The sequence below is a fragment of the Mesitornis unicolor genome, unplaced genomic scaffold (assembly GCF_000695765.1).
Source record: "Mesitornis unicolor isolate BGI_N332 unplaced genomic scaffold, ASM69576v1 scaffold36947, whole genome shotgun sequence".
In the NCBI taxonomy this organism is placed as follows: domain Eukaryota; kingdom Metazoa; phylum Chordata; class Aves; order Mesitornithiformes; family Mesitornithidae; genus Mesitornis; species Mesitornis unicolor.
The window spans coordinates 17,569-70,228 of NW_010197723.1; the positions used below are offsets into that span (position 1 = coordinate 17,569).

Consider the following 52,660-nt stretch of genomic DNA (forward strand, 5'->3'; position numbering starts at 1 on the left):
TCCCTCCTCCTTGTTTTGGAACCTGCTTCGGTTTGTTATTTTAGTGTTGCTTTTTTTTGCTTACGAGCGTAAGCCAGATGTGTCCATTCCACAGAGGAAACTCTGGCCTGTGCACGGATGCTGCTGCGCTGTGTTTACCTGCGTTTCCTTTGCCATGTCAGAGATCTTGACGGCGCAGTTTCGGTCTGACTCACGCCTGCTTACTGCTGTGGAAATGCGCTCTCTCCGCAGCACAGCGAGGCAGTTGCATGAATGAATACAGTACCTTTTCCTAAAGAGTGTCCGGGGGATGTGGGTGTATTTCTAAACCTTTAGGAAACAGCTTTCAGATTTGCCAAGAAGATGATTTCAGGAAGGAAAGTGTGTTACTCAAAAGCCATTCATGCACTTTTACCTCACCTCTCACAAACTTCTAAGAGCTGCACATTCACCAGAAATACTCAGCAAGACAGCAGAGTTGCGTTTCTGCAGTAAAACAGAAGCATTTAGGTAAATGCTCTTCCCTCATAGCGTGGCATGTGGAAAAGTCTGTCCTGGACGTGGTCCTGGGTTGACCTGCACTGGTTGACCCTGCATGGGCTTGGGCTCAGTGGCCTCCAGGGGTCCCATCCTACAGAAAAAGGTGGCATCTCACGCTTCTTATTAAAGGGGCTGCCTATTGTGTAGCTTTTCTTATGTTAACAAACTTTTGTGTGGGCAAGTTTTTGGTTTTTGCCTTCTTGGCCTCTCTCATTGCTTTCAGACAAAGGAATGTTGTGTATTTTATGAACGATCTGTTCTCGATATAGCTTGGAGGATCCCCTAGATTTTCAGGCTATCATAATGGTGTGTTTGTTTCTTTCCTTTTCAAAAATTCCCCATTTCTCATCCCTTCAGACTGGGGAGATCTGCTGTCAGTGACGCTCTGGGGAAGCTGAGACTCGGTGGCCTTTCATTCACCTTGCGTGAGGAACAGTTTTGTAGCCATGGCGTTTGCTCTCTCGGCAGCCCCATCACTGATGACTAACAGTTCCTGATGCATGAAGCATTAAGTGGACTGCTTTATTCTTTTTTTTTAAGTTGTTTTTTTGCTTGCAAGGCATGACGTCAGATTTTTCACTTCTGGAAACCTGCTTTCTAAGCACCCTCGTCAGACTTTGCAATGTGACTCACATCGGCCTCAACAGGTAAATCCCAAATTACTCTTTGGAAATTTAACCAATGTCACTGTTTTGTCTTGTAACATCCAAGTGTCCAGATGATCTAATACTAATCATGAGCGGAATATATTATTATTACCTCTAATGTGACTTCTAGTATGACAAAGAGACAGCCTTACATAAGAATTTCTTAACAGGTCCAAAATCACAGAATCATTTGGTTGGAAAAGACCTCTGAGATCATCGAGTCCAACCATAAACTTCCATTTGGTCTAAATCAAGCTGGAATTTTGACTTAAAAGCTTCAAGTGATGGAGACTTCCTCCCATCTGTAGATGTTTCAGTAATTAACTGATAAATAGTTGCACTTTTTAAATTGTATACATAAACCTCCCAATATTTGTAAGCGTAAGGCAGATAGAGAATAATATCTGTATTTAATACTCTGCCCTTGGATTTCAGGGTGGCCTCTCATCACTGGGTCTTCTCACAAGCCCATCGACGTGGCATCAGGCCATCTTCTATGTAAACGGTGCTGCCCTGTCCGTGTGAGGGGGTTTCTCGCTTTGCAGGGCAGCAGTTACAGATGAAGGGGTTGTTTCCTTTTCTCCTAAAATAAAGTTGTTAGTGAGGATTTTCTGATGTTCACAGCCATGTCCTGTTTCTGCCCATACAGAAACCGAAGAGCTTTCAGCACCGGTGTTTCGAGGAGCAGGGAATGTGTGCCCCAAGTGAGCAGGGAGGATGAACAAGGCTTGCTCTGAAGACCACAGTGTGTTTGCAGGAAAGCCAAGAAGGTAAAAGTATGCAGAATTGGTCAAGTATATAGTCCCTCTTGATTTACCCAAACATCTCTTGCCCTGCCTTCCTTTTTGATCATCCTACAGGGGCAATTTTGAGCAACTCCTGCCTTGAACAGGTCATTTCACAAGGGCTGTTCTGATGAGTTTCTTCTTTCTGGTTTTGGTATTAGTGGGGCATGTGGCTCTTCTGCAGAATATTGCTTTTGCCATGATTTAGCATCAACACTCTGTCTAATAACACAAACACAAACTATTTATAGTTATGAATGGTCATAAGACAGAAACTCGGTATCACGTTTTGAGAAATCAGATAAAGCAAACCAGCTGCTTGGCAGCGTAACATTACCATTGTGGTGAATTATGGAGACAAACTCACTCACTTTGCATGGCAGCACCAGGCCCTCGGCCCGAAGCTAGCCTCAGGCTAGCTTGCTAATGTGCAGGAGTTTTGGGGTGGTTTTTTGGCCCGCTGTGGGTTGAGAAATCCCGGACTTTTTAGTCCACCCCTCCAACACATAGAGGAGCGCGTGCCATGGCTGACGATGCCACACGTGATGGTGGGTCCTCCCCGGTGCCCCCGGGGATGCTGCAGCGTCCCTGGGGAATTTCCCACGCATCCCCCCTGCTCTGAAATCATTGGTGTGATAATGCTGTGACCCCGGGACTCCCCTGCCGGCCCCTCTGTATGGGCTGATGCCGGGACATTACTCAACCAGAAAAGCAACGATGATGGCTATGCAGGGCGCTATACAAATCTGACATTTCGGAGGTCCCTCCGAGAGGCGGGGGCAAAGGGTATGAGTTTCGTGATGCTGATTCCCAGAACAATCAGTCCAGAGGCTGCTGCTGACGCTGAAAAGTGCCACAAAATAGAATTGCTACAAAGTTTTCTAATTTTTTGTTGTTGAATTTGTTTATTTTAAGGTGAGGATTTTCTAATTAACAGCCTCAGCACAGGGTGCACATCCTGCTGTGCCATGGGTAGGGGGAGAAAGAACAACCTGGAATAACCTGAGCTTGGTCTCACCTACATAAGCAGAGGTGTTTTGGTTAAAAAATGGTCCATCAGATCTGCTTTTCAGAGGGTTTTAAATATTTTGTTCATAACTTTCTATCTCTATGTAATCAGATCCCCCTTCTTTTATTTTCTTGGAGTGTTTTTTGGCTTTGTTTGTTTTGTTGCTTTTTTACAGAGAGATCAGGTGATCCAAACTGGCTGTTTCTCCTGCGAGGTATCTTAATTACAGAGACCCACCAAAAAAAATATATGAACTTGTTATGAAAACCATAGAGCAGTTGCACAGCTATTACTGCACTCTCATTGCTCCCAGGGGTACTGCCTGCTTCCCTCCACAGGAGCTGGGTGTCTGCTGCACTTCTGCTTGACATTCGTTGTGTTTCTCCAGCAATTTTCCCAGGATTTATTTTTTTCATGGAAGTCTGAGGAAGCTTTACTTCAGCAATGGGATCAGGCATTTATGGGTTTTTTTAGTTCTTGATTTCCATGTAGCTTTTGAGGGCTGTAATTAGGAAGTGGAAGATGAATCTGAATGGTGGAAAACCCCTCTCACTGAAAATAGTGTTTTAAAAAAAAGGAACACAGAAAAAAAAAAAAAGATGAAAAAAGATCTGGGGCAAACTTCCTCTGCTGGCTGTGTCCTGCCTGTCGGGAGAGAAGAGATGGGCAGTTCATCGTCTGCTCCACAGGAGACACGGGCAGTGGTTTTGCTGAAAATATAAAGCAAAATATAAGAGCCACGATCCTTGTAGCATGATTTTCCAAGAACTTATACCCCGAAGCAAAGGGGGGTGGTGAACCCCTTCTCTGGGCTCCCAATGGTTTTGCTCCCGAGGATGTTTTCTGGGGCACTGCTTGTCGTGCCCTGTGTTGCTCCTTGTTAGCTGAGCCGTAGCTTTGTTTGTTAGCCCGCTTTTCTGCACAGGGAGGGGCAGACGGCACTGCAGCTCCAGTGCGGGGAGGGCTGCACATCTCCCAGCTTGGATTTAATGATTTACAGAAACAGGAGGTGGGAAAACAGCACAGGAGCCTTTGGTTTAGTGGGCACGGTGGCGGTAGGTTGATGGCTGGACTTGATGATCTCAGAGGGCTTTTCCAACCTTAATGACTCTGTGATTCTATCATTTCCAGTGCGGGCTTGTCCTCATCCCTGCTTCCAGGGCATTCATTGCTGATTTGCCTGAGTTTTCTCATTTCCTGATGGACCTGTGTTATCAAATAAGGAAGCAGGGAAGCTGAGCAGTTCTTGCCTGCAACAGCTCCTTTTGCTGTCCTTCCCCTCCCATCCCTGCCTGCCGCCACGGTGCCTCCATGCCTCTTCACATACATCCAGCACCAGCGAAACCAGCTTTGGCCCCTCACAGTTGTGAAACTGAGAGTGATTCAAGTCCTGAGTGAATATGTACTCAAGGCAATATTAACCCAGCCAAACCCGAAACCCGTGTTGAAGAGCTGGGTTATGCACAGAACCCACAGCTAATTTACTGAAACATTAAGTTTCAGTTTTGGTGAAAGCTAAATCTATGACAGCTCTGACTGGCTATTGGAGTGATTCATTTGCTCCCCCAATAATTCAAAAATTGAGCTGATGGCAGCGAGCACTCAGTTTCTCCTCTCTTAGGCATCATTTTTTGACTGCACTGTCAGCAGATTTCCCCTCCTGGGCAAACCCAGGCACGGTGTGGGACAGCCAGGACGAGCTCTTGCTCAAATCCTGGGCTAAGCTCGGCTTTATATATAAGAAAAAAATGCCCAGTGTGACTTTTGCTATCCTGGGAGCACAGATAATTATCCCAAATTACCCCGCACACACGCTATTGTTCTATTCTTTTAAAATCTCTATGTGCTGCAGACAGCGCCTGATAACTGCTGCAATTTACTGTGATTGTTCATTTGAATTTTCAAAGCAAAGAGCTTCAGCTTTGGATTTCTAAACATTAACCAGCCTTTTCCCCGTTGGTGGGGAGCAGCACCCCAGAATTGCCTGCACAAGCTCGTTGTGAGCCATGGGAGCAACCATGGCCTTCAGCTGGGGATCTCTAGCCAGGGCCATGAAGAAAAATCTCTATCCTTGGAATGAGCTATTTTCTTCAATTTTGGCTAATTTTACTTTTGTTTCCTCTTTAGTTCTCTGTTTCATGTCTCTTTTAAGTTGCCCACTTTCCAAAGTGCAGACTTGCTCTGTCAAGAACATCACCCCGTGCCCATGGAACACCCCAGGGCTGCAGGAATGAGGGAAGCATCCCGATAGCTGGTAATGCGAATTATGGTTGTAGCGCTAATTCCAAGAGAGAGAAAAAAGATAAAATTAGAAGCAAGCATAGTAAACAGATCTGAATTCTGCAGGGAAGACGTGCATGGGGGCTTCTTGTGGGTTCTGAAAGTGGAAGTTTGATTTGCTTAGAGCATTCTTCATATTCACTGTTCACAGCTCTCTCCCTCGGAAAGACCTTTCAAGAAAGTTTCGTTTCTCTGCGAAATATTGGTCCTCTCAGCAGCTACAGCCTTGCAGGCCAGCAAGGGCACTTTGCAGGTAGCCCAAAATCTGCCTGTAATTCAACATTTTCTATCCATTGACATCACCATCAGTGGAGAGAAGCCCAGTTGCTAATGTGTCAGATGGCCACATCAAAAAGCTTCTGAAACCTCCCAGGAACTGTAAAAGCCTCATTCATTAAGCCTTTTCTTCATCTTGTTAGCAGATCTGAGTCCTTGAAATACGTGCGCATTTAGAGACTGGTGCACATCTCAGCATGTGTTGGGCTTTACATCATTCTTGAGTGGACACTTCTGTTCCTCTCCAAAGGCAGGGCAGCTCTTTTTGGGCAATACCTCAGTTTGTGCTGAAATAGCCCATTTCCTTAACATGGTAGGGGGGAAAAAAATGAAAAATAAAAACCCAAACCATTAAAATTCACTCTCTGAGAAATCTTGCTGAAATGATCACAAAAGCGTGACATGTACCCAAACTGCTAAGCTTTTCGGATGGTTCCTGATCTTTGGGGTGAAATTTTCCCAAGAGCAATTTGATTCTCCAGCCCGTTCCTGGATTTACCAGGAGTGTGTTGAGCTCCCCCAGGCTGGTCCCTAGCATCACCCATGGCTCATGCACCTGCCTGCTTTTGAGCACAGCAGCATTTTGGCTGGGCTCATCGCTGTCTGACCATGGGCTTCACAGAGGAAGCCATGGGCACAGGGATGGCTGCTGAAACCCCAGTGCTGGCCAGTGGAAGGAAAGCTCACAGGGGCCGTGCTTTAGCTGTGTTATTAAACTGTGGAGACCTGAAATATGCATTTCCCTTTGGGGAAGATGCCATTTATGATAACCAAAATATGAGTTCACGTTTTATCAAAACAGGGGAAGCAAGTATCTGACCTTCAACATGGTGACTAAATGAATGGTTTTCTGCAGAACAGCTCTGTCACTGTATGAGATCCTCCACCACGCTTTTCCCCTTCCACAAAGGTAAGTCTTAGAGGATGAAGGGGTGGAAAAACACTTTTTTTTTTTTTTGCATTTTTTTCTTTTTTTTTTTTTTTTTACTTCTTTGGGTGAGGTCCTGGCGTGGTGGCAGCACTGCCACCGGTGACTCACACAAACGAGTGTCACATCTGCTCCACCAAGGCATTTTCTGTGACGTGCAGCCCTGCGCGGCTGAGACCTGACCGTGACCTGGCCAAGGACACCCAGCAAGGACAGGGTGGGACTAGGACCACCCCCAGCAATGGGGCAATGCTCCCCGAGGGAGGTGGCTCCATCCCCTTTCTGATGGGACCTGGGGACATCCCAGGATGGGCTGCAGGTAACAGGGAAAAAATCCCAGAAAAAAGCCTGAAGTTTTGCTCCCTTGGCTTTGGACATCTCTTGAGCTTGGCTGAATTAAAGTTGCGCCTCATTAAGCTGAGCCATGCTTAGCCTGTTGCTCCCAAAAAGGCAGTACTCAATGTTTGATTTTCAGAATTATTAAAGTGATTATGGTTAGAAACGTGACCGAGAAGAGGGCACATGATGTACCACGCCTATCAGCCCAGAGCTCCTTGCAGAGTTTTTTTCTGAGTCATTTGCTGAGTTTACTGAGAAAAACAGGTTGTTTTTTTTACTTTTGGCAGCAGCATTGCAGAGCCGGGACCGGTGAGCCTGTAAGGTAACCGGCCCTTGGTTTCTGTTGTTAATGAACTGCACTAATCAGGAGGGAGAGGAGCAGTCAGATTTTGGGAGGCTGGGGTAGGGCACTGGCAGCAGTGTGTGTTGGTGCAGGAGGTGATGGAAAGGGTGATATTGGGATGGTGACACTGTCTGGGAGCTGGTGGGAACCCCTGGGTGTCAGGAGGATGGTGCCACATTAGCGCCTGTTCAAGCGAGATTGGAAATGGACTCTGGATTGGAGGGCCAGGGTTTGCTTGACAATTAAATCTCTGATTCTTTAAGGTGCTGAGAACTGCTCAGGGCTGCAGCACAGCACCAGTGTCATCTTCCTGTTAGTGCCCAGCTATGATCAGGATAGCGCTGTCTGATGATTACACCACGACAAGTGTGTAAGAAGTTACTGTAGTGCATAAAACTCAAGTGGAAAATATTTATTCTTCCTGTGGAAATAGAATTTTGTTCCTTTGGCAAGGGTTTTGATAAAGTATTACTAGGGGAGCTGTAAAATCCTACAAGCATTTTTGTTCCAGGTTGTTGTGGATCTTTTCCTTTGGCATGTCAGGAAGAGTTCCTGAGGTCAGATGTTGGTGCTGGACTTTGTTACTGAGTCTCAAATTTTCTTTGATTAAAATTACTGGCGGCATTTCTGTCGTTCACATTGTCTGGTTCTAGGGATCTGCATACAAACCATTATCAGGCTCATATCTGAAATGCTGGTGTACCTAAAGCTGCTGTGAAAAATGAGTAATGACAAAGAATGGCAAACCAAGAATGGTCTGTACAGTGTTATCAGATCTCCTTACAGCATGAAACTACATTGAAATGCACTATTGAAACTGGTGCCTTATCATTCTGAAATGCTTTACTGGAAATCTAGTGTTAACGTGTGCCTGTGGTCAGTTCTAGACAGCGTGGCTCCTTCAGAGCAGAATGACTTGATTATTTTTTTAAGGATTTTTTTAGGGTTAAAAAAAAAGAAAAGCCTCTGGATTTTTGAAATTAAAAAATTTGGGTTGTTGCTGTTACTGAGGTGTGTCCGTTGCCATGGCAGGGATGCTTTGCATGGTGACGGTGATGCCAGTCCTGTGCGGTGACCGTGGTGATGGGGATAGGGACACCAGCCTGGCAGGAGGAGGCTGAGCATGAGCTGGCAGCGGTCAGAGCTGCTGAGAGCCGGCGCGGTCCAAGAGGCTGCTCTGAAAGTTGGGTTTTGTTCTCCAGGCAGCACCAGGGATGTCCCCTTTGGCCTCACCGGCCTCCTGGCCCCTTTTATGCCTCTTTGAGTTGTGTCACTGCAGACATGAGGTGAGCAAATCACCATGGACTTTGTATAAATGATTTCTCAGCCAAGCTAATGATACATGGGTTTAGTTTTTATTTCCCTAGCATGGTGGTAGCTGGCTGACAGCCCTCTGTTGTGCCTTTGCTTGTTATTTGGGTCATAACTATTTTCTGTGCCCTGTCACAACGTGCCTACTATAAAATCCCAAGGGAGGAACCCTCCCTGTTAGCCAGAATTTGCCTGGAAGGGTTCATGGGGAAAGGACCACTTCCTCGCTTGGGCGCACTCCCCAGTGCTGGAGTACGCGAAAGCCTCGATTATTCTGCAAGTGCCTGGGGGAGCCAGTTCCCATTTTACGACCTGAGCTCGCCTCCATTGTCATGCTGCCGTGTTTCAGAAATCCATGTTTCTCCTTTTCCTCTTCCTTCCCAGAACACATGAGAAATGGCTTGCTGCGTCATTGAGGAGGTTTCTGTGTTGCCGCAGCTCCCGGTAGCTGAGGCTGCTGGGGAAAGCCAAGCCTGGGGGATTTGCTTCCATTAGGACTCATGCCAATGCTGAAATCCCTGCCATCCCATCTGCTTCCAAAAGTAAGGGTTTTGGAGCAGCCCCAGGTCCAGCACTTGGGGTAATCAATTGCCATCATTGCACACCACTTAAAAATTAAACATGTACTTAAAAATGAAAAGCTATCTGGATTGTCTCCCTGCCTCTGACATGGTTATTCTCCTCCTTATCCTTATGGTGAGGGTCATGCTATTGCCAAGGGTCAGTGACAGGATGGTGAGGCCAAAGAATGCTCTGGTTCTCAAGGTGCAGATCTCTGTAATGCAGCAAGGCCCTGGACCCCAGTAATAGGACTTTTCTTGCCTGCTGGCATTTGGCTGACCTGCCTTCAGCGTTGGTTCAGCTACCAAAAGGAAAAAAATAAATCCCATCTTCTCATCTGCGATTTACATAATTAAGTAAGAACTCATCACTTCTTCCCTCGTTTCCTCACTGAGGGTGGGTGTGCACCGAGTTGCCTGGGAATGCCGCTGCTGCCGCTTCCTCTGCTCCGAGCAAAACGTTTGCTGCGGTTCCAGGCAGTGGCTGGGAATGGGGGGAAGGCAGCGATTCCCGGCCTTGTGCTGCTGAGGAGCCCTCTGACACCTCAGCCAGGGCAAATGCAGCTGCTGCAGATTGGGACCTGCCTTTTGGCTGCTCGACACGGGGAGGACATGGGGAGGACATGGGGATGAGGGAAGCGTTTGGTACATTTTGGGTGGTTTCAGCAATGCTCTGTGCAATACCGTGACTAGCCAGGGCATAAAATCTGTTTGCTTAGTCTTCCCCTGATGACGGATATACACTCAAGGTTGAGCTGGGTTATTGATAAATCATTCACCTAGCAAAGCTTCAGAGCACAGCCTTGGCCCACAGGCACGCAAGATTTAAGATTTACCTGTGCTGCTGCTCTCGCCCAGAGCATCATGGCTGCTCCAGAGGTTGGCTGTGGCATTCAAGGGCTGTCTTTGCCACCTCCATGCCCTCTAGTCCATCTGACCTTCCCTGCTGGGTACAGGTAGCCCAAGAAGGATTTGTAACTGCTCATTTCTTTTTGTAGACTGGACTTGGCTATCTCCAGAGGCGTAAAAGAAGCAACCAAACTAGCTGCAGAGCCAACAGCATGGAGAACCAGCCTGGGTTTTGTACCAGTACTGCCACATTCATGTGACAGAATGCCCCAGCTGGCAAACCCTGGTTCACTGGGGACAGTCTGGATCCCAAACATCGCTATGAGATGTGCCTGGTCTGCTCGAGGACCTTGGCTCCATTAGTTTTTCCCAGCAGCTAATGCTTGTGGCAGTGTAGACTTTGCAGTCAAAGGCATTGTTTGTGGGTGAGACTTCCCCGTTGCACTGGGCTGTGGGGCTTCTAAAGGTTTGAGTGAAATTTCTGTCCTTCTGCAGGGTGAGAGCTTTGGGCTGTGCATGCTGATCACCTAAATCACCCATGTTCCTGAAAACCAAGTGACTCCTGGCATGGCGGTGGGTGCTTGGTCGTCCCAAAGCCCTGCCCTCTCCTACCTGAGCATCTCCAGTCTCCAAACACCAGGGATGGGACAATGAAGATAAGTGTCCACCCACCTGAGGAGCAAGCCTGAGTGCAGCGTCCCCCATATGCAGCAGATGAAGGCCAGGACAGTGATGGAGAAAGCTCCTGCCACCTTTGAGTCATGTTATTTTAATAGTGCATCATGTCCTACTGCCAGAAACCCTCCTGTCTTGAAGGGTTTGGACCACTGGCATCCCAGGGGAGTGATGCTGCTCAGGTTCCTGCATCCCAACACCTCCACGGGAGTTGGGAACGGCCCCTCTCTGGGAAGGGCTTGGCTGGGGGAACCCCCGAGCTTGGCATTTTGGGGATGTAATTCCCATGGTGATCCCTCCTTTGGTCGTGTCCTTCTTCCCGAACGAGCGCTGATACGGCACTGCCAGGATTTCCCGCCTCCATCGGGTAGGGAAACTCCTGTGGGTGAGAGTGCTGGGCCCTTTCAGGAGCTCATTAATTCGGTAAATTGCAAAGGGAAATATATGCTGGGAAAAGTGAGAAAAATCCCAAAAGTTAATCCAAGAGTTATTTCCTCCCGGTACCTGGATAAAAATGTTCTTCAGAGCTCTTCAGATTAGACTTCAGAAAGACAGGTGAACCCACATCCAAGAACAAGGTAAAACACCAATTTGATCCTTTAGCTCTATGTGCTCATGCACATTCCGTTTTTTTCCTATAATGTGTCTCTAAAAAGTTGGGGTTTTTTTATTAATAATCTTAATTTTCAGAGCTAACAGAACTTGCATTTGACGTGTGCTATTTCTGAGAGAAAGCATTTTCGTCTGTGATCAGACTTCAGGATCTGCTGCTTTCAGTCGCAGTTACCTCCTGCTGCTTTTGAGCCAGTAGACTTTTAAAAATTTAATTCATCTGTATTCACTTTTCAGATTAAAAGTTTTCAGAAAAGCTTTGTCTATTTACATGTAATCTTTTACTGTTGAGTTGTTTGGGTTTTGTTTTTTTTCCTTCTTTTGGGATCTTTTGTTAAATATTTGTCTTTATTTGATTTTGTTTTCTCTTGAATATAAGGAATAAAGAAGAAATGGGTAAGAGATATTAGTGTGGTTTTTTTTAAATACATGCGTACATGTACAAGTCCTGTATAAAATACATAGATTAACGATTGTGTTTGTTATTTAGGAAAGAGTTAGCCGGTCGTGTCTGCATCCTGCATCATCATGAAGGGATACCCCTTATTCCTTTGCCTCTTCTCCATGTCGTGTTGGTTGAATTTGATGCCGACAGCCGGGAACAAAATCTTCCACTTTGGACCCTGCAGGATTTCCATGAGTGTGACTGAGATTAGGTCTGGTTTCACTGCGATTAAAACCAACATCGTAAGTATTGCACCGGGCTCTTGGGGGGAAGCTCTTTATTTGGCTGCTCTTGACAGCCATCACCATCTCTGTCTTCTCCCGTGCAGCAAGCCAGGGACCCCATCAGGACCCTCAGCATCTTGTCGTACCCCCACTCCCTACACAAGGTTAAGGTAGGTGCCTTTACCGCATCTCCAGTTTTTCTCTGAATAATTTTGTCCAGCGAGCACGCTAACACCGGTGGTGAGGTGTCCCAGCTCAGGGCACCTGAGGAAGCTGTTCAATATTGTGACTTCTAAGTTCCTGCGAAACGCAGACGCTGAGCAGGTCAGGGAGGATGAAGTGATGCTGATCACGTATGTGAAAAGAGGTGGGTGTCCCACTGCCGGTTTCTGCACCAGGCTTTCACCCTGACTGTCTTTCCAGAAATGGTGGGCAGAGATTTTTCTTGCTGTGATGTGATGCTCCAATTACAGCAGCTTTAGCTGGGGCTTCCCACCACCTCACTTGGTGGAGGCATAGGGAAGTGAATCAGGATTTGGGTGGGAAGCTATTAAAGAATCCAAAAGCAGCTGAAATATATTATAAGTCAGTGTTCTGCAGCTCTCTTACACTCAAAGGCACCAGACATGGGGCACTATTTTAGGTCTCAGCCTTTAATACCCAGCTACAATACTAGCTATTTTTTTTTGTTGACTCAATGAGATTTGCTGAGGATGGACCTCCTAGAAAATAACTCTAAAATAATTGCCTATATATGTTATCAATTTACAGCAAGCATTACTGAAAAAGCTTTACTGAGTCAAAATATCCTGCACAGTGCACAGCTGCTGAGCTTGGTGTTAGTCATGTCTTGTTCTAGTGGCGGGGGGGGCGGGAAGGGCTGGCAACTACAAGTTTAAAGCACTTTGGAAGACCTTTTTAAGATGAAATTTATTCCTTAAGTCTGCAAACAGATGCTGCATCGCCCGTCGCCTCATCAACTTCTACATGGACAAAGTTTTCAAACACTGTCAGACCGAGGACTCGTATGTGAACCGAAAAATCAGCAGCATAGCCAACTCCTTCCTCAGCATGAAGAGGAATCTCGGGCAGTGTGTAAGTCCTGAGCAGTGCTGCAGTTTAGTTTCATCTGTCAGTATTTAGTGTATAAATAGACCTAAGCATTCATAAAGTGACAAAAACTTTATTTATAAAAACAGTTTTAACAAGAATGCAAATGATGTGAAGAGTGTGTATGCTCGCTGAGAAATGTTCATGCTTGCCCACTCACCAGCCAGCTCCCACATTAGTTCTCCAGCACAGAATTTATCCTGTCCCTCTGTCAAAGTCAACTCTGTTCTGAGCTGGCGTCTGATTTAAGGACCTGCAGCCTTTTCCACAGCTGAACAAGGTCTCAGTCTACACAGTAATTTCCAGCATAATTGGAAATTGAACTCTTCTTTTTTAAAAATTAACTGCCCAAACTAATGAATTGTATCTTATTTTTCCAGCATAAGCAAAATAAGTGTCTGTGTGGACAGGAATCCACTAAGAAATTTAAGCAAATACTTGCGAACTATGAGAGGGTAAGTTGATGACTAATTTTAGTTATTAATTACTAAGATATTCAGATTTTCTTTACATTGGGTTATACTCCTTATCTTTGCTAAAATATTTTTCCTTTATATAATTTCAGCTGAATGTCACATCCGCAGCAATGAAATCCCTGGGCGAGCTGGACATCTTCCTCGACTGGATGGAGAAATCTGCTTAGAGAGCAGCAAGCGGTAACGGACCCACTAACGGCTGGGGCTAACGAAGCTGCTGGGACATGGCACATGCCAGTGGTGGACGGAAAAATAGTGTACTGTATCAGTGCAGTTCCTCACTGACTGCAGCTGTGTCCAGGCAAACGCTGGGTGTTTTGCTTAGCCAGGTACAAAGGCGAATGCATCAGCAGGGTCTTGTATTAAGATGAAATACTGAGTTTGATCAAATAGGCATAGCACTTGCTTAGCTGACTTCTCTCAAAGGACACTCTCCCAGGGAAAATCTATAAAGGTGTCTCCTCCTAGCAGATATAAGCTGTGATCATTTAATAAAAGTATTGTTTAAATTATAAGATTTTTGTGTAAGAAATGTATATTCATGAATGCTGTGTGCCTCCTGGGACGACTCTGGGTAGTTCATGCTGCAGATCAGGGCTCATAAATCTGGGCTCAGCCTTACGTGACTGTTGCCGCTGATTGCTCTGGTTGAAACGAGGTGTACAGGGTGAAAAACGCTTCCAAGAACAGGTCCTAGCAGGTATGTCACGCCTTAGAAATCTGTGTTTCCTTTTGAGATGATATTTTCTGCCTTATCAGTGAAAGAAAACTTTCTATGCAAGGTAAGTGGTTGCTGAATAGAAAAGGATTCTTGTATATATTGTGTAATTTACTGACACTCAGAAAGTTTTGTGGAAATCTGTTGCAATTACTGTAAATAAACCCCACTTGAAACTGTGCTGAGTCTGTCTGTCAAAATTCTGAGGAATATGTTTCTTCTTGGTGAAACTTTCCAAATTCAGCGCAGTGCCCTTTCAGAGCAGATACTGTCACTCCTGGTAATGTCACTCTGTGCATCCTCGAGGTGATGCATCATTCCTGGTGTACCAGAGAGATCAAAGTTCAGACTTGAATGATACTAAATCACCCCAGCTTGTCCATAAGACCATTTTTATTGCTCATAATGTACAGTTCTGGTCTGTTTTCACCCCTTTTGGGCTATTTCAGCAGCCAGTAGCTGCACACATATTACTGGTACCCACTGGTGCTGCATGCTCTAAATCCCTTTTCTACTGTGTTCTCCCGCAAGGCGGTAATATACATGTTGCTGATTAATGTGGTAGTAAATGAACCAAGACCATGCGGAAGGGCCCGTTTTGTGCCCTGGCTGGGTGAGCTCAGCAGCATTTCCCTATAGCACATACACACATGCTTCAGGCTGAGCGGGATTTGGTGATTCACTTTTAAAGGAAAGATCTCCTTGATTACTCACTACCTTTCCTCAAATATTTGCTTATGCCAAGGGAAAGCTTCTCAGGGATTTGATTCTCTTAACTTGCTTTCTCATGGGTTTTTGAAGTGCGACTTTAATTTGTTCTGGTGCCAGGGCATGAGCGGGTGGATGCATCCCTCCATGTTTATGAATGCCAATCTTTCATCACCATCACCCTAGAAATCAACTGGTTAAGAACGACATATCTTGCATGTACCATGGTTTTCTGTTAAAGGAAAAATCATTAGGAAGGAACCAGTGGTGCAGTGAGATACCACAGCTCATCACAGACCCAAGGAATTCAGTGGACATGTGTGGTGAATGCTGTGATGAAGGACATGGGGCTGCTTGGTGGGGTCCCTCTGGACCTGTCCATTGATTGTGGTGGGTTCTGGATCACAGCTTGAGTGAGAAATGCGGTATTTATTCCACATCCTCAACTTACACTATCACGATTATTATTTATCAGAGTTCATTGATTCTGTAGCCTGTGTAGAGGGTTGCATGCCTTAATCCAGGCAAATTTTACTGCTTTCATGTCAAACTGAGCTGACGAATTCCACACAGCCCAGGTATGTGCCCCTTTGGAGATGAGGAGCCAGCTGGAAGAGCCAGTGGTGGGAAGGAGCAGGAAGCTGGCGGGGCTGGGGGATGCTCAGCCCCTCCACGTTTCTCAGCCTCTGCGCTGAGTTTATCACATCCTCACCGCTCCCAGTGCGGGAGAAGTGGAGCTAAGAAAAGGATGCTGTTGGGTAGGCTGGAGAGGAAGCCAGTTTGCAAAGGGAGAGTGAAAGGGGTTTTCTCCTCTCAGAAACTTCCAAACTTTAGAGTTCTCCTGCAGCTTTATGACTGCTCGCCCCCAGGGACACTCTCCAAGTCCACACCTTTCCTATTGCACCAGAACAATTCATTCACTTCCAGCAACTCCGGGCAGGTGCAGACCTGTCCTGGCCCCTCCACACTTTTCCCAATATCTGAGCCCCTACCCACCACACTGCCAAGGGGATGCAACCTTCGGGATGACGCAGATGGGCCATAACTGGACATTTGACGTCCTGGCCTTGCTTAAGGTAAAGCGATGACCACTGCGATGCAGATGCGAGGACAGCCCTGAACACCAGGGGAGCTGTTGATCCTGCTCACAGTGAGCCCAACTCATCCCAGTGCTCATTGTGGGGCGGTCCATGATTCAAGAATAATTTGGTTTTTATCCTCGATGAAAACTCAGCTTATGCAAACAGCATATTGCTGAGCTACCGTAACGATTTCATTTTAAAGCTCATATTTTACTAAAACAAATACACTTCTTGTGTTACCATAACACCCTCAGGTCAGACCCTAGACACGGTAATGCGCCTCATTCTTTATAGTTTATGGCTCACTATCAGAGCTGCATGTAAGCACCACATGCTCAGGAATTTGCATTTGTCTGCGCAGTTTCTGCCCCTTCCCTCCTGAGCAGCTCTGTCTCTGTTGGCCACCTCTGCAGCCCCCCTCTTAGCCAGAACAGCAACCGGCCCATCCCCTTCCTGGTGGCCAGGGAAAATTGCTACTCTGCTTGGTCACAACTTCATCGTTGCTGCTTCCCACGTTGCTTTATCTGTGGGGAATTCAGCCATCTGTACCTGCATCTGGCTGACAGCCAATGTCATGCTGCTGTTTGAAAATTCACGCATCAATAAATTACTTTTTTCTGTTCTGTCATCTACTCTCAAAAACAAGAACAAGAGACAACATTTAATTACAGCCATCCTTGTTTCTACCTGAATAAACAAGAAGCCAGCCAGGGAAAATGTGAGAGCGACATGTGGCTCAGGTTTATTGAGCAGAGGGTGGGTTTTCAGGGCCACCCTTAGTGGGGCGGCTCCATGGCAGAGGGGCACAGATTGAGCTCAGCTGTTCCAAGTCAGAAATGGGAGGTTGCTGGTTTGGCTGCTTTGGTGAATTTGGTCTGTGCTATGCAAATGGGTCCAGTGGTATCTGTTGCCTAATCAGCTATATACACTGCTGATAGGCGTTGTGCTAATTCAGGGTGGGTTTTCAGGGCCACCCTTAGTGGGGCGGCTCCATGGCAGAGGGGCACAGATTGAGCTCAGCTGTTCCAAGTCAGAAATGGGAGGTTGCTGGTTTGGCTGCTTTGGTGAATTTGGTCTGTGCTATGCAAATGGGTCCAGTGGTATCTGTTGCCTAATCAGCTATATACACTGCTGATAGGCGTTGTGCTAATTCATGTAAAACCATTTCCTGTTTATCCCCATTAATTGTGGGTTTCTTCTGCCATTTGCAGCACCAGATGTGATGCTGTAATGCTGCAGTGAGAGGAGGAGAAATTCCGCCACCCTCCCCCCCCCCCCCCCCCCCCCCAATGCACCTCTATTGCACCTCTTTGAGTGCTCTCTCCTGTGCCCTCCCACGCACTGTGAGTCTCCTGGTTGCTGAAAGCCAGTGGTATTTTTTATTGCTTGTGCATAAAAACACTTCAGACCATGTCTGGTCTGCAGGTACTGCCCTCTGGATGAGAAAGCTGAGAGGAATGAGAAGCGCGGGTCATTGTTCTTAGAGGGTTTTCCAGCTGCCTTGAAAAGAAAATGAGATTTTTGTAAAATGTGCCTTCTGGCCTTTGGAGCCCACCGTGTCGTGAGGGCACTGGTGGGGCTGGGGCTGGGGGGGGGTTAAGCCACCTGAGCTCCTGCCGTTTCCCGGTCTGAGCTGCTCCTCCAGCCCAGCCACCTCACTTGGCATCAAACGATTCCTTCTCAACACCGCTCAAAGCTGAATTTAAGCAAAAAAAGGTCAAAGCTATAGCAAATTGCGGTAGCAATAAACAGTGCTGCTTGCTGGTGTCCTGCTCTGATCCTCAGGGTTGAACTGGTTCCAGTCGCTGCCACCTCTCAGTCCCTCTCTGTCAGATCTGGCCTTCCCAGTTCGGGGGGTGCTCGGCTGGGGTCGTGCTGCCCCCCCCAGCACCACCCTGCGTGATGCTGCCCGAGGTGAGGAGGAAGGCGGAGTAGGCAAGGTCAGCGTCCTCCTTGGAGCTCTAGGAAGGACAGGGGGACACTGTTAGGTGGCTGGGGACAGGGCAGCATTGTGGAGGTGCAAGCTCCTCGGGACAACATGGGCAGCCTGGACAGGAGGGACAATCCTGCAGGTCACACCAGTGCTGTTGCGGGAGCATTGTGCCTTTGCTCAGCCTTGGAGCAGACCCCAAGTGTTTGTGGGTTTGGGATTCTGTGGCATGTGTGTCCCTGTGTGTGGGCACCCACCTCACCTGTCCTAACGCTGCTGGGTTTTACTGGTGTTCTGATACCGCTTAGTGACTGCCTTGCCTTTCCTGTTACAGCCTGAAGGGGATCAGCGGGCATAATTTTGCAGGAATACACTATATCTCTCCGGCTTGTTTCGCACCCTAATTTCCTTCATGCAGAACTGCCTGATCTCGTTGATTCTCAAGGCAGGCAACAGCTGCAAATGCTGCTTAACTCTAACATGGAGCTTCTGGCTCTGCAAAGGATCTCTTTAATGCCCAGTTCAGCTCCTGGCACTTCCAGCACCTACATTTTGCTTTTGGTTAGGAACTTCTAAAAAGAAGGGCTTCTAAAAAGAAAGGCACCTCTGGACCCTGCTGGGTGCTAGATCATGAAGCCAGGTGATTGCTACTGTGGTCTCTGCTAAATGTGAGGTCAGGACAGGGTTAAGGTCCCCCGTGGAGGCTGATCTGCAGCAGGTGCCCAGATCCAGGTAAGATGGGGAGCACCTCAGTATAAATGAGGCCTCCAGGGGAAAGCAGCTCTTTTGGCAGAAGCTGGAGGGCTCTGATGGTGTCTCCCAGGTCAGTGGGCTCTCTCATGCCTCCTCTTACCCTTTTTGCTTTCTTTGTCTCAGCAGCACTCTCCGGGGCAGCCGTGGTGGTGATGAACTCTGCAGGGAGAGAAAGGGGAGGTGTCAGGGTGTGGGGCCATTGGTAGGCAGGGGTTGCTGTGGCTTTTGTAGGGTCCTTCTGCAAACCGCTTGCCCTGGGGCTGGGGACTGAGCCCCTCGGTCAGTGACCTACCGTCCCCTCCCAGCTGAGTCTCCTGGTTCTCCTTCACGCAGGCATTGTTGCTTGCACTGTACCCCTTCATGCTTTCAAAGTCAGACATGCTGATGTTGGTCCTGTAGCTCCCAATGGACACCAGGTCTGTTAAGAGGGAGGAGATAAATACCTCGATATAGCTGTTTAGAATGCATCAGCCTCCAAACCACCCCTGTGCAAGAAGACATCGTGCAATGCCACATGTAAAGCCCATGGAGGGAGGGTCTCTGGCTCTGCCCTGGCACCCTGTGTACAAGGTATTGCCTTTGTCTTAATATTGCTGCTGTTTCTTGAGAGGCAGGAAAAGGCAGGGACTCACCAGATCTCTTCAGCTGCCGGTATTTAAAAGCAGCAAAAGCTGTGACGAGGATCAGGAGCACGGCACCAACAGGGCCCAGGACTAAAGCAATGGTACTGGGGCTATGGCTTTGATCAGAGCTGGAGTGGAGGGAAAGATATGTTACCAAGCTGAGAAATAATTCTTTTTCTTTTCTTAATTCTTTGAGACTGAATAAGATCAATTTCCAGCAGTCTAGGATGGTAAATCTGAGTAAGCACAATGCAGTTCAATGAATGAACTGGATCCCAGCACATCACAAGGGGTAAATAAAAGTGCAGGACAGAGATTGTGCCAAACCACCTGCACCAGCAGTTTGGTTATAAATGTGTGGAGGAAAGCACTCTAATCTTGACAGAGGTATTTTCAGTTGGTTTTTCTGCACTTGGAATCTCTAATTATTCCCTTCTTGGACTGTATTTTCTTGAGCTAGAGATTAATTTCAAAACATTTTGCCTTTAGCTGTAACATTTTTCTTCTTTACGTCTGGTGTTTTGAGCTAAGGTCTTTAGGCACAAGCTATTTCGTTATTGTTGCTAAACCACACATGCTGTATGCAAATGGTACTGTCAATGGGTTAATGTAAATGTCACAAAAATAATAAATGACAGGGCTGGAGAGAACCAACCTTTCGGAGGCAGCTGCGCTTTGCACCCCAGCATCGCTGTACGCTCTTTCTCGGGGTACAAAGCCCTCGTCAGCGTGGCTGGGGGGCTCGGCGTGGCTGGAGTCATCAACGTCCAGCAGGTCCGGGCTGCGGTTGTCCCCTTTCCCTGCATCCCAAGGGAAGAGCAGCAGTCAGTGGGGTGAGGAGCAGCGTGGAGGTGGTGACACAAGGATTTATTGGATGTACTTGGCGCAGGTGGAACTGTGGTGGGTTTTGGCAGTATGCGAGAGGATCTTTAAGATGGGGTTTAGAGATCTGAAATAATCTCATTCCAAATAATTTATTGCAAAAATATTAAGTAAGAAATACTCTGCCTATGTATTTCCAAGGAGTCCTGCATTTTGAATTTCTACCTCTAGTATTTCCTGAACAAAATTGATTACTTGGTTTGCTTTTATTTCTAGCTCTTTGCCTGCCAAAGGCAGTGAAACGAGGCTATTTGTCTCTGTTTTCACTTTGACCGTCACCCACTTAGGACGGCTGCATGTGGGATATCTAGTGCTATACTTTTTTTCTGCTCTGCTTCTTACAACATTCCTTCCCAAGAAAAAACAAAATACTGCACCAAAGCTGAGACTAAGCCCCTTGCTGTCCAAGAAGAGTTGGTGATAGCCTTTCCTTTCCTCCTCCCTACTGTTTTCCTGTTTATTAAGACAAGTCCCTGGAGCAAGATGCATCTCTGAACTTCATGCACACCTTCACCTGACAGGTAGCAGATGTTGCTTAAAATAAATGATGCCACAAATTGAAATGGCAATATAGAGTAAGGACAGGGTTAAAAAGTAAAACTGGTGTGGAAGGAAGTGATTTTTAGACTGGTGGGGGTTTTACAACTGGAAAGCAGGAACCAGTGAGTAGATAAAGACAACTATGACAAATTATGCCGCGTCAGGGTGATCTTGGCACCAAGTCTGGGATGCTGCCTGGATGAGAGCACTTCTGTTTTAAGGTGCTGCGACCTAGCGGATACGGAGAGGAGTTTCCTCTCAGCAGAAGGCAGATGGTTCACAGCCCTGAGGGGCAGCAAAGCCCCTGCCTTTGCCTTGGAGCTCACCTTCCCTCACCCACAGGTACACGGCCATGGTCTCCCTGTAGCGGCCATCGCGCTTCACTCCACACCAGTACCACCCTTGGTCTGCCATTGCCACCTCACTGAAGCTGAGGACGACCGTCTTGTTGTCGGTGTCACAGGTGACGTCTGGCCCCGGCTGCTGCTGGTCAGAAGCGGGCATGGGGGTGCAGCCAGTGCTGGTCCACTTGCACCAATACTTCTGGTAGGAGTAGTACTTGCAGGGGTAAGAGCAAGTTAAATCCACCCGTGAACCCACTTGTGCCTCCACGTCCTTCTTTCCTTCCAAACCGGGTTCTCCTGCAAGGGCAAGCAGAGCACCAGGGCTGGTGTTAGTGGTGTCAGCAGTGGGAACGGTAGTCGACAGGTAGTGGTGTCACTAGATGTGGTGAACCAGGAGATGTGTCTTTCAGGGAAAGTGCTCCTAATGTTGCTAAATTAATGTTCAGGATGCTGCGTATGCATCTCTGGGTGAAAGCTGGGATTTTGGGGTTTTTTTGCGAGGCTTAAGAAATAGTTGCATGAGAAAATTTTGTTTCCCATAACACTTTCCCATAAAACTGAAACCTTGTATTTCCATTTTAAAACTAATGGGGCATCGGGGGAAATGCACAATGAGATAGAAGTTCAGAGTTAGACCTTACATCTCTTTCCAAAAAGCCATATCTGCTCCTTTGTGGTGGTGAGGAGGTTGGTTTGCACCCACCGAGCAGGCAGAGACCTGCCAACGCGCGAGCTCGTACCCTCTATGATCTTCAGCTCGGTTGACGATTGCTGCTCCTTTTCATCCCCTGTCATGCACCAGTAGTAGCCACTGTCATCGTTCTGCAGCTGGTTCAGGATGACGGTGATTGTCTTGTTACCGGGGTTGTCGTACATGGCCACTCTTCCTTCATACAAGGGTGAGACGTACCCAGAGGTGTTGATGATGTTAGTACACCCTTTCCCATCGTTTCTCCACTTGCACCACTGCTTCTCTGAGGTCTCTTTTTGAGGCTCGTAGCGGCATTCAAAAGTTACTGAGCTTCCTTTAACTCCAATTATGGTGGGCTTTCCCTGAGGAACACTTGACACTGGAGATAAAAATGAAATGAGCAGCTGTACATGTCTGACTTTTGCCCATGTGGCTCTCTCCCAAGAGAATAAATGTTAGCAGATCAAGCTAAGCTGTTGTGTCTAAAGCAAGGTGAGGCAAAGCTCAGGGGTGCAGACAGTAGGAGACCGTCCTGGCGCTGCCAGTAGTTGACCCTAAAGGGTCTGTCAGGCCTTTCCTTTTCCCAGATTCATTGACTGGTGGTTGGCTTTGTGTGCTGATATCTCAAAGTTTTGTCCCCTTTGCTAGGGAAAGGGCAAGTCTTCTCCTTTCTACAGCTGTCATTTTGAAATTTAAAGAATTAAGACTTGAAGAGACAGTTTGCTTGTCTCAAGCTAGTAGGCAGAGTCTGCCTTCGGGAGTTCTGGGCCAGCCAGGCTGGGGAAAATAGGTGGCCACGGCTGGGAAATTAAGTCTCGATGCAAGCCTTATTAGTGATGGTTTAGTACATTACAGATAGCTAAATGGATAGAAAGAAGTGTCTGGATGAGAGGAGAGGATAGTAGCACTCCACAAAGGGAAATTAAATTTTTTGTTACATAGAGTGAGCCTGCTAGTGATGCTTCTAGAAAGAATCAGAGAGGAAGCAAAAAACCACTGGGAATATCTTACCCTCATAGACATGCACATCCAGTTCCTTTGTTTCTCCAGTCTCCCCATGGACGCCGACCCCGCACAGGTACAAGCCAGAGTCTTCCCAGCCCATCTGAGTTATCACGATGCTGAAGGAGCCTGGGGGCTCCTTGTTGCTCAGCAGAACTCGCCCGGTGTAATCATCATCAATTTTCCCATAACTATCAATGATGTTACGGCAGCCGTTTTTCTCCATCTTGCACAAGAATTTCCGCTCGCTCACGTATTTCTCTCCAAAGCTGCAGGACGTGGTCAAAGTGCTGTGCAGCTCCACATGGAAGAGCTCGGCTCCCTCGGGCACGTGTGGAGCTGTGCACAGAGACACCAGTCAGTGCCTGCTCTATAGTGGGGCTTCTCTCAGAGCCTTCTTGCCAGAGCTATGCCACCATGACAATGGACAGACTATTTGTGGAGCCTTATTAAAATGGATTTGGGAGGGAAGTAAAAGAAAATACTACTTTAAGGAACCCCAAGACTGTAATTACCTTCAGAAACCTCCAAACTGACTTTGTGCGAGAGCCCTCTGCCATTGATACCAATACCGCACTGGTAGGTGCCTTTGTCTGCCATTGTAAGCCCGGAGATGTCAATCTGGAAGTTTTCTGCCTGGGGGTAGTTGGTGATGGAGGCTCTGCCTTGGTAGCCCGGAGCAGTGTAGCCGTTGGTGGAGACAACGGTCATGCAGCCCATGGCCGATTCCCTGCACCAGTACTTTCTGTCGTGCCTGTTCACGCTGGTGGGAGGGTAGAAGCATTTCACGGTGACTGACCCATTGAGCAGCCCATAAACTTGCCGTGGTCCAAACACGGGGCTTGAGACTGCAAGAGGAAAATATGTTGGCTGTAAATAGGGCTGCAGAGCAGGTCAGGTGTACCAGGGCGAGCACAGACCTAGGGCTGTGCAGCATCGTGTGCTCTGAGAGGCCTCATGGCAGTGATGGGCACTGATGGGATACAGACACTCCCTGAACCCTTCTCCCCACTTAGCAATGCCACCTCTGGTCTTGGGACACCCACAAGATGTGTCCAAGCCAGGTCACACTTACTTGAGGACTTGGGGGGGTATCTGCTGCTTGCAGACTCAGCTGAGAGGCAGGTGAGCAAGAAGATGAGCACTAGTAAAGTCATTTTTCTTGCATTACCTGGAAAAGGCACAGAAGCTGGTGAATAATCACATTTGCAAAATAATTTTAACAGATCAAGTCTTCTGATAATCCTCATGCCTGAAGGGTATGAGGGTTGTGGCTACTTGAGCTAGAGTGAAATATAGTATTTAATCACATCTGTCACCCAATTGAATGGGAAGAAGGAGTTGATTTCTTGCCTGTGTTGCATTGTGACTGCTCCTGGGTCTCATTCCAGCACCCCAGTCTCCTTTCACATAAAATCAGGGGAGTTGTTCTTGTAACAAACTGGGCTAATGCAATGCCTGCAAGCCACCGATGTGTCTGTCAGAGCAGGGTGCCCCAGGGACAGGCATCAGCATTGGTATGCACAGCATAAAAAGCGATTTTTTGCCAAACCAGAAGAGACTTGCTTCAAAATCAGAAATGGTATCTGGTTTTACACTTGGAAATCACAAGGCTGAACTCCAAAAATAGTCCAAAAGCCACGGAGCCCTGGCAGACATGAGAGTCAGATGGCAACCTGGAGCTCAACTGCTTTCTGGATCCTTTCTAGGAGATAATGCTGCTTCTGATAGTTTAACAGTTGGGATCATATTTTCTTTCAAAATCTGTCCAGTGAAAGGAAGATTTGGTCACCTGTGAGCCCGAGTGCCAAAACCACTCCTTAGGAAAACCTGCTCTTGCAGAATCAGAGTGGTTTGGTTCGGAGAGGACCTTTGAAGATCATCCAGTCCAACCCCCTGCCATTAGTGAGGTGCAAGGATTTACCCCTCAACCCCTCTAAGAATCCAACTTAAACCAAAATGGACTCAAAAATAATGTTATTGAGGAATGTCAAAGCAAACTGTGTCTCTCCTGAATTGTGTCCGTAGTCTTCAGGATGAATATTTCTGACCTTTCCCTGGTTTTGGGCTGAGAGATGGCTCGGAGGAAGCCAAATTCACTAAGCTGTTTTCTTTGGCCAGAACTGAGTGTACGGTTGGACACTGCAAGGTGCAGTGGTGGAAATGCTCATTTCCTGAGTGTGACTGTTGATCTACCTGCGCACTCCGAGTTCCCGAGAAGGATAGTAGGTGCCAAGGAAAATCTTTATAAGCAGTTGGAGGAATTTGATTTCAGGGCGTCGAGTGACACAGTTTTATTAAGGGTAATTCCCGGTAGATGAAAAAGTCTTTTATTTCCGTGTTAAGATGAAAGGCATACTGTTGTGCTTTCTTCCTTGTACTGTGATTTCTAATTTCTCAGTGGCCACTTGTCCGTGGCTAATAGTTAACTCACTGAGCGTGAAAAATGCTTGTTCACGCATATCCCAGAAGGAGCCAGCAAGACAAACACAACATATTCTGCAGAAAGCAAACAGTACGGCACAAAAAAGGGCCTTGATGTTTGCCCCTTGCAAACAGTGATTCTTCTCACTGATGGTCACCTTGCTGCCCTTTACCTCTGCACTGCAAGCGGGATCCCAGTTCAGCTTGGCAAAATTTGAATAATCTGTTAGTTTGAGGCCTTCCTAAAGCTATCAGCTACTTCAGGGTTACTGATGACATTGCTTTGTCAGGTAGGGAAGTGTTACCAAGACCGCTTTTGAAACAGAGGTATAGCTGTGTCCAGAAAGATGTGTGCAAGAGTGGTAGCATCAGGGCCTTCATGGGCATGTTAGAAGTTTTGCATCTCTGTCTTTGAGCACACACGAGTGTGCTTGTGCCTACTTAAGAGCAATAGCTATGTTTGCACAACCAACATCTGCAACATCTGCAGCTCTGAGCCACCTCTAGTCCTGTTTTCTCACATGTTGCTAAAAACTTCCCCCACTCACTGAATGAATGGAGCAAATTCCCACGGATAGCAAGTCTGAGCATGCACAGCCCCTGCTTATGTAAAAATCTGTGTTGTATTTCTGTGCTGTATTTCCATGCTGATCCACTAGAAATCCCCTCTCTGCTGCCAACTCCATGTTGCGCTCTGGAGCAAGACTTTCCAGCCCAGAGAGATGCTGCAAAGGTGCTTTGGTGGCTCTGCAAGGAGCAGGCACCATTGGAGATGCTGGAGGGGAATTTCATCAAGCTGCTGGTAAAAGAGCTCTGGTTCTTTCTTGCTTTCTGAGAATGTTTGCTGCTGGATTTGCTCTCTAGTTGGAGTACAAGGTTTAAACCTCAGAGCTCCAGGGAAAAGAAAAGGTTGCTGAGCTCATAGGAAAGGGGGAGCTAGTAAGTGGCTGTGTAACAATTTGTATGAATGCTTCTGGAGATAGAGTGGAAGTTGGAAGGAGAGAGGACAGCAAATGTTTGCAGAGGGGTATAGAAGAGTTGAGAGGCTTGGAACTGGAGGGAAATGCTGTGTGTGCTGTCTCCAGAAGCAGATGGGCAGCGAGAGTCGACAAGAGGTGTGCTGGTGGGTCTGCAGTGCTCCTGTCCTGCTGGGTGCCCAGGGGTGGTGCCTGTGCCCAGCCTGTACACAACCTGCAGCTTCCCACTGGTCTGTCCTAACTTTTTTAGGACTAGAGAAAGGGCAAAAAAATAGTGCTCCTTTGTTATGTATTGGTGAGATCTTTCCTGGAGCTGGCAGTGGATGCAAGGCTTCATTTTGGGCTTCAGGTACAGATGCACAAACGTATCGGTGTGGGCCTTCTGTATCTGGCAGTGCCAGGTGACCATCATGGCAGAGAAAAACTCATTACTCCTTGTAACATGTTTCCGTAATTTGGATTTTGTTGTGTTTCTTCCTACCACCAAAGCACATTAGAGCTTGGTGCATGCATGCGCCAAAGTGGCTTCGCTGATCAGTGCTGAGTGAGACGCAGACGTGTTGCAATGTGGGTTTGGTGTGAAAAGCCATGCAAATGGAAAAAATAGTGACCTTTCTTCTCTACCAGGTATCATTCATGACAAGCCCTTCTCTGGGTTTCTGTGGTGCTTTCATGACTCTATCAGTTCTCGGGAGGAATAACTTCAGGTTCATAATGATTTGAAAGGGATCAGGACCTGGCGCCCGAGTTATGCAAACCCAAGCAAGCAGCTGCTCTTGCTGGGTATGAACTACCAGAGTTCAGTTCCCAAATTCTGCTGGCTCAGCTGCGAGGCTGAGCTTTGAGAAGCCAGTACACCCCTAATGCAGCTTGCCAGGGACCAGCACAGTTCAATCCATTAGCTATTAACTATTGCTCTTAACAATGACCAGTGTCAAGGACGCGCTATGGGATGATCTAAACATGAAGGTTTAGTTGCCTCGTCTGTAATTTAAGCCTGGGAGTCCTGTTTTGTAGAACATTGACACTCATTCAAATATATGAGAGAGAATAATATATAGAATGGAGTAAATATTTCTCACCCCCCCTCCCAAATCCCTTCAAAGCAAGACCTGCTGTGAGCATGAGTAGGTTGCACAGATGCAAACTGATGTGGAGACAGGCAGGGCTGAGCAGCAGCAGGGCTTATACTGTGAGGAGGAGCATCCATGGGGGTGCCACGGGCATCCATGGGGGTGGTAAGTGCCTGGAAGGGCAGGGCAAGGGAGTTCTTGCTGGGGCCATCTACATCTTTATGTTGCCCATCAAGATCATGGCACAGATGGCCTGGCTGTGAGTTTTATTTGCAGTAATGGGGTGGGGAAAACAACCAATCCACTCCATTTTCATGGAGTTATGAATGAGCAATCAACTTGGAGATAGAAGAGCAAGCTGACCTACACATAGAGAAAAGAAGTGTTTCGCGTTCCAAACCAATGGGTCCTTTATAATACAGAAAGAATAAATAGGAGGTGCTGATTTTGTGATGCAGTGAGCAGAAACAGCTAGGCTTATTGAAGACTAACTGTAATTGTTAAGAAATCAGCAGATTTAGGGATGTCTGCAGTGCTTGTGACCCTCCTAGCTAAGAAGGTTTGTAAGTGCCAATTAAACACTGTTCTATGAGGAATACATCCTGGAAAACAAATGAAAAACGATAATCAGACAGCCCTCATGGCAGTGACTGAAATTCCTGCTGAGTTTGTGCTGCATGCCTAATTTTATGTTCCTTTAAGGTACCCATGCACCAGCTTCTTGCTTTTCAGATAAGACTGACATGCTTCATTTGTTTCTTACTTTCTGTTTCTTCTCTGTTGTGCTAGAAAGTGAAACCAAGTTCAATACTATTAAATTATTATTCTAGTTTAATATTGCTCATATTTCAAGGAGCAGGAACTTACTGTGATCCCACAGCCCTTACTGCACCATGGCAGTTGCTGGCTGTTGCCAGTGCACAATTGCTATGGTATTTCTTGGTATTTCAGATTAAACGTATTAGAAGTCCTATATATGTTTCTTTGGCAGAGTAAGAATTCAGATGTGCAGAAACCCACTGCTTCACTGCTGGCCTAAATGTGGAAGGAGTCTGCCAGCCTTCTCTTATTTCAGTTTTAGGACCCCCAAGTACATCCCATTCACTTATGCTTCAGTATCTGTTTATCTTCCTTTTAACTGTACACACTTGATAGCTCTTCAGAGCTCATTTAGGACATAACTGCACAAAGTCTTCTCATAATTTTCAAAATCTGCATCCTGATGATTATCTCCACGTTGTGATTCAAAAGACTATAATGACCATAGACTGAGTTGCAACAGTTTAGTTTACTACAGTAATATTTACTAACATTTGTTATTTTCTAGGATAAAACTTAATGCAAATATTGTAATGATGATTTTTAGGAAAAGTTTAAAAGTCTACTGCAGAGAAAAAAACAGAGATATAAGCCTGGTCCTATGCTTTTGACCTTCTTTTAAAGAAATCGGTCCCCCCACCAGCAAGCCCTGCACAGCCATTCATTCAGAGCTGCTGCTTCTCTTCACACACGTGTGAGGAAAAGTCCCTAAAAGTGTCCCAAGATTCCTATTCCTCTCCTTCCCCATCTCCAGGCAGTAGTACAAACTATTCTGCATTTCAGAATGACAACGAAAGGCACTACTTACACTCCAAGTTACTCTGCGGACTATTTTGTACTTCTTTTTCTTTTGGACCGATGGCTCTTGGAGTTGCTGGGTCTCGGTGGCCAGCCCCAGGACGTCCTGCCAGTGTCCTGCCTCCCTCCCACAGCCGGACACTGGGCTCTGGCAGTGCCTCGCTGTTTTAAATACTCCTGTACCTCTAGCCCTGCATTTCCACCTGTTGTGCCTTAAAGGAATAGCATCCAAAAACCTCTGGCAGGTGAGTGCCGCCCCACGTGAGAGCAAGGAAGCCAATGCCCATCCCAGTTCTGTCCCTTGGAGGGGGCACGATGTTATCTACCTCCTGGTTACTCATTGCTGTGGCACAGCTGCCACCCCACGGGTGGGCTCCCATTGTCCAGGGCATCCCTGTTTCCCTTGGGAAGTAGCCTGGTGGTTGTGTGGGTCATGTCCATGGAAGGTCTCCAGCTCTGCTGGGAGCAGGGTATCTGAGAGCTTTCCTTGGGCAGGACCCTGGTGCCAGGGCAGCTGCGGTTCCTTGGTTTGAAGGTGGGTGCCCACACCTGGCACAAAGACACTGGAGAGCCTTATGGGGTCTGAGTACGCAAGGGTCCAGCCAGCCCCCTCCTCTTTGTTGGCATTGAGACATCACACTTGAATTGTGATCATATTTCCTCTTGTGCCATGCAAGAGACCCCTTTACTGCAAGGACTGACCTGGCTTCTGATCTTATGAATCCCCCAACCAACAGGGGAATAGGGCAGAAGTGGACAAAACTTGATGTTGGTTTTTTAAAGCTGTTTCACATTTTTTGGAAACCAGTGTCCCTAAGAAGTCCCTGGTTGGCTGTCCAGGTAGAGCAGGTCTATCCTCCTGCCCTGCTCTCTCCTAATTTCTTTGCTCTCTTGTTGTTTGCATGTCAGGGATTCAAGTACAAATTCCCTGTGGAGTGTGGGGTTGTCAGAAATGGAACTGTATGAAAAAGTAAAATTAATGAAGATGAAAGCATTTGTATTATGTGGAATGAATCATTAACTTGCTTTACCTTGCCCTAATGATGCCAAAGCAGTAATTCCTTCTAACTAGGGGGTTGCATGAAGCTTTTCTCATCCGTTTTCAGTGAAAGCTGATAGGCTTAATCAGGGTGGCAGCTCCAGGCCTTCCTGCTGCGCCTGAGAGCAGCGAGATCCTGACCTGGAGTTGGGACATTCAGCAAATTCGTCAGATGTTAAGCCTTGGAAGTACCTTTCCTCTAGCTGAGATTGTCAAGCTCCTTTCTTTCCATGAATGTGCAGCTTTTGAGGGTGAGGAAGGCTGTTGGTGTGCTTGCACGAGGTGATCCTGTGGAGACCTTGAGCTGAGAGAAAAGCTCCAATCTCGCCTCAGTGGGAACGAACACCAACCCCTTCACAAGCTGTGCCCTTCCCACCAGTGCTGCTTTCCTGCCCACTGCTGGCATTACTTTATTTTTTTTATTCTTGGACATAGAGTTGCGCTTGCTTGCCCACAATAGGTACAGGTGTGTTTGCTTTCCTCTGCCTCCTGGTCACCTCTCCTTTGGGTGCCAGCTGGGTTGACTGTCCCGCTCGCCTTGTTTCGGTCCTCCAGAGATGGGTTTTAAGGAGCCTGGGCTTGTGGAGGGTGTGCAGGAGGATGGTGACATGGCCACAGGTGCAGGAAGTCCTGGCAGAAACCAGCCATGGGGCCCTGCAACCGCTTGTGCATTGTGGGAGAAAAGTCAGTCCAGGGCGGGTGAAGGATTTCTTTAACCAAGCCACAGTCTTCACCCTTAAGGTTTCTGGTAAAACCGATCTGTTGTCTCATGCAAATACATTTACTGGCTTTAGCAGAGGAGGAAGCATCCTCCTGCCAAGTCACAGGTTTCAAAGCACTTTGGCATCCCCAGAAAACAAACAACCCTGAGCTTGCTGCTTCTTTTTTTCAGGCCAAAGCACAGTTTGCAGCATGGTGTGCAATCTGAGCATGCAAAGCAAAGCTACCTCATGGGGCTGTGCTGCTTTGGGCTGAAATGGTTTGGTTTTGAAGCTGTGGATAGATCTGCAGAAGAGGTGGAGGGAAAACAGCACTTGAGAATTTGGGAATCTTTGATAGACTGAAGTCAGATACGGTTTGTGTTGCAAACTGAACCAATGGATAAAGATTTAAAAAAAAAATAAATTCAGAAAATTGTCGCTTTTTTGCCTAGCACTCAGCAAACCTGCAGCCATGGGTCCCTTCCTCCCCACACCCCCTCCCCAGCCTTCCTTTGACCTTGGGGTGCTCAGTCAGGGCTGCACACAAACAGCTCTGTTCAGATGCGTTATTTTATTCTCTTTTCTACAAATCGCGCAGCAAGCTGCACTGACGCAGCCCGCAGGGATTTGGTTCTCGCCATGGGACACTCTGTTTCAGAGCAGGACAGTGAGCAGCAAGCAGCACCGGGCTCTTTGCACTTTACAGCCTTGGCTTTTCATAACGAAATTTCAGAGCTCACGTGCATGGGGGCTGTGACAAAAGGGGATCTGCTTAATTTCTCTCAAGTCTTGATCAGTCTTGCTGGAAAGTGTTGTTTTCTCCATGGCATTGCTGTAAAAAAAAATCAGCAAAACAACCCAGAAGAAAAGCTGTGATCTGACATTGCCTCTCTATGATATTTTTACAGGTGATTTTTTTGGGTTTTGATTTTTAGAAGTTTTTCACAGAATGTTGATTATTTTCAAGACTTTTGGCAGGATGTACTATTTTCTTCCCACTCTTTACATTTAGGACTGCAAAACTCCTTCTTACAGCTTCTTTTTTTATAAAGTAAAACCTTGAACGGCAATGAAACTTGTATAGTTTTAGGAAGTTGTATCGCTCTCCACAAAATATTCTAGATTTTGACTGTAATGGCCTTGGTTTTAAAGCCATGCCGAAAGCTTCTTTTGACACCTATAGTATATTCTCTAAATAGCGTTGAAAATGTGATCTCTGTAGATCTGTTTTCTGCTTCTGATCAACTCAATGGATGTTTGAAATGGGAAATGAAATACAAGTGTCCTGAACAACTGGGCACAGAGGTGGTAGTTCCTTCCAGAGGATGCAAACTGTCACTATCACTTATTTCCCTCTGCAGAATTTAATATATTATTACCTGCTTATACACTAAGAGAGTTTGGCTTTAAGTGTAGTGTGATGAAAATATGAAATGTCACCGCCAAATTTGTTTGAACCATCATTCCACTAAGTTTGGGGTTGTTTTTTTAATGGTGAAGGGTACATGTCACTGATAAAATTTGCAGAAATTCCTATATACTTTGAAATATTTTCTCAGGTGTTTTCTACAAGAGCTTCTCTCTAAAGAGTACTAATATTCTTACTAATATAAGACAGGCCCACTGCTTTTATTTTTTGCCAGAAGACATAGACTCTTACACATAAGTCGGTTATCCTGAATCTTCCCAGGATAGCAGAGATTATCTTACACAAGTAGGACAAAAAAGAATGATATGATTGCAACACTGGGAACAAGAATTGCTTCTGTGCAATATTGTAAGAGGTCATAAGGAATCAGACTTTATTGAAATGAGCAAGCAGGAAAAGAGATAACATGTTTAGTATGCGTAAGCAAAAATTATAATCAACCTTATAATAAATTTATAAGCCTCATATAGGATTTAATCCAAGTCTTTAAAAATCTGTGGCGTAACATCTCTTGGTAAGGAATAAAGGAAATTGCTTTGCATCAGAACATAAATCCTGGACTGCATAATTGCAATTCCTGGACTGCAAAGCTGGTGTCTATTTTACATCCAGAGCTGCAAACCCTCTGCTTAAAATTTGCTTTTATTCTCTTCTAACTGCAGTGCCATTTCCAGCAAACACCCACCTACGTTTGCTGGAGTCTGCCTGGCATTCGGGCACTTTTTCTGAACTCGGGGTTTCCTCCATCATTTGCTCTTTTACAGGGTCTGGATCAGACCAAATCGGTGCCACTTCCCTGTTTCCCATAGCGCTTCTTTCTTCTCCTTAAAAACAAAACATAGGTGTGTGATGGCGGGAACAGCTCCTGTAATGCCTACTTAAATACACAAGCATGGCGTAATGGACACCCGTTGTTACCCAGATTTGTTCTTGTGAATAATATATAATTTATACTTCTGAATAATATTTCCACTCACTGCTGTCCTCACTGAAGGTTTTTGTCCCTAAATTTATCTCTATAGGCACAGTATGTTATAGAACAAGATATCTACGCATGTATTTTTGAAAATCAGTCATTAGCAAGGATTTCTGGGGCAAGTCTTTGTCAGTTTTGCACGGAATGCATTGGATTCAGCCCTGAGAAGCCGCCTGGCATGTAGCCGCTCACATCACACAGGTCCCTGCCCTTTATACCTCAGGATTTCCGAGCACTCATGGAGCCGTAAATCTTCTCTACACAAAAACTCAATCTGGCTTTCAGTGGGGCTTCAGAATTTCCACTTCCTTCATTTGCTTTTTGTTTAAACACATTAAAAAAAAAAGAAGCGACTTTTTTAGGACGTGTGTCTCTAGAGATGGAAATCCTCAGTGGATCAGACTGCAGCTCTTGGAAGTGAGAAGCTAAACCACTGCAAAACAACAACCGCAACCCGAAGGTGTCTGGCCAACTTACCCATCTCCTTTTGAAGCTTTATTTTGGTCAGGGCAAGAAGGGTGGTGGTGATGAAAAGCAGTAAAATGAGAACTGGTACCACCACTGGGAGCAGATGTGATTCACCTGATGAGCTGGAAAGAGGAACCACCAGAATGAAACTGGATTTTGGCTCAGCTACAGGATGACTAAAGTGCCTTAATGCAGGCTGGTTTTTTACAAAAAGGAGTTAACTCTGAGTTAAGAGTTTCAAGATGAAACCATTTGATCTGGAGCTGGCACATGAGGAAGCAATTTATACACCAGCCTCTACTGTGTGGGGTTTGTGCTGTCAGCTGAATGCACCCCTCCAAAAGGAAAATAAGCAAATTTTCATTGTACAATGGTGCAAAGTCTGACTCTTTATACAAAGAGCATGATTTGTGATTTGTAACATGTTCTACTCTGGGGATGAAGACGATGGTGCTTCTCGTGCTGGGGGTCCCCGGGGCAGATGCAAGCTCCGAGGTGCATGGAGGGGCAGCTCAGGATGTTGAGCTGGATTTGTGGGCTTTGTGGTGTCTCTCCAGTTATGGCTGATACCACAACATCTGATGGATCTGCACCGGCTATGCAAATCGCCGCACCCAGTGCTGGATGGTGGCCACAGCTGGAGTGAAAGGTGCAAGAGGTGCTCGTGGCCATCCTGCTTAGCAGGAAGCGCAGGAGCTGAAGGCACTGGGGAAACCACAGGGCTTTCTGTAGAGAAGTACCATGGAATAATTGCTGGCCAAAAGAGCTCACAGCCTTTTGATTAACCTTGCCCAAAGACAGCTCTTTATGCAACAGAGCACCCAAACACTATCTGGGTTGCTGGCTGCCTACTGGGGCTGGGATAATGTGTGCAATGAAGTATGCTGCAGCTACTGATTCACCAGCGCTATTGCTCAAGCTTGATGTTTCCTAATATCATGGCTCCCTGCTGAGCAAAGGAAAACAGACAGGAGCCCATCTATTGACTCTGGCATCTGAGCCACAGGAGTGGTCAGCACCAGAAGATTTAGAGACAAGTTCAAAGACATGTGCCAAAGACAGATCTGAGATGACTTTACCATCTGCTTCCCTAATTACTAATGTCTCCTATCTGTGTTTTCAACTTGCAACCTGTGCACAACCTATGTAGGGCCCTGAGAAATGGAACAGACAGGTTGTAAACCATCAAGTTAGTGCTAATGAGAAACGTGGCCATGAACCTACCTCTCATGATAGATTTCTCCTGGGGAGGTTATGGAGGTGCCGGGGGTGGCAGCGGGTGGCAGGGTGCTGGTGCTTGCGGTGATGGTGCCCATCGTGTACATCAGGCCCACTGTGCTCCTCTGCGTGGGCATGCTGTGAGCGGCCGGACTTGATAAAGTGGGTTTCACAAGAGTGGATGTTTCTGGGGCATGTGAAGAGTAGGTTTCTATGGAGAAAATTATTATGAGGCTTTTGAATATCCATCTTTTTGCACAGGCAGCACGTTAGATTTACCAAAGATTCACGCATTTCACCTTGCATCTCGTTATGAAAAAAATATGCAGCAAGATACGACCAAAACAAAGCATTTCTATATTCCTTTTGAGTCTTATAGAAAGCAGCTTGGGAGTACTAAAACCCATTATGCAAACCCATTAATACTTGGCAAACGTTCATGCTTTAACCCCAGTATTTCTGTGTTTGCCAGCTGAACAGTTACGTGGACCTGTGTATTTACATGCTGCAGATTCCAAAACTGCAAGACAACCTTCAACTTATCTTCAGAGCAAAGCACGTGTCTCTGTGCTGCACTTGCTAAGATCAGATGTCATATGCTAGGGGTTTGCATCATAAATAATCTATAGCACAATTCAAACAAAATTTCCTCCAAAAGCTTACATCTCTGCCACTGAAAACCTTTACTGTCACCTCAGTGATTTGCCAATAGCTGTAAGGCAAAACAAGTAGCTGTTGTTTCTCTTAATGTTGTTATATTACTGCATAGTACAAAGCAGAGTCTATTCTCATGCCCATAAAGCGGTAAAGAGTGATTTAAAAAAAATAAAAAGGATTTATTGTGTTCCAGGCCATCCCACCACCTACCCCTCTGGATGTGCAGCTTCACAGAGGATGTGTGCTCGGTGTGCCCGTGTTGAGCTCCGCACCAGTACCATCCTGCATCCTCCCCTCTCAGACGGCTCATCACCACCGTGTAAGTCCCATTTTCCTGATCACTGCTGGTTATTTGCATCCTCCCTTTGTGGGACTCATGCACAAACCCATCCACATCCACAAGCAGCGAGCAGGCAGCTCCCTTCCACCTGCACATGTACTTCTTCTCGTAGTTACCCTTGGGATCATAGTGGCACTTGAAGGACACGGAGCCTCCGACTGTGCCGCTCAGAAATTTCAGTCGCTGGGGAAGGGTGGAGGCTGCGGGTTGGAGAGAAAGGCATCAGCATTCCATGCTCCTCATCTGGGGCTGGAGGAACACATGCAGCCCCCAGCACCCCATCCTACCTGTGGTCACCTGCAGAGCCACCACCCGCAAGCTGTCCCGACTGCTAAACCTTCCCGTCCCACACATGTAGAGCCCTGAGTCTTCTTTTTTTAAGTCACTTATCAAGACTTTGAAAGCTCCAGAGCTCTCCCGTGGGGTGATGGAGATTTGTCCTTGGTAATTCCTTTCCACATAGCCGTTGGTGTCAGCTATGAGAGTGCAGCCAGTTCTCCCCAGTTTGCACCAGAACCTCTTCTCATCACTTTGAGTGTCACCAGGTGGGCACAGGACTGTGACAGAGCCGTGGAGCTGCCCCCAGATGAGCTCAGCTGGCCGCGGTGCATCGGCATCTGCAGGGAGAGAGCACAGCAAGGACCACCTGGTGCACAGCCAGGCAGGAGGAAGTTTCCTTTTCCATTTATGAACAGCTGATTTGGTCAAATCTGGGTACTTTTATACCCCATTGGTGTAAATATCTGGTTAATATCACAAGGCAAAAGAAGTCAGTGGGCTTGCTGTGTCCAGGGAGCAGACAGCATGAGCTGATGCTCCAGCATTCCTCCCCAAATGGGGCTGCCGGCAAAACCTCCCCTCTCCCTTGCCATCATCCTACCTGCCAAAACTGTCAGGTTCAGGCTGACATAGAGGCCCCAGTTGGTGGTGCCAATGCCACATCGGTAGATACCCGTGTCATTGCTCTTCAGCTCTGTCATCGTCACTGCAAAGGTGCCATTCTGGGGGGTGTCCTTGAGGAACACTCGCCCCGTGTGGTCCTGCGAGGTGTAGCCGGTTGTAGAAATGACGGTGTAGCAAACTCCTCTTGCTGCTATTTTGCACCAGTATTTTCGATCGTGTTTGTTGGCTGGGGTGATGGAGTAGAAGCACTGATGGGTGACTGATCCTCCAACCTCACCTGTCAAAAACCTGGATCCGAACAAGGTGCTTGAAACCGGCTCTTTTGGGGAAGAAAGAAACAGAAGCTGTTGGTTTCTCAGAGACAGCTGAGCAAAAACCAGCAGAGCTCCTTCAAGGCAGGGGTGTGATTAGGAGTGGCACCAGTGGGACATCTGGCCATGAAAGTTTAGAGTTTATTTTGGATATGGTGTGTTACCTCCCTTGAGTGCCACATTATCCACTTGAGGATAACTGATGGCACAAGAGCCACTCCCCATGGCACAAATGGGGAAACTCTTGATGCCCCTTAAGGTTCCCCAAAACCCCCATCAGCCATGACAGTCCTGTCTGGAGTTAAATGTCAAGGGTAGAATTAACAGCAAATATCTAAGGACAACCTTTGGCATTTGTAAAAACTCTGCCTGATATGGCAACTTCCTTCTTCCTGCAGATGCCTTGTGCAGGCACATGTGGCTCTCTGCAGCACTGGGCGATGGAGAGCTGGGATTCTCCTTCCCAGCTCTTGTCATGCCCTTGTCAACTCTCCGCACTTCTAGCAGGCAGGGAGGTTTGACTGGTTTCCATTTTGCAGGTGGAGGTGTTTAGTGCCCAAGTGAAGATGTAAACAGGGATGTACCCATAACCCCAGGTCCAGCTTTGTCTGTTCCCATTGGCATCAGTGGCTGCAGAGCGGTTTCTTGGGGACTCACCTTGCAGCAAAACTGCCAAGAGCAAGAGAACCGTCATGGCCAGCTTTCACCAACGTTCCCTCGGCAAACTTCAAACCCTGCTCTCTGCGTATGGGATTTGGCTGATGTCTGTGCTGTTAAACAGAGGAGAGAGGTTGCAGCTGGGATCTGCCAAGGTAAACCACCCACGCTGCTCTGACGGCCGCTCCAACCAGGGCGCCTGCGTCCCCCATGGCTCCCAGCCCATGATACGGCCTAGCCCAAAGATGATGGGAATTTTAAACAGAAAAAAAGCCCTAATAGTGCTCTGCAGTGCTCACACTCCTGCATTAAAACCTTTGCTGTGTGGGTACTAATGTTATTGCTGGTAAGGAGAGGTCACCAGCAGCCATCAGATGTGGCACTTTGCTTGGTCCTGCCCTGCAACCTGCAGCATCAACTCATTGCTTTGCTTTTTTTCTTTTCTTTTTTCTTTTTTTCCAGCGCAAGAAACAATTGGAAATGTTGCAGGTCTCAGCAATGCCAACATCCTTAAACATCACCTGCCATGCCCCAATTAGCTTTCTTCCTTATTTTCTTCCCTGCAATTTATCTTTGTACAGCTTTTTATCCACTCTCAGATCTGACCAGAAACAGTGTTTGGGTGTCCCTATTTCAGGTAGGAATTGCTTCCTTGTTTGAGTTAAAAATTTACTCTTGATTACTGCAAAGTTTTATCCCAAAAAGCCTTCACTGAGATTCTTTGTCTGAGATATGCCTAGCCCCCACTGCAGCTAAAACCTTGGGAGGTGCAAATCACCTACGCTGGGGATTATGTGCATCCCCCCAAGCTGCAAACTCAGCTCCCACCCAGCTCTGCCCTCGGCTCCACAGACGGGAAGTGTGGGGCGGGACGGCAGAAATACTCTCTTCCCATTTTGGAGTTGGCTGACATGCTGCGGTGGTGCAGCTGGCACTGCATCCCCTTCACACACATTTGCATCCCTTCACATATATTTCCCTCTGTTTTTTTCCCCCATGTATGAGGCCGTGGAGGCAGCTTTGCTGTGCAGATGTGTGTGTGTGGGTGCACATCTGTCTGCACACAGCAGCTTTCTGTGTCCTCAGCAAACAGCAAGGAAGATGTTTGAGTCATTCCGAGTTGGTCACTGTGCGACTTCAGCAGAGCCTCAGTAGCGTCCTCGTTGCAAATTGTGCAAAATCTCTTTGCTGGGGCATGGCCAGTTAAAAAATGGTGAGTTTTATTCAGTGCCATAATGCCCACCAGTCTGGAGAACTTGAAGCAAAGAAGCGTTAACAAAAATGACCTGGAAGAGCTGGAAGTTCTTATTTACAACTAGAAATCAAGAAAAATATTATCCTTATGTTCGTTTCATCTTTTCTGACGTACACTGCTACAGCTGAACCTATGCACTCCCCCTCTTCCTCATTTTTGGGTTAGGGACATGGAAAGTCCTGGCATGCTGCAAGCAGTGAAGCAGTTGCCACTTTGCCAGCTGGAGGCCACCAAGTGCTGGCCCGGATGATGTGATCCTGATGTTCAGGTCAGCGTCTGAAGGAGGCTTTTCGTCCTAAATCGATGTATTCTGGGCTGGCATTAACATGCTGGTATCTCCTCAGCATCAGGTCATTAACAGCAGAGATGTGAAGTACCAACAAGCTCCCTGTGCCCACTTACACCATCACCCAGCTGCAATCTTCTTAAGATTATTCGCAGCTACTTCACACTCCTTATTAGTTTTATTTTTTTCCTGTCTTCATTTCAGCTTTGTATTGTGAAAATGTTTATGTGATCGGTTTTCTGCACCTGCCTGATTAAACCATTATCCTGCCACCATCCAAATGGAGCTGCTATATAGCAGGGCAGGGTTTCTCTGTATGGGCTTGCATAAGAATTTACCTTGTCCACATAATTTTTGTGTGCTCTTGGCAAAAAAACCCTGTAATCTAAGGTAATTTATACCTTTAGGGAAAAAAAAAAGCACACTACCTTTTTTTCTAAAAAAAATTGCCATAAATGAGTTATACGACACTTATTGCTATAGAAATAATTATTTTAAACTTCAGATCTGTACCATACCATAAGTGAAATCCATCAAAGTAGCTCATAAAATTGCTATTCAATAGCATTGTATTCCTAATAGCATTTTAAGGGCAAATTTAGTATCACCTACCTTAGATTGAGATGCTTCTGTTGCTGGAAATTTTTTCCTGTTCTGCCTCCACTTTGTATTTAGTTTAGTAAAGTGGTTTTTTTCAGCTTGCAGTTCAGTGGGCCTTTGCTCAACTCTTGATATTTAATTCCTTTTTTAATAGATTGATGTCCAGAGTTTAAAAATGGATGCACTAAAAACTTTCTTAAGTCCAGACGTACACTGCTGAGCAAACTGGAGATGGTCAAAATGCTTACAGGCACAGCAGAGGTGACATTAATGTATTAAGTATGGAACCCAAAAATGGTCATTTTTAGCTACCTACGGGAAGTGGTGGGGGGAAGAAAGTGAAGAGGCCAGGAGCAGAAATTGCAGGAGTATGAGAGGAATTCCCCTGCTCTCCAGACAAAGTGTTAACACAAAGCAACTGTTTTTAAACATTAGTATTAAAATGCTCTTTGCTGTGAACCACTTCCAGGCAGAACTTCACATAAAGTGAGAACTTTGCAGATGTTTCCTCAAACTTCTGGGGTTTGAATGAACCTGAGTGCTTTATGCAGCTCATGCCTGTCTTTTGCTCCCATACTCATTATGAATACAGCACAAAATGATGGTTTCTGCTTCAAAGTCTGTTATAAGCAATCCCTGCAACAAGAATGAAGCAGGTGACAATGCCATGCTGGTGCAAGCACTGTTTAACCAACACACGCTTTCATTTAGCCTGGCCTTTCTTGTCCCTGTAACACTGCTTTGCCTCGCAGAGTGCATCCATGAGGACATCACCTTCATGACCAGCAAAGCTCTGGTAGCCCATCACAGGTCTATGGAATGGCACTGGGAAACACAGGGCACTGGTGGTTCCTCAGTTTGTGTGTTACCCCAGAGCCAGCCCAGCTCCAGTGTTCCGTGCTGACATGATCCCAGTTTCAGTTAGTAATTTCTCCCATTAGCGTGACCATATCAGATTGTTGCAGCATGGCCTGATTGAACCAAATTGCCAATGAGCTAAACAGATCAAAGCTGAGAAATCAAACTAGTGTATCACTAAGGTACATGGTCTTTACTTAGCAATATCTTTAAGTTCCCTTTCTAAGCTGTTATTTTGTGGTGAATAATTTCCCTTTAAATTTAATCTTGCTGCATTTTAACCATTGCATGGTTAAAACTTGTCAGCTGGTGGCAAGAAAGGCACCATCATCCCCAGAGCTCTGCGTGGGTACAACCCAAACCCAGGTGTGTTTGAGGCACGTTCATCGTTGTCTCACAGGCTCGGAAGATATAACCAAGGGCAGTTTGTTCACGCAAACACACACACACACACACACACACACACACACACACACACACACACACACACACTTCCTTTTTTTGCACTAACCAAATAATCTTAATTGAGAGAAGTGCAGATGTGGCGATAGTTATTTCAAAACTCTGTAGGTATAGTAACAGTAGTGTTATTGCAAGGGAATTTGGTTTGGCTTTCTTTCAAATAAAAATTACTGATGGGAAAAAAGAAATAATGCTCCTGTGCCACTCCTGAGAATGCCCTGAGCTGGTGCCAGTGCCCTGCATGTCTGCAGGACAACGCTGCCTGGGTGAGATGTGATTTGGTCTGGGTGCTCACAGGGGAGTGGATAGAAACAGCTTTGATGTGACCCTGAGGTGTGCTGGAGGGGCCAAGGTCCTGCTCTCCTCCCCCTTGTGCACGGGTATGCTTTGAAGGCGTATGGTGTTTTGTGTAAATCAATCATTGAAGCACTTTGGAATCCCTCTGCATGTAGATAAATCTCTGTTAAGCAGTTTTGTTTTCTTTATCATGATATGATTACTTATATTGCAGTAATTGTTGTTGTTTAGTACCAAACCTGTGCAATAAAGGTCCTGATATCGATTGGGCTTCAGCAGAACTAATCTGTCTAAGGATGTTTATTAACACATCAGTAGCAAACAAATGAGATTTCCCTTGTATTGGCAATAAAATGTGGTACAGAAACCTGACTGTGGGAAAGCCCTAAGGCTGCTCAGTGTCATTTCTCCATGCAGAAATGTTCAGTGTGAGACCCTTGATGAGCCCCCTCCTTGGTGAAGCCCTGCTGAGTGATGCTGAAGGCTCAGTTGATGCTTTGGGGTGCAGTTCTTTCCTTTGGCATCCAGATATGCTGCAGCAGATTTGCATTCAAGGCCCCAAAGCAGCAGCAGAGCTGGAGGCACTTCTGTGAGGAACAGTGGGGTTTGTAGGACTGAGCTGAGGAGTAGGGCTGAGCTGGTGCTGCTGGCAAGAGGGGTCTCCAATAGCCTGGCCACCCCAGTTGTCCCAGTTATTGTTGGGAAGTGTTCTGCATGCTCAAAGGTTGTTCTTGTAATTGTTTTATTGCTTCCAATAATGCAAAGCCTCCCTACCCTCGCAGCAGTGTTAATAATTAATTTTAACCGTGGCACTGGGTTAATTACCACATACCCTACCCACTCTTCTGCTGGCACCGGGTGTGCACTGCCACCCTGTGTTGCTGCCGGTCACCCGGTGTGGTGACACCGAGCTGCTGTTTGCACGAGGGACCCACGGAAAGGAGGGTCCGGGAGGGAGGGCGAGGGTCCTGAGCAGGGACACCCAGGCAGTGGAACAGCCCAGGCTCCCCTGTACATCCCCAGGGCTCGGTGGGTCTGGGCAGCAGACTTGTTTCCAGCTTTGTCCATTATGTCCGCAGTTCACATCTATGGTTTAAACCTGAGCAAAGAGGCTGTTCTCCTATTCAGAGCCACAGTTTGCCCCTGGAGCAGGCTGGAGCCTCTGCCCTGTAGCCCCAAGCGCACAGGTAGGGGAGGGGTCTGCGCTGCCATCTGCCGGTTTTCTTGTGGATCTGTTAGCGGGGGGACCCCCAGGGACACCCAATGCTCTGTGCCCTCGTGTTTTAGCAACGCACAGGTCTTCAGGTTGCTGTTAGCACCTCAGCACAGCCCGGCTGCAGTCAGGGGCGACAGGAATACATCGAAACAGCCCCTGCTCGCTCTGCAGCGCCCACGGGAGTTAATGGTTAAACTCCACCTAGGGCAGCTTCTGGAACAAGCCAGATCTGTTATCACTGTGCATAAACCCCTACGCGTGGAACAACAGTGACCCTTTCTGTCTCTTGCTGGGCTTTGAATTTGAAGGACATTTGAAAACAAAGCACAGCTGAGCTCTCCATGAAGCGGGAGCGGACTTGCACCCCTGCAAAGGGTGGTCCAGTGGCTCCCCGAGCCTGAACTGGTGGTTTCTGTGGTGCAGCCAGAGCAGTGACAAGGTTTGGGGGTACCTCTGCCTTTTCACTTTGAAAATGCCATTAGAAACACAGAACAGGAAAAAAAAGGTAATGGCGAGAAACGCAGAGTATTTTCTGTCACATCCCAGTAAGGCTGTCCTGGGTGTCACTCCAGCCACTCCTGCATTGATCTGAGCAGGACTCAGCCTGACCCAAGGTTACTCTTTGCGTGGTCACATTGCAGTGTGATGGGACAGCTCTGTACAGTAGCTAAAGCTGGGCTGAGGGGGCTTAGGAGGACACCAGTCCTCAGGGAATGTTGCTCCTATGCTTTAGAATCTGCTGCAGTGGTTTTTTTTCATGTAAATAACTGGCGCTTGCTTTGGTTGGTGTAATTGGAGAGATTTCTGGGCTTTGGGCTTCGGGGCACAGGGGCAAGGTGACACGAACTGACCCCCAGCAGCACCCCTGCACTGCCTGGTTTGATGCTCTCCAGCCGGGGGCGTGTTGGGCCAGCAGGAACCATCCCAAAATCCCCGCCTTCCGTGGCACTGCCAGCCCCAAGGCTCCCTAATGACACCCACACTGCTGCACTGCAGTGACAAATCTGTCATTAGGACAACTGATTTCTCCTGGGGACTGTGTCCCAGTACAGCTGGCAATCCTTGATACCGCCAGAATTCAACAAACCACTCCACCTGGATTTGATCTTTGTAATGAAAGACGTGCACAAGCATGTCTTTAATTGGGATAGTAGGTCTTGACAGGCTCATGTAGGCAGGGAAATGATACGTCTGAGCCCATATGGGACTGATAGTTAAAAAGTAGATGAATACTCCATGCAAAATGCAAAGCTAAGGATTTTCTTTGGTTCTTTTATAACATCGCTGCACTGCAATAACACAGTCTGTATAATCTGTATTAAGGCACTGAGGTTACATTTACCAACTCTTCAGGAAACTTCTGTAACATTATGACCTCTTTTCATGGCTGGGTTTTCGGTTGGGGGACTCTGCTGTGATTTTGCCTTCCAGGCACAAACTAACCAAATCATGCCCAGAATTGAGTCGTACAAAATCTGCTTTCAGAGGCAACAAGACAGCCTGGGAATTCTGCTGGGGTCTGGGTGAACCTGGAGGTAGATTTTGTTTCTGTTCTTGCTTTTCTCCCACCCATCTCCCAGGCACCCCCAAATGCCATTAACGGGCAGCTGTGTGGGTGTGGGTGGGCTGGAGGAGCACTGCTGAGGCAGCTGGTAGCTCATCTCACTGCCTACCAGCTTCTCCCCTTATAAAAGAGCAGCTCAGGCTCCTGCAAGTCTGTGGATTGGGGTGGCTTTGGTTGTTCCTCCATTTGGTGATGGTGGGGATTCTACAGGTGCTGAGCTGAGGAGCAACTCATTGCTGGAGCCTCTGCTGATGAGAGCTGTGGGCTGGAGCAAAGGTAAGGCTTTTCCTTTGATGCTGTGGATTATGGGTTATGCCATAACAGGAGAGCTTTGCTCCCTGTGGTCCTTGCTGCCTGGCATGGAGAAAGTGGGCCAGGGCTGGGGAGCAATTACCTGGCTGGCTGCAAATGCAGAAGTTGCCAGCTCCTCCTGTGTGAGCAAAGCCCTGGTTTCCCTATCCTGTCTACTGGCACCATGGAGAAATATCACAGCTTTCTGTTTTCTCCCAAACCTGTGAGGATTTTGCAGTTTTAGTAGGAATAGCAATATAGAGGCAGTTTATTTGCCTTTTATTCCTCATCCTTCCTTGTATAATGAAAATGAGGGTGGTTTTATGGTGCATTTTCATCCACATGCTCCTCTCTGACCACTCCTTTTTACTTGCCACTACTGCACATCTCTTACATAGTGGAAATACCTGACCCTTGCTATCTCAAAGGTAACCTCACCTTGTGTATCTAATGGGAAAGGAGGAGAGCATTAAGGTCTCTCTCAAAGCATTTTTGGCTCAAAACAGAACCTTAACTTAAGAGAAGATGCTGTTTTAGAAACAAAGGGTTCTCTTCCAATCTTTGGCTTATTTATGACAGTGTAACATAGCTGTCAAGCATGAAAGCTGAGTTTTGAGTAGACTTCCTAGCAGAAATCTCACTTCCAAAGATTGCTCATTAAGCTATGGTGGGGCAGAGTGATCTCTGTTAACAGGAGTTGTGCCCATGGCTTGGTTGGTAGGAAAAACAAGCAGAGAATATATAAAAGCAAGAGCCATGGGAGATCGGAGACTGAACTCCAAATCTCTGCCTTTCCACACTGTTTCTGCTGCTGCTGGTTTGAATCACTCACAAAGGGCAAGCCCTGTTCCACAAGCAGGCGTTGCTGCTTAATGCTGCGAGCAAATGTGACATTTTACAGGCTGGGTAGTTTGCAGCCATCAGAAACAAAGCTGTTTATCCCCTGGGACTGTGACTGGTGGGCTGGGACCCAGCAAGAGCAGACCCAGGGTGCTGAGTGCAGGGTGGTATCACACCCTGCCTGCGCTGGGGTTAGAGCCCTCCCTGGTGCACAGGTTTGCATTACTGCTGACCAGCCCCAAACTAATTGAGTTAATAGCTTAACTACAAGCAAGCACTTCCCCGCTTTCATGAAGCGCAGCTAACCACACATTAATTTCTCGCCTTCCTTGAGTTCTTCATGTGGCTCAGCACTATTCCCTGTGCTTGTGCACGCCTTTATTACAGAGGGAAGTTGCGAAATGATGCGGCTTTTGTGGAAGGATGCTCTCCCCTTCTTGCCATGCAGACCCAAAGCTCTGCTGGTGCCTGTTTGGAGGGGAACTGGAAGCCTGGCCCTGGTTTTTGTCTGTATGAGCATGTTTAGTATTCACAATGCTGTCTTGAAAAGCTGATTGTACTGCAAGGTCAGTGAGTAAAGTGATTGAGTGCAACTTTATCTCAATGCTGAAAGCAGTTAATTAACATCGATAATTTGTTTAGTGCAATTGCGTTGACAGGTCAGCCCCTCTCTCTAAAGAAAGCCTACATTAAATTTGAAATTAAATTGCCTGATACAAACAAAAGCGCTTGCTTTATTAGCAGAGACACTCTCTAGCTGTCCAACAGTGAGAGACAGGTTTGCATGGAAGATTATTTTTGGTAAATAAATAAAATGCAGGAGGCCCAAGTCTCTGGTTCAGATCCCATCATTTGCAACGCATGGCTGCTGCCTGCATCACTCACACTCCTCAAGACAAGACATACTGAATGTTAAAACTCATTATTTAGCTTTGCCAGAGCTTTGACTGCTACATAAATATGTACTGCACAGTCATTTTCTGATCATATGCAAGTTTATTACAGAAATAAACCACCTTTGTTATGAAAGGTGAGCAGCATAAACATTGACAGCATCAGTTGGGTCTGAAAAATGCAAGAAGAGTTTGAAAGGGAATGAAACAGTGTTGTCTCAGACTTGTATCTCTCTTGTTTTGGGCACTTCTGCCACCAACACACAGTCACTTCTTAACTGTTACTTCATGATGAACATGGGTGTTCATGCATTTTCTAAGTGCTATACCCAGGTTGTCAGGACTGGATGGCCCTGGGGCAGGTCAGTACTCAGGCCTCAGAGGCTTTGATAAAGTTAAGAAGGAAATCACATAAAATCCTAAAGGAGCAGCAGTGTCCTGCAGTTCTTTCCAGCCAGACTTTCTCTACAGGCAACCCCTTTTAAAATCAGCAAAACCCCCAATTCCACGGCTTCCCTCTTGCAATGAATCACCAAATGCATTAAAGACCTTGTAGGAGAATATGCCTCATCCACACACTGAGTGATGCTTTCCATAAATAGCTTATATACACTCGTTATATACAAAACATTATGTACAGCTAGCATTACTTTATTTGGTGTGAAGCTCTGAATACCCCTTGTGGTACTGCTCCCAAGATGCTGGGGCAGGAGATCACAGCAGAAGATGCTTGTGGTTGTGCTGCCTGAGGACAGGCAGCGAAGGCCCCTGGATCCGGGATGTAAAGTCCCTTTTCCAGAAGCCCCATCGCTCGTGGACACTGCTATTCCTTAAGCAGCCCCAGCTTCTTCAGAGCCTCTCGCCGGTTCTCATCAGTTGCGCCCTTGGGGGAGATCTTCACGCTGATGCGGGAATGGGGCGGGCTGGTGAAGCTCTGCAGTGTATGGGATCGCCGCTTGCTGCTCTTCTCCTGCTCTGCCTGCCCAGGCTCCTTCAGACCAGCAAAGTCTTTCCCTGCCCCGAGGGACGCCGGCCGGGGGCGGCTGCTCTTGAGGAAGCTCGGAGCGAGCCGCTCAATGAAGGACATCTTGCCCAGGGAGCTGCTGGTCTTGACGCTCTGCTCCTTGGTGCTGGCCATGTAGCTGCTCAGCCCCACGCCAGAGCGCTCCAGGGTGTTGGATTTGAAGTTCATCTGCCGGATTCCTGGCACTGACCTCTCCACTGCCCCACAGCACGCCTCGGGCTCTCTGGGGAAGCGGAGTGGCATTTCCCTTGGGTGAGGGTGTGTGGTAGGTTGCTCCCTCCTGTCCTGTGATAGTCCAAGCTTCTCCAATGCCTCCCGATGGGCTTTCTCCCTCTCCTTGGGGTCAAGGTGCCCCGAATTTGCCTTTTCGGCAGCAGCATCACTGGCAGAGCCGTGCTGAGAGCTGGCTGAGGGTGGAGGTACTTTTACCTTCTGGCCAGGCTCTGTGGTGAGCGGCACTGGGCTGTTTTTGCTGGTTTTCAGGATAATATTTGGTGGCAATTTTCGTGGTTTGGGGGCAGTTGGAGGCCCGCGCTTGACATTTGAGTCCTGAGGGGCCTCTTCCAACATGGATTTCTCTGGCTGGCCCCAAGAAGCCCACGTCTTTGTCTCCTTGGCTGTTTCCCTCTTGGCATCAGAGTGATCGCTACGTGACCACTCGTGGCTCACCAGGTCATCCTGGAAGGGATCTGGAGGCTGGATAATCAAAGATCCCAGGGACTTAATCTGGCTTCTCGCATTGGCTTGGTCAAGCCTGTCCTCCTTCACTATCTCCTGTGAAGATTTACCTGCTGGCACCGTGTCCTTCACCGTGTGAGCAACAGCTTTGCTGTCAGCAGCTCCATTTGCTCTTTGTGCACTTGCTGCAGTGATGCTTCTGGGGAGACTGAAATAGCCTGGGCTTGGGACTGATGCCGGAGCTGAGCTAGGGAAGGTGGGGATGCTCTTACCACTCTTCTGTTCAGCTGCACGCTGCTGGCCTATGCTAGGATGGGAAGCGCCATTTCCCATATCTAGGCAAAGAGAGAGATGTGAAGTCATGTACCATCCTACACATAGACATAGACACCTTCTGCAAGCCACACTGGGTGCTTGCACCCAGAGCTTACCCTGACCCCAGCTAATGTGCTGTCACTGCTAAGAAAGTCCAATACTTTGGATGTGATGAAGATACTTTGGATGTGAAAAAGCACATGGTGCAGGAGGAGCCTTGTCCTTGCTTGATGGCTGCCACCAGCTCCTACACACCAGAACCGGGAAAATGCAGGTGGTGCCCTACCAATCTCACTGCCTGCAGTCACCACTTGCTGCAGTGACAAAAACAAGCTGGCTTCCACTTATCACGTGAATAAAACCAGGGCAATGCTCCTCCCCTGCCTGCCAAGGAACGCACCCCAGTGTGAAAATCCCTTTGCAGACAAGGCTGGAGCGTGGCTTCCAGCTTACCCCGGGGAGTGGGATCTCTCTTGGGCCAGGTCCTGGGCAGCCTGGAGGGCTCCGTGTTGTTGGTCTCATCGGTAGAGACCCCGCTGTCTGCTTCCGCATCCAGCGAGCCAATGGTTTCTTCTAAGAACATCAAACACTCTTTCTCTTCCACAGATAAGTAGTCGTAACTGTTATCACTCTGAAAAAGGAAAAAGCAGTACAGGTAGGAGACACGGGTATATTATTATTATATTATACAGTCAGGGAGAGACCTGTGATAGCTCCTGCCCAGGAGACTTGGCCAGTGACTATTCAGAAACTGGTATGTACAGCTACAGAAAATTAGACAACTTCCTTTACATGTGTATATATTTATATAAATATAATATGTATATCTATAGTCTTAAGGCCATTTTTATATTACCCTACTATAAGCATCAGAAGATGGGTTCTCTCAACATTTTAGTTCTTTAGTTTACTTTGAAATATGAGCAGATGGGTAACAGGGGCAGTCTATAGATACAGACATCTGTACTGATCAGCACTGCTGTATCTTAGAAGCTTGTATTAATATCACAAATATTGACAACTTATCTGTGGGTGGTGGTCTCTCTCCGTGTTCTCCTATTCATACTCATTTTTGTTGTATTTCAAGTACCATGAGATACGATTGCTGTGGAAGTTGCAAGGTGATACATGCAATATATCATGAAAAATGTGAAGTGCAGGAAGGGATGGAGCATGCATCAGATCAACAAGCATTGAAACCGTTCCAGGTGGAGTTGTTTTGCAGAGACATCTATCCAAATCTTTTACCATGCAATATTGCAACCAGTTTTTCCACACCTAATAAATTTCAGAGGGTTTGGTTCTGGTTTGCAATACATCAAATACAAAACCTGTTCAAGACTGAGTGTTACCCTAGCACATCAGTTATGCTCCAAGTCAGACAGGATGTAATTAGTCCATCAATCTTGGAATCAGTGTTTGGAGACAAACAAGCTTTAATGGACAGATAGTGAAAAATTACACATTTACAACCATGGTCCAAGCTCAGCTCTGTCTTAACTAAATTAATCTCTTGTCAGCCAGGAGGAGCAGGACTCACTGTCTTTTCCAGGTGAAGCCACCTTTGCTGGAGCCAGTCTGACCCAGTTGTCCCACTGGTCTAATCCCTGGCTAGGGAACTCATCAGGCTCCTCCATCCCCTCCGTGCCGCTGGGCTTTCGATGTTCTGTCCCCAAGGAGACCTTGCAGGACCTGGGGTTCCTGCTTGCAGGACAGGAAGCCTGGGAATGCTCTGGGACAGGAATTAATTTAATCCCTGTGCTGACCTTAGCATGGGGCTGTATCAGGCCCCCCAGGTGCTTCCAAAGCACTGATGGAGAGCAGTTTGGGGCAGAAATCTGACCAAAATCCTTCCTGTGCTGCCAAGAGGGGTGAGTTGAGGGTTTCTCAACAGGTGCAGGGAGTTACTTACCCGCTGTGAGTGGTTGGAGGCTGTGCTGACCATGCTGTCACAGCTGCCGGAGTCACAGCCAGCCATGCCCAGCCCAAGCTCCTTTCTTGGCATATCACGGGCGTCCAGAACAGGGGGTGAGATCCTGGCTGAAGCAGAAGAAAGAAGATGGGTTAAGCTGTGAGACCCCACGGGGCGATTCCAGCACTGCAAAGCTGCTGGATGGATGCAAAGGGCTCAATCTTAGAGCTCGATCTTCTCCCTCCAGGAGAAGGGGCAGCTGGGCTTTTTTAAAGCATCCTCAGAAATGAGGTTTTTCCCAAATGAATTGGAAATAGGGTAAGCTCTGGACTGCCCATCCATGCCATCTTGTGTTGGTGGTTAACTAATAATCTCGGAGGTGCAGATAAGGTCATTCCTGAATGAAGGAAGATGCCATAAGCCCAGCTCAGCCTCGGAGCTCAGCAGCAGCGATCCCATCCCAATGCCGGCTCCAGCCCAGCTCTGCCCCGTGGGACCTCTGTGCTCCACCACACCCAACTGAAGGGCTCCTCAACTCCTGACCCTGCTGACCTGAAATGTGCTGCTTAGTCACAGCCTTGCTCTGCCGGCAGCTTCCTCCTGGAAAAGAGCTTCCCCTGCCACCCTTCCTCGGGGGCCATGAGGGTGTCATGGCTGTGGGGAGGTGTCTCTTTGCTGTTGTGGCACGCTTGGGTGTGTTTGGGCTCACTCCTGGCATAGTTTGTGCAGAGCAAGCTGCAGCATTCCTGTGTCCCCAGCCACCCTGGGGGTGTCACAGGCAGCACCCCAATGTCCACCCTGCTCATGGCAATGGTTTCTGGGTTCAGCCTGTACCCCCTGTACCAGTGGGACCCAACCATGGTAGCAGCTGGTTGACAAACCACCACCCCAGGCAGCGGAGGGACCAGTTATGCTCGCAGGGTGTGTGGCCGAGAGTGTTCCGCTGCCTGCAGGGAGAGGCTGGGCAGGCTTGAAAAGGCGCAATTACTTCTGGATGGAAAGCATTAAGCTTCCAAAATTCACTGACACCACCAATTACATGCTAGCTTTGTGTGCACCACCCATTCTGCAGGAGACGACAGCGGGGGCCGAGAGCAGCAAAACAAACGCCCCTGCTGACAGCCCCGGGGCCCACGCAGGAGGATTTGTGCGGCGGGGCACAGAGGGGCCCTTTGTGCCGTGACCTGGCCGCAGCACACAGGAACACACTGCTGCTTTCTTGTGTCCCTTGTAGCAGGATCAGGGAATTAGATCGAGCGAAAAGTGAGCAGAAGTGGCTGCTTGTTCAGAGGGTCAGACCCTGAAAGAATTCCTTTGTAACTGGAATATGCCACAAAAATCAAATTGTGACACCCACACCCTGACAGATCCAATCCTTCCATGCAGGAGGAGTTTAATATTTCAGTCTCAGCTTTGCATTATTTACTGCTTAAATCACATTTCGGCATGAAGAGGTATTAGAACAGCAATATCATTGATTCTTTGAATTTGGATAGCTTTATAGTCAGAGCTTTTAGCTCTGGTGCCTGAGTTTGACGGGTTTTTAGGCCTCCACAAGCTGCACCCGAACATTTGCAATGTGAAATATGAACTTACATCCAACAGCAAGAGAGCAGCAGTGTGGCCCAGCTTGAGTCGGGGATCTCAAAGAGCTGATTTCCCTGTGAGGATGCCCACAGGAAGAAATAATTTGCTCTCATTCCAGCAGTGTTTGCAGAAATGTAAAGCGGCTGCCGAAGCTTTGTGCCTGCCAAGCCCTGACTCACAGGGAGGCAAAGTTCAGCCCAGAGCTTGTCCGAGGCTGGAAAGGATCTGCGCAGAAACAAGGAGTTCATTTTCCTGCCCTCCAGTTCCCTGATGCGATTATGGCTCTGATGCCTTCATCTGAGTCAGGAAAGGGGGAAAAAAATCAGTGTAGAAAAATCCCAGTTTTTATGATTCAGAAAGATTTTACAGTTCCTTCCTTTCAATGAATAACATGGCAGTTCAGCCACAAACTAAAAATATGACTGAGCATTTACATTAAAAGACGTGGTACTTGAAAAGCTGGTTTTCAAAGGTATATACCTTCCCCCACTAGAAATGCTTTTTGAATAAGTTATTTTTCAATCTAAAGTAAAGGCCAGTTCGCACAGCTTTTGTGCCAGCTGCCATAACTGTCCTTCCCAAAGCTTGCTGAGCCTTCAGACATCAAAGAGGTGCTGGGTAGCAATTAATACTAATTGCTTTATATGAAGAGGCTACTTTTCTTCAAGCCCAGTGCTACTGCAAGTGCTCTGTCATGGCTCTCCAGTGGTGTTCAAGACCTCATGATTTTTGCTGTCTAAGGCAGAGCAGCAGCGATCCCTCTGCTTCTCCACTGCTGGCAAAGGGCTTTGCCCTGGCCAGCACTAAAACATGAAACAAAGTAAAACCCCGTGTGCAGGCACCATCCCAGCTGCTCCCACCTCAGGCAGAGAGGAAACGATGGAGCAGATCTGTAGTTCCTCTTATTTAAACAAGTAAATAGAGTGCACATAGCAGTTACCCAAGCACAAGCTTTCCCAGCCTCTCTGCTGGCAGCAGCTGGATCTCCTCTGCCACCACCTTCAAACCACCTCGTCCACCTTCATCAGTGCTACCTCCACCACTTTCCCCTTCCAAAACAACTTCCCAAGCCCCATAACCTGCCCAGGCAGAGACAATCAGCCCCTCACCGCAGCCCATTCAGCAGGCAAA

The 52,660-nt window shown here is 47.2% G+C and overlaps 4 protein-coding genes across 4 annotated transcripts; 1 reads left to right on the forward strand and 3 right to left on the reverse strand.

The window, feature by feature from the left end:
• Positions 1-11,661: 11,661 nt before the first annotated feature.
• LOC104544128 (interleukin-20-like) lies at positions 11,662-13,555 on the forward strand. Its single transcript, XM_010188898.1, has 5 exons — positions 11,662-11,820; positions 11,907-11,972; positions 12,745-12,897; positions 13,293-13,367; positions 13,478-13,555. Exons 1-5 carry the CDS (start codon positions 11,662-11,664, stop codon positions 13,553-13,555), a joined length of 531 nt encoding a protein of 176 aa, XP_010187200.1.
• A 4,170-nt stretch (positions 13,556-17,725) lies between these two features.
• PIGR (polymeric immunoglobulin receptor) lies at positions 17,726-23,818 on the reverse strand. Its single transcript, XM_010188899.1, has 10 exons — positions 23,733-23,818; positions 23,177-23,502; positions 22,671-23,000; positions 21,709-22,038; positions 20,951-21,265; positions 19,858-20,002; positions 19,212-19,330; positions 18,872-18,997; positions 18,680-18,738; positions 17,726-17,857 (listed from the first exon to the last, which is right to left on the reverse strand). Exons 1-10 carry the CDS (start codon positions 23,816-23,818, stop codon positions 17,726-17,728), a joined length of 1,968 nt encoding a protein of 655 aa, XP_010187201.1.
• An 11,454-nt stretch (positions 23,819-35,272) lies between these two features.
• On the reverse strand, positions 35,273-37,488 carry FCAMR (Fc receptor, IgA, IgM, high affinity). Its single transcript, XM_010188900.1, has 5 exons — positions 37,452-37,488; positions 36,461-36,802; positions 35,868-36,197; positions 35,451-35,780; positions 35,273-35,295 (listed from the first exon to the last, which is right to left on the reverse strand). Exons 1-5 carry the CDS (start codon positions 37,486-37,488, stop codon positions 35,273-35,275), a joined length of 1,062 nt encoding a protein of 353 aa, XP_010187202.1.
• Positions 37,489-46,836: 9,348 nt separating this feature from the next.
• Positions 46,837-50,802, reverse strand: LOC104544131 (chromosome unknown open reading frame, human C1orf116). Its single transcript, XM_010188901.1, has 4 exons — positions 50,652-50,802; positions 49,943-50,070; positions 48,484-48,661; positions 46,837-48,050 (listed from the first exon to the last, which is right to left on the reverse strand). Exons 1-4 carry the CDS (start codon positions 50,800-50,802, stop codon positions 46,837-46,839), a joined length of 1,671 nt encoding a protein of 556 aa, XP_010187203.1.
• Between the last annotated feature and the right edge of the window lie 1,858 nt (positions 50,803-52,660).

What these genes read in the sequence shown, in the direction of transcription:
- LOC104544128 (XM_010188898.1), top strand. Translation starts at nt 11,662, where the DNA reads ATGAAGGGATACCCCTTATTCCTTTGCCTCTTCTCCATGTCGTGTTGG. An exon ending in ACTCCCTACACAAGGTTAAG is followed by an intron (nt 11,973 to 12,744) that starts GTAGGTGCCTTT and finishes TTATTCCTTAAG; the next exon opens with TCTGCAAACAGATGCTGCAT. An exon ending in TACTTGCGAACTATGAGAGG is followed by an intron (nt 13,368 to 13,477) that starts GTAAGTTGATGA and finishes ATATAATTTCAG; the next exon opens with CTGAATGTCACATCCGCAGC.
- PIGR (XM_010188899.1), bottom strand. Translation starts at nt 23,818, where the DNA reads ATGACTTTACTAGTGCTCATCTTCTTGCTCACCTGCCTCTCAGCTGAG. An exon ending in GTACCTGTGGGTGAGGGAAG is followed by an intron (nt 20,003 to 20,950) that starts GTGAGCTCCAAG and finishes CTTGGGATGCAG; the next exon opens with GGAAAGGGGACAACCGCAGC. An exon ending in AGCGCAGCTGCCTCCGAAAG is followed by an intron (nt 19,331 to 19,857) that starts GTTGGTTCTCTC and finishes CCTCCACTCCAG; the next exon opens with CTCTGATCAAAGCCATAGCC.
- FCAMR (XM_010188900.1), bottom strand. Translation starts at nt 37,488, where the DNA reads ATGACGGTTCTCTTGCTCTTGGCAGTTTTGCTGCAAG. An exon ending in GAACCTGACAGTTTTGGCAG is followed by an intron (nt 36,198 to 36,460) that starts GTAGGATGATGG and finishes CTCTCCCTGCAG; the next exon opens with ATGCCGATGCACCGCGGCCA. An exon ending in GGCTCTGCAGGTGACCACAG is followed by an intron (nt 35,781 to 35,867) that starts GTAGGATGGGGT and finishes TCCAACCCGCAG; the next exon opens with CCTCCACCCTTCCCCAGCGA.
- LOC104544131 (XM_010188901.1), bottom strand. Translation starts at nt 50,802, where the DNA reads ATGGTTGGGTCCCACTGGTACAGGGGGTACAGGCTGAACCCAGAAACC. An exon ending in CTGCACAAACTATGCCAGGA is followed by an intron (nt 50,071 to 50,651) that starts GTGAGCCCAAAC and finishes CTTCTGCTTCAG; the next exon opens with CCAGGATCTCACCCCCTGTT. An exon ending in GAGAGATCCCACTCCCCGGG is followed by an intron (nt 48,051 to 48,483) that starts GTAAGCTGGAAG and finishes CTCTTTGCCTAG; the next exon opens with ATATGGGAAATGGCGCTTCC.